We start from the raw sequence: 72089 nt of genomic DNA, 5'->3' as shown, positions 1-72089 counted from the left end.
CGTCATGTCACCAACACGGGTTAAAGGTCAGTGGCATCAGTTCTCTTAGATGGCAACTCAGCTATTATCTGAGCAAAGCAGAGGCATCCGGAGTGCAGGCTTTGCTCCAACCTTGGGACCTGGGAGAGGCCGGGAAAAGAACAAGCAGGGGCTGCAGGGGGCCCGTGGTTTCAGGAAGCTAAGCGGAACACCCTGCGCTGGGAAAGAAGAGGCATCAGCAGACTGGGGGCTCATTTCACTGAAGGTGGGTGTAGGGGCTTCCATCACCTGATCAGGGCCTGCCCGCCCTCTGGCAGCTGCCTCTCCCTCCTTTGTCTTCCTCTTCCCCACTGCCTCGCTCACTCTCCCAGTCCCTCTTTTTGCTTCTCTTCCATCTTCACTCTCCCCATTTCCCTCACCTTCATATCCCTGCATCACCTCTACCCGCTTCTCTTTCTCAGCAGTGTTTGGGTGGGAACAGACAAACTAGGAATTTACAGACAAAATTTAAATTTCAGCTCCACCACAGTCTCAGCTCTTGGTTTTTGAAAAGATCCCTGAGCTTCAGTTTTCTCTTCTGAAGATGAGGAAAATAATACCTAGCTCACCAGGCACGATGGTGTACACCTATATTCCCAGTGGCTTGGGAGGCTGAGGCAGGAGGATCTAGAGTTCAAAGCCAGCCTCAGCAACTTAGTAAGGCCCTAGGCAAATCAGTGAGACTCCATCTCAAAATAAAACGTAAGAAAGGGCTGGGGATGTGGCTCAGTAGTTAAGTGCCCTGAGTTCAATTCTTGGTGGCAATAATAATAATAATAATGCCTAGCTCAAGGCATTCAGCTTGTTGGAGGGTGCAGACTGATAACACAGCATTTGAAACACGGTGCCTGGCCCAGGAGAGCTGCTTGCTTGGTGACAGCATCTTTTCCTAAGGAGATTTGGGGAAGGCTTAGCACAGGCTCAGTGCCCAGAGAGAGCGCAATGGAGCCTCCCAAAAATCCCCGAGGGAGCAAGGGGTGTTATCTCCATTTTATGAAAGAGAAAACTGCAGCTCAAAGAAGTGAAGTACCTTGAACAGGTGATTTTTTTATAAGTTTATATTTTAAATAAATAAATTCTACTGTGATAGCACCAGCTAAGGAGGCTGGTTGAGATTTCTTTATCTTTATTATTAGTTGTAAATAAATCAGTGGGTTTCACTGTGACATGTTTATACATGCATTTGTCCTGCTTTGCCCACGCCCACCCTCCCTTATCCTGTCGTCTCCCAGAACTTCCCCTGGCCTTCTTATAGTCCATAATAGCCCCTCTTCTATTCTCTGGTCATTTTAGTTTAGTTTAGTTTAATCCTCACATGTGAGACAAAACATGTAATACTTGTCCTTATCTTTCTGTGTCTGCTTATTTTGCTTAGCACGATGCCCTCTACTTTTGTTCATTTTCCTGCAAATGACATGATTTCATTCTTATTTATGGCTGTGTAATGCTCCACTGTGTGTAGATACCACATTTTCTCTATCTATTTCGTTGGCAGGTACCAGGCTGATTCCTGTTTCAGCAGTTGTGAATAGTGCCATAATAAACGTAAGTATGCAAATGTTGCTTTTGAATGCTGATTTCATGTCCTGTGGCTGTATACCCAGGAGTGGGATAGCTGGATCATATGATAGTTCTATTCTTAGTTTAGTCCCTCTGATTTCTTCCCCAAAACACTTTTTCCAAATCCCCAAATTGGACAGTTTAAATTATGACTCTGAGTTATAAGGACCTCTTCTTCTAGCTGCTGCAAACTTCTCGAAGAAGCTGACACTCAGCGTGAGAAAACTCTGGAACTGTTTGGATTCCCCTCCCCTCCTTCCTTCCCAGCCCCTCTTCCCCTGGCTGTGGTAGCCACCTCCCTTCCTCTTTCTCAGTGACTCTCTCCAAACAATTTCAGCATCCTCTTTATGGTTTCTGCTCCTGCCCTTTATGCTTCTCTGATGTTTAGGACCAAAATGCCTTTTCTTGTTTTGAGAGACCTTCTCTTCCCTATATGTTTTAAACATAGAGAGAACAAACAGAGGTAACACTCAGCATCTAATTTTTTTATCTTGATGATATTTTGCAATGTTTATACTGGTGCACAACATTCGGGAGCATTAGTCACGATTTACGTAGCTGATTTTATGTAACTGAATTCCGTGGTGTACATAACCATTGACTTTCTTGGAGAGATGCACCGTTTGATAGGACATAAACACACAACTCCCACCCCACTCTTTTCTTTGTAGCCCAAACAAACCACAGTGTGTAATTGGGTGTTTATTTTGTGTCTAATGCTTGTCTCCTCTCCCAGGCTCTAAGGTCGGGTGAAGGCAGGAGTCCCATCTCATCCACTGAGTTCTCTAGCTCTCCTTGGGTATTCGCCATCTGACATTCTATAACTGCCTGCTGTCAACTAGGGCTGCACATTAAATTACCGAGGGAGTTTTGAAAAGCACTCCGCTGCCCATCCAGATGTTCTGAATCAGTGGGTGGGGGGCCACCTGAGTGTCTGTGTCACAAAAGCCCTGTAAGTGGTTCTCCATCCAACAGAACCACTGCCTCCCCTGTCCAGGCCTGAGGCCAGCCTTCTCCTCTCCTGGCTCCAGCTGCTGCTCTTGCATTTCTGGCTCTGCCCTTTCCCTTCAGGCCCCTGCGTTGGCCTGACCCTTTCCTGCTGCCCGCCCCCATACATCCCTCCTTTGCTTTAAACGTCTGTTTGTGGCCTGCCACCCCCAGGATGCGGCTTTTGATGAGCGCTGTCTAGACCCAATGCCTCCCGTGTGATTTGGACCCCAACCCTTCTCCCCAAAATTCTTTTCTGCTGTTTTCCACAAGCTCGTGCCCCTGCTGGCAGTGCCAAAGGGCAGTGGATCTTGACTCTGAGCTCCTTGAACTTCACCATAACCCAAATGCTAAGATGGCGGGGATCACCTCCATTCCCACTATTCAATCCTGAAAGGGAGGCGAGAGGGAGTCCACCCCGACCTTAAAGTGAGGCCTGGACAGAGGAGGCTGGAGGGTGGGGCTCGCGTTTGGGTCTCTGATGTACTCAGTCTACCCAGGGAGCTGGGGGGTGGAGTATGGAAAGAAGAGGGACTTCCATGGCTCTCTCCTGGCTCCTGGTATTTGAAGAACCACCCTGTGGGAGACCAGACCTGGCTGATGTGGTGGAGGGTAGCTGGGGGGGGGGTTCATCTCCACGGAAAGACAGGTGTCCTGTCAGAGCGGTCCGATCTCTTGTTTTTAGTCACTTTCCTGCACTGCCTTTCCATGATCTACCCAACACTTTTCCCAATTGTTTATTTTCTCCAAAAAATAACAAGCACAGATGGGGCTTTCTGTACCCCAAACACATATCTGGGACTGTGTAATGAGGTAAGAGGACCCGAAGCCACGGACTGCAGGCTTGGGGAGTTCCTCGGCTTTCTCAACTGGCGCCCGTCTCCAGGTTGTTGAGAGGGGCCAGTACTCACACAGCCCTCACCAGCTACTCATGGACCTGATCTCTCCTCAGCTCTGGGTATTCCTCTAACCCAATCCCAGATGGTGAGGAGGAGAGCAAGGAGGTCCTTGCTGTGGAGAGAACATTTTTGGAACTGGGTCTGGCAGGCGAGCAGAGGTCTAGAGCAGAGATTGTGAGCCAGACTCTACCTCTGACCCTCGGTGACGCTTTACCTGCAGATATGATTTAAAGTCTCCACAGGGGAACACCTGTAGTCTAGGGGACATGGCCTCCTCTTCACAGTCCCCGCAGTCCCTGCTGTCTGTGGCTGCTTCCCTCCTGTGTACCCTGTCTGCATCATCTGGGGGTTTGCGAGCTGAGTGTGGTGAGTGTGTGAGCAGCACATGGGGCGTATGGAGTGTGTGTTATGTATGTATGGTCCGTGATGTGTGGGATGTGTTTGTGGTTTGTACATGTGTGTGGCATGTGGTGTATGTAGTATGTAGTATGTACACGTCTGTACACACGAGGAGGTGGGTGTATATGGTGTGAGTGTGTGTGAGTGTGTGTGTGTGCGCGCGCTATGGTGTGAATGGTGTCTTGAGGGTGGGGGTGCTGATCATAAGCAAAGGGGGGCAGAAAAAGCTGCCAGGGAAGATTTGAAAACTGGGAGTTGAAAAATGAATCTAAGTAGGGCCTTCTTGGGTTTTTGGTTTTTTTGTTTGTTTGTTTTTTTTTTACTTTAAATGTGTTCTTTGTGGGAGTGTGCATGACAGTAGAGTGTATTTTGACATGTTATACATACATGGGGTCTAACTTCCCCTTCTGGTGGCTGTGCACCATGTGGAGTTCCACAGGCCGTGTGCTCACGTATGAACAGGGAAGTCATGTCCCACTCATTCCACTGTCTTTAGGCCCCACTTTTTGTGGATGTGGGAAAAGACCCACAGGCCTAAAGCTGGTTAGAAGCAAGTTTCCAATCAGAATCCACCTCTGACTTGAGAGCCTCTCTGTAAGTCGGTGCCTTCCCCTGGTCATTTTACCCCTGTGGCTCCAGCCCTGAGAGTACAACGACCTCCACCGTCCTCGGCCATAAGAGTGAGAATCACACCCAGCTCAGGTTCATGAGCGCTGTCTCCTCCAACAGTGATGCTCAGGGGCAACCCGGGACAACACGGCTTCTGCTGTCACAGGGGCTGCAGCCTCTGGCATCCCTTGGACCCCTTCCCCGTCCTTCTCATCCCCTCTGATTTCTGTTTTTGGCCCCAAACCCAGATCCACCATCCTGGGCCTTGGAGTCTGCAGCAGTCCACCTGCCTTTGAGTCTGCCTTCCTCCTTGCTGTGGCCACAGCCCCAGAAAGCATGTTAGGAGTCCACTTTGATCTCTGTTCCCTGCCAAGAAGAAAGGCTAGTCCCTTCAGGAGGAGACCTGGGAGGTGAGCTGCTTTCCTCAGAGTGGCTAACTCCTGTTAGCAGGTGAACCCCACACAGGGCCATTTCCCTGGAGGCCACCCACCCGGGTAGGGTCAGAGAGCAATTGGTCAGGCTCTTATTCAGGATTAAGGATCACTCCACCGACCCCCAGGGATGCTGCCAACCTCAGGTTGCCTCCCCAACTTTTCCAAGTGTTCCTGTTTGATCATTTATGTCTTTCTGAGCTCCATGATTTTGTGTCGTTGTTTTTACGCTTCTAAAACACCCTGCATTTATTGTTTAACTGCACAGTTTTCCCCACACAATGTCCATTGAACTGTGAATACAAATGATGAGGACTTTTCCAATGTTTTCCCTGTCATTGGCCATGTTCACTTAGGAGCAATCACTTTAAAGGTGATTGTGTGGGTTTAGAACATGCACCTTAGCAGAAATCAGGATCTCAATTCTTGGACTTCATGGGTACCTTGGGAAAGTTGAAACCAAAAGAAAAAAAAATTCTCTGTGTGCAGATGCTGAAGGTTACAAAGACCTTGATTATAACCTTTGTGAACTTCAGGTTCAGGGAGTGATTGTTTTGTGACCATTGATGTACACTCAGGGATGTCCCCTGGGCGATAGTCAGCTGAAACGGCAAGAAGTCTGGGGGCTACCCTGGATCTGTCAAAAACTAGAGACTCAACTGCTCATTGATTTTTTTTTTTACAATCTTTCTGGGAGAATGAAGCATGAGGTGCCATACTGGACGTGGACCCAGACATGGAGCTCGTGGTCTGGTGAGAAGAGGTGGAACATAGAGGTTCACAGGCTGCCTTCAACCCCAAACTTAGGTGTAGAGATTTCTTACAAAATTATGGCTTCTTTTAAAGAGCCCTAAAGATGTTACCCCACCGGGGCCACCACTTCGCCTCCAGTCCCCGGAGTATGGTGGTCCCATTAGCTGAGCAGATGTCTGCCCCTGTCCCCACCCTGCTGTCTCTGACTGGCCAGCCTCTCTCTTCTTCAGGACTTGCCTGACCCCTTGGGAAGAGTTCCTCAGAACTGCAAGATGCAGCTGATGAAATGATTTTCACCCAGAATGTGAAAGCCATGAATGATGTAAAACTCACAGACAGGTCAGAACCTAGGGTCAGAGCACTCAAAGTTAGACATGAAGAAAACCATTTCCTGCAGCCAGAATTGTGAAAGCCTATGACGTAGGACCAAAGGAAAATTACTGAAGCCTGCTTCCTAAAGAATCTTCAGGAAGAGGGCCCAGCTGTCTGATGCGATCACAGGGAGGCCTTGCCCTGAGGCAATCGTCTTTTCTTCTAGTTCCTTCCAGCCAGAATATCCTTTTTCCATGAGAAATGTTGAGCCATGCAGATGAGTGTGCCAATGGCTTCCGAACTATATTGCTAAATAACCCCTGCTCCCTGTCTCCCTGCACGTTCTTCTCCTTTGTTCCCAGTTAAGAAAATGACTTGATTTTTTTTTTTCCCTATAAAGTTCAGTCAATGTTTTGCTGCAATCGGGAAGAGGGGACTACAGGACACAGATGGGTCAGGGTGCAGGGCTGTGTGAACTTCAGGGTCCGGGAGTGATTGCTCTCACAGCAGGAGAAGCGGGCATCCGCAGATGGGGACAAAGCAGGTTGTGTTTTGTGCAGTGCCAGCAGACTCTGTGTTCATTGAAAAAAAAATGTGATTTAATTAATTTAGCAAAGCATTATGGGCTGTAATATTACCTGGCAGCCAGGTCATCCAAGATAGTACTGACGAAGGTTTTATGTCAGAACTGGTCAGCATCTGGACAGAGGAGGGAGTGCTGGGGAGATGGGGAGGCATTGGGTAGATAAGGGTGTCTGAGGGTTCCCTACTGCTGCAAGAAGCTTCATGACCAATGCAATAAGTTGAAGAATATCCTGGGAACAGTTTTTCAAGACAGGAAATGGAGAACCAATGTCAGTGTAGGGTCTTCAGCCTTATTTTGGGATAAGACTGGTGTTTGAATATACAGTCCTCCTTTAGTATCTCTGGGAGTCTGGTTCCAAGACCCTCTTGGATACCAAAGGTCAAGGATGCTCAAGAGAATATGCTATTGTATTTGCATAGCACCTGTACACATCTTCCCCATACTTGAAACCATCTCTTGATGACTATAATACTGAATCCAGTGTACAGTCTATGTGAGTCATTGTTAGGCTGTGTTGTTTAGAAAATAATGAAACAAATTTCTGTCCAATGCTGGGGCGGTGGCGCATGCCTGTAATCCCAGCAGGAAGCCTCAGCAATAGCAAGGTGCTAAGCAACTCAGTGAGACCCTGTCTCTAAATAAAATTCAAAATGGGGCTGGGGATGCAGCTCAGTGGCCAGCTGTCTGATGCGATCAATCCCCTGAGTTCAATCCCTGGTACCCTCTCCCACCTCCCCCAAATTCTGTACATGTTCAGTATAGATGCAATTTTTTTAAAAAATATATTTTTTGATCCACAGTTGGCTAGATCCATGGATGCAAGACTGATGGTTGGGAAAAGCTTGCTAAATAAGGACAAAAAGACAACAAAGAAAAGGAGGAAGCAGAGGACAAGAATGTGAGTGTGGGAGGGCAGGACTGGAATAGGCACATTTGTCCCAGGCCAGCTGCCTCCACACGCTTGCCTGCCTGAGATATTTGCAAGTGGCTCTGATGGATGCAAAAAGACACTTTGGTCTATACATGCTTTTCTGGTGATTCCTTTTTTTTTTTTTTTTCCATTTTAGCTTAAACAAATGTATTCAGAGTGATGTGGATGAACCAATAAGCAGAGTGAACACTAGCCAAGGTAACCGGAGGCAAAGCTGGGCCACAGAGTACAAAGAGAGACCAACAGAGGGAACCTGGAGAGGAGGGGGTTGGATTCCAACACATTCTTTATGCTTCTCAGGGTTTGAGGACTTTCTAGATATTCATCTGGGGCAGGTGGTCTCTTGGATGGCAGGGACAAGGGAGGGGACTCAGGAAGAAGGGGCCCTTGCACTTGGAACCATATGGCCAGCTAAAGCGGGAACAGCCTTGAATACTGTTGAGGGAGTTCTAAAGTCAGTTTATTCTGCTTTTGCTTAGAGCAGAGTCCAGGCATTTGATTTGAAGGGCCCAGAGAAAAAGGCAGCCTTTGGGTTTGTGGAGAAGCCCTCTCTGAGCCTAACACGGGACAATGGATCTTCAGCCTTGTGAAATGCACTGAAAACTATCCTTCTGACGTTTGGGGTCCCTGGAGGTCAAGAGCTGAAAAGGCCCCAGGACCCCAGGTGCAGAAGCCCCTCTTGCAAGGGACAAAGAAAAGAACTTGAAATAGCTCTGGACTGTGGGTAGGAAGACAATGTAGTCTGGCATTCAAGGTTAGGTTAAGTTTTTAACGTTTTTGCAAGAAGAAGGCTGGAGTATGGATGTGAGGAAGGTATAAAGCCCCTCTCAATGTGTGGAGCCAACGTTCTAGACTTTTCCCAGTCTCCAGCCCAGTAACCCTGTGTGCCCTGAGAATACAGCAGGCATCCTGGAATGCAAGAGTTAGTCTGCAGAACTGGAAAAGAAATCTGCCTTTTCCAGGAGGGCTTCAAGTTAATAGACTCAGGAAGTAGAGGGTTCAGGTTGGAGCCCTGGTACTATCAGCTGCATGACCCCAGGCATGGGACATGGCCCCTTTGTGCCCAATTTCATCAGTCATGTAAGGGGGCTGGGATGGATGATCTCTAAGCCACCTTCTGACCACAGTATTTTACATTCTGTGTTCTGTGACCCCTGTCTTCCTTGGAAAGCTCCTCAATCATTATTTTTATTGCTATTGCTCTTTTATTACTTTGTTCATATTAATAATAACTTTTTATTATTGTTTCTCAGGCAGGTCTGGTTGGGGCACACAGTTTTGATGAGGACAGCAGCTAGGTTTGTTATATGCAGATATTGTTGAAACAAAAGTCTTACAGGGACTGGAACAACTGTCACTAAATGTCTTTACTCCCTGTCCCCAGGCAAGCCCAGCCTAGGGCTCAGCCAGGTGACTTTCCCTCCTGCGTCTATAGGAATCTAGGGGGAGCCTAGACTACAGGAGGAAAGAGGCATGACTTTGTCATTTTGGGGAAAAGGGTCATACATATGTCCTTTTTTCTCAGGAGGGGATGACAGCATTTAAACTTTGGAGTGCAGCTGACTTAGAGGGATTTGAAGAGGCAGCATAGAGTAGTTAGCGGTCAAGAAGAACACAAGGTCCTAGAGCTAGAACGTAGAAGTTTATGTCTCAGATTCTCCACTTGATGAGCTGTGCATCCTTGGAAAAGTTATATCATTCTCTGTGCCTGAGTTTTCTCATCTATGAAATGGGTCCTAGCTTCACAGGGTTGTTTTAAATACTAAGTGAGTTAATGCATGAAAAAGCAAGGCCTGTCTTACAATGCAAGCTTTTGTGTTGATCTTCACCTCTTGTGCTTGACCGTGAGCCCATGGCCAGTAGTGGCAGAGCTGAATGAAGGCTTAGTTGTCTTGAGTCAGTACTGGCCTTGAGGGTCATGCCACCTCCCTGGGCTTCCCACAGTTTGCTCCAAATGCTCTTTGTAGCTGCACATCTCTCCCTCCCAGCACTAAGTGCTGTCGGCAGGACTGGCCTTCCCAGGGTTTCCTGGACACACCCAGCCTTCTGCCTCCTCATCTACCCTGGGTTTCCTTCCTGCCTTTCTCTACCCTGCTCAGGGAACATGTCCAGGCCAGCCTTCCTCTGTGGACACTTCCCAGACCCCTCTGATGCCCGGCCCCTTCTGAATCCCCTTGTTCCTTATTGTCTGTGCTCTGGAAACCACCAGTATTTGACCTTGTAGTGTGAGTCATCTTTGCATGGTAAATGTCACCTGGTGCCTGCTGTCAAGAGCTTTGTGGGGGTCAGTCTCACATTGGACACAAATATTGACCTTCACCTTCTGCTGGCAGCCTCCTTCTTGAAACCCAAAGGGCTCAGCAACCTGCCCTTTTCTCCCCTTCCCTGGCTGGGGGTAGGGGGAGGGACAATGCCCTGCTATCTTTTGCACGCTGAAAGCCACCAGAGCTCACTGCCTTGGTTGTGTTGAGACAGAGACCACAGCCCCAAATACTGTCCGTCACTCATTTCCTGAGGAGTATGCAGCCAAGCAGCCAGATTGAGTGCACAAATGCCATCTCAGCCTCAATGAAGAACAAACGAGGTGTCCCCGTGATTCCAGGACAGCACAGTTCTCACAAGGTTAGGGTTAGAATTAAAATAATTTCCACAATTATGTGTTGACTCTCTTCAAGGAAGTAGGTAAGGGAGCAAAGAACTACCTTTTCATTTTAACGGTAGTTTTTCAATTGCACAAGACATTTTCCAAACCCTTCTCCTTCTTATAATTACCTTTCTTTTGTGATCTCTCCCACCGTGGTTTGCAGCCTTTCATCTGTTACTCGTAAATATTGCATACATGTTTGAATTATGCAAGACATTATGGCAATAAGGGAAGGTGGACTGTGTGAATATATTTACTTCAGTATATGAAAAATGTGATCGTTTTTTAAAGGTGGCAAATTGGTGGGTAGAGCAGGTGCTGAAGGTGCCCTGGTGGCACACACACTTCTCTGCAGTGCCCCTGGCTGCTGGGTGCCCTTGGGGAGTCCCTTATTTAGGACCTCATTCCCTCATCAGTAAATGAGGTCGAAGACACTGCCCTGCTGATTTCCCTAAGCAACTATAAAAATAAAACGAAATGGGCTATAAAGCATAAAGCCCCGGACAGAATATAAATCACAACGAGGATTTTAAATTGATCCGCCTAGAATGTCATGACTTCATCCCGCAGGACCTTGCTGCAGAAGAAATCTGAGCCCCTGTTCTGACGCCCTGTTTCTTTTGCCCATGGACCTGCCCACCCACACCTGCTCTTCTGTTCTCTCCTGCTGTTGCTGACACAGGCTCAGGACCGGCCTCCACGGGGTGAGATTATTTATTTCTCTGCACGGTCCTTGCCAGGTGTTTGTATTTCCATTGGCTTTGAGGGTTCCCAGCCTGGCCATTTAGCCTTCTTGTTCCTGACCCCTCTCCCTGCTCAGAAAGCCTTCACCTATGAACTTGGCATACCCTCCCCAGCCTTTCCACGTGTAGGGCTGGCCGGCCCCATTTCCTCTGACAAGCCTCTTCTCCTCAATCGGTTCTTGTTATCTCAGCTGCTTGGGATATTTGTGTGACTTCCCTGCCCCAGTCCTGGCTCCACCTGCCCCCTTTTCCTCTCCCACGCTGATGGGAGCCCACACTTTATCCTGCTGGTGACAGATCCCAGCCAAGGCTCAGCAGGCTGAAGCTGCAGCACTCAGTGTCAGCAAGAGTCCTGTCTCTTCCTCTGTGGGCCCTGATCCTGGGACACCTCCAGGAAGAAAGGGCCACTCTGTGGCTTTCCCTCCAACTTCCTTCCAGCTAATCCTTTGTGTGCTGGGAGAGAAACCAGGCCTTGACCAGAAAGACATGAAATAGGACAGCAGGCCTTACCCTTCTCTGTGGATGACCAAGAGAACGGCCATCCAAAGGTGCTCTGGGGAGTACCTTGTCCAGCTCCCTATCCCCCAGTTAAGGAGGCAGAGACAAAAGGTGGCACCACCTGCCTGAGGGCAGAGATTTTGACAGGTGCAGCCACTGTTGGAGGCCCACCGCGGGGTTGGATTTTCCAGAAGTTCAAGGTGAAGTTGAAGTATGAGCGTAAGGCTGAGTTCTGGCTTTAAGGGGCAAGGATCTCATATAAAAATGTATGGAAGGCTTCTATCCAAATGGAGTGGGTAATCAGCCTCGGGGTCACTCAGTAACTTAGTTCAGAGTATGGACCCGAGAGAGGTTCTCCTAGGACATGTGGTCAAACCACACTTGCTCAACTCCCAGGAAGTAACTCTCTAAGATTCCTCATGGAAAAGGGGGCAATACTGTCTCCGTCCATTAATCAATCAGGATTGTTTGGAAGAGTAAATGGTAAGGACACCGAGTGCCTATCAGGGTGCCTGACAGGTAGTGAAGTCTCCCGAGTTAAACCATACTGACTAGCTAACATGGATGCCTCTCATATCTCCACTCTTCTCCTAAAAAGTAAATAAAATTTGCATAGAATGAAATGTAAATAAGTCGAATGACTAAATTCACCAGTGCCCAGAGCAGGAAAAATTGGAAGAGCAAAGTGAGGGAAGGGGAGGAGAGGAGATGGAAAAGCCTGAAACAAAGGAGTGGAGATAAACAGGAGACACAGAGGAAGAGGAGGAGGGAGAGGGCAAGGTCTCGGCTACCCGCACTTTAAAAGCAGAGATGATTTTCAGAGTCCGAGTCCCATCTCTGGGGTGACCCAAAGCTCACTTGGCTCCTGGCGTAACTGCAGTATGTACCAGTGGGAGACACCGAGGGGACAGTGTCACAGAGCAGATGGATTCTGCACCCAAGGTATCTGCTCCAACTTGGACAAGATCACATGGAAAAAAGAAAAGGGCGTGGGGGCGGTGGGGGGCTGAGTGGTGGCTGGAGCTGAATCATGGTCCTGACCTATTAGGGCGGCTGCGGGTGGCTCCTGTGGCTCCCGGGGGTTGAAAACCAGAGCCGCTGCTCTGCCTGCTCTTCCAGACTCAGTCTCTCAGAGGAGCTGCACCTCCTGGGTGGCTCCTTAGCCCTTTCTTACACCTGGGTCCTTAGGGCTGGGTGCTGGTGCATGCTGGGAAGGAAGTTTCTTGCCAAGGGTGAGAAGGAGCGGGGTGGCCTGAGGGTCTCAGCCCTGGTCCAATGGTCCAAGCTTCCTCCCCTGCCATGGAGGCTGTCAGTGGGCAGATGGAAGAACTCGGTAATGAATGACTCAAAACGAACATATGGGGTATAAAAAACATATTTTTTTCCTAATTTATGGGGCCAAAGACATTGGAAGTAGGGGTCATGAGAAATCTTTCTAAACATCAGTGCTCCAAACCTCCCCGCCTGACTGACATCACTTCTACAGAGCAAATCAACCATGTGAGAAGGGCTGATGGATTTCTTTCTTTCACTTATGAGCGTACTGGGAATCCATAAGGTTTAGAATTAGGAAAAGAAAATTGAGATGATGAATTTTGTTATTAATATTTTTATTTTTAAAAATCTGTGTATTTTGGATACTTAATGTTCCAATGTTTAAGAGAATTTACTTTATTAGAATTGCAGATCAGCCTTATAACTTCACTTTATACTGAGTAGTCAAGTGATGAATTCACTTATTAATTTATGTTGAAATCAGCTTATATTATCTTTAAATAAGTACGGAAACTTGAGTCACTATTTTTAATTGTTCATTTATTAGATTTATAGGAAGTACTTCAGTACTTGGAGAAAATTTCTCCAAGCAAAGGATTTTTTAGTGAAATCAAATACATTAAATTTATCAAAACTGCCAGTTCAGTATGATTTAATAAGTTCATAACGGGAATCAAATGTTCATCAACTATCCCTAAAAAGTGACAGCTAAACCTGCTATGTCCATAATCAGAATTTTATGATTTTTCAAGTTGAAAACAATAGACTAAAGGAGAACTCGATTTTTGCCTGAGGACCCTTTATTCATAAAATATTCATTTAAAATTAATTTTAATGTAACCTCTGATAATGTTTTTTGCTCAAAAAATTCTCCTGGAAAACACAAGTCACACTGGATTGAAAATTCTTTTGATTATAATGATTGTGAATGTATTTGCTTTCTATTCCTTTAATAAATTTATCACAAATTGAGGATCTTAATTTGAATGCCCCCGAATATCCACTATGAATATCCATTGTTTCTTATCTCACAATTTTCACGAGTCAGGAATCCAGGCAAAGCTTATCTGGGTCCTCAATTGAGGGTGTGTGTGTGTGTGTGTGTGTGTGTGTGTGTGTGTGTGTGTTTCTTAACAAGGCTACCATAACATTATGGTCAGATCTGAGATCTCACTCGAGGCTCTTCTTTCAAGTTCAAGTTCACAGGAGTCTTGCTTCTTCCAGGTCAGCAGGAGAAGAAAGCATCTCTGCCTTTAGACCCTCTTAAAAAAAGTTCATGATTAGGTCTGGCTCCCCAAGATAATACCCCTGTGAATTCACTCAGAGGTAGCTCCTAAAGGGCTTGATAACATCTGTGAAGATTCTTTCATCTTTCATATACTCTACCTGACCGCAGGTAGGGCAACCCAACATATTCTCCGGTTCCATCCACATTCAAAAGAAAGTTCTGTACAGAGTGTGTACAGGGTGGGGTGGGAAGGTGAGGGCAGGCTTGGGATCCTTCCTGACACCTCGAGTAGCAGCGTCTTTGTCTTCTCTTAGACATGGACCCTGAGTCCCTCACTTCCGCCACTCTGGCTCCTGTCTCGGCCTCACCACCTCGCCTCCCTCCCTTCACCCCACAGTGTGATCACTTGCAGGTTTTTCCCAATCTAGCCCTGCCTCATCTCCAACAACCCTCCCTCATCAACTTCTCCTGGAGTCCCGATTCCCCATCCATTTGTCACTTGTCATACTCCATTATCCCAAATGTCACAACACCCCAAAGGGGCCAGACCACATCCCACTTCAGGACCGTTTCTCATGACTCTCCCTTCTTGGTGTTTCTGTCCCACAGTGTCCATCTGGTGGACCATCGGAGACGTGGCAAAGCCTTCAGGGTGCTCCTGCTGAGGCCTTCCTCTCTTGTGGGTGGACTTGACCATTCCCGTTCGGGCCGGTCCCTCACAGCCTGTGTGGCCAGGCGGTCCTCTAGTTCTTCACTGCACCCAGTCTTTTCGTGTTTTTCATCTTTGTCCTAGACATCGGGGCCCTTGGAGAAAGGAACAATTTTTTATTTGTGCTGGTAGCCACAGTAACTGGCAGTGCTGACTTACAATGGACGATTCATGCTTTTTAATAAAGAAAGGAAATAAGTGAACGGGAGCTTTGATTCTTAGAACTTGAGTTTTGGTGATGTTATCTACAATCTAGAGCTACTCTAAGGACTGCAGTTGTTCCTACGATAGCTCAGGGGAAATCAGGCTGGTAGGAAGACCGACTTTGGCAGTGTACTGAATCTTCTAGAATCAGGTGGCAGAGTTTGGCATGACAACAAGGCAGCCTGGAGGGTGTGACAACAGCTTTCTTACATAACAGAATGCAGCTGTGGTGGTCATGAGAATGTGCCTCATGGATCTGCTTCAGATGGCTCTTATAACTGAGGCCCTAGATGCTGCACTCCAAGGTCCTTCTCTGTTTGCTGCAAGGCCACCCCTCTCATAGCCTGCTCCCCACTAATGACCAAGTGTGTTAGAGAGGTGCAGGCAGACTCGTCTCTAGGAGTCATGATCCTTCTCCCACAGCTCAGATCAGCTCAAAGCTCCAAGATGGCTTTACCAGGCCCTGCTTAGGCCACGAGGAGATCTAGGCAGCTTCCACCTAATATGCCCTCCCTCTCACCTGCACTCGGGGCAACATCTGATTTTTGATCTGAAGATTCTCCCAGGCTTCTCCAGCTCCCCCTGGTTTACATTCACAGGGGAATTTGATCCTTGCTTCCAAGAATAAGAAGCAGTATACTGCACGAACATTGTTGTTTGTCTCAGTGTTTAGCAATGACCCGTTATTGTATTTTGGCTTACCTATGTGGAGGAGAAATAAAGAAAGGGATTTTTGTTATTATTAGAAACAGAACCCTGAAAAGAGGGAGAACTTGAGAATAGCATGAGAGTGACGATGTGAGTCATTGAGGAGGACTTTAGATGGAAGGAACCCAGAGAATAGTGTGGGCACTGGCTTTTTGTTTTCTTAAATGGCTCTTTATTTTTATTTGTTCTAATTAGTTATACATTATAGTAGAATGCATTTTGACACATCATACATAAAAGGAGTATAACTTCTCATTCTTCTGGTTGCACATGATGTAGAGTTACACAGATCATGTAATTATATATGCACATAGGATTTATTATTCCAATTCATCCTACTATACTTCCTACACTTGTACTCCCTCCCCTCCCTTCACTCCCCTTTGTCTAATCCAAAGTACCTCTATTCTTCCCTAGCCCGCCCCCACCACCACCATTGTAAATTAGCATTTGCATATCAGAGAAAACATTCAGTCTTCAGTTTTGGGGGATAGGCTTATTTCACATAGCATGATATTCTCTAGTTCCATCCATTTACCAGAAAATGCCATCATTTCATTCTTATTTAAGGATGAATAATATTCTATTGTTTGTGTGTGTGTGTGTGTGTATATATATATATATATATATATATATATATATATATATATATATCTCACATTTTCTTTATCCATTCATATGGGCACCTAGATTAATTCCATAGTTTAGCTATTGTGAATTGAACTGCTATAAACATTTATATGGCTGTATCATGGTAGAATGATGACTTTAAGTCCTTTAGGTATAAACCTGGGAGTGGAATAGCTGAGTCAAATGGTAGTTCCATTCCAAATTTTCTGAGAAGTCTCCATACTTCTTTCCAGAGTTGTTGCATCAATTTGCAGTCCTGCCGGCAATGTATGAGTGTACCTTCTTCCCCACATCCTTGCCAACATTCATTGTTGTTTGTATTCTTGATAATTGCCATTCTGACTGAAGTGAGATGAAATCTTAGAGTAGTTTTTTGATTTGTATTTCTCTAATTGCTAGGGATGTTGATCACTTTTTTCATATATTTGTTGATTAATTGTATTTCTTCTGTGAAATGTAGGTGGCTCATTTATAATGTGATCTAAGCAACACACACACACACACACACACACACACACACACACACAGAGACCTCATGGTCCAAGTAGGAGACTATAGTAGATAAGGGCACAATTTAAGAAAAAATAACAAGGATGGCACATTATACTCCAGGGTTACCCCCTTGAGTCATGAAGGAGTGAGGAAGGATGTGATCACTGGAAAACAGAGAGAGGCGGTCATTCAGCAGCAGTGATCTTTAATGCAGAAACGCAGCAGCCTACATCATCAACTACTCCAGTGTCACTTTCCTTTCTCCCTCTTATCTGTTGATGCATTGGCTAAGTCCAACAGGAAGTCAGCCAGTGTTGAGACGATGGGTGCACTCCATAGATCTGAGGATGTATAAAGCAGGGCAAAAAAGAGCGGCCAGTATATAATGGAGGGAAAATGGCAGACGAGAGGGTATGCCCAGAAGGTTCAAAAAAAGCCAAGAACAAGAGTTTATTCTAGTTTGCTGTTATCTAAGTCATTATTCTTATAAAAGCACAACCTCAATTGTTTGGTAGCCTCTCTCCCAGAGCCTTAACGTGAAATGTTCACAGGGAGGTATGGCTTTAGGTTGACCCTCCATGGTTTGGGTTGACGCCCACTCTCTAGGTTGACCCCCTATCCTCTGAGTTGACCCCACTCACTGGCTGACCAAATTTTAGCTGACTTCCACTCTAAGTGACCTCACTCTTTGGTTTGACCCACCCTCTGACCAGTGTCAGCTGGCTGGCACCACACTCACTTCCAAACTGAGAGCAGGGCAAGCCCTCCTTATCCTTGGATGAGCAAGGGCACAGCTGGGTGTGTCTGGAGGAGAGGCCTTGATCAATATCTCTGAGACCAGTCACATGGCCTCTCTCCTCCTGCTCAAGGGTTCACTGAGAGGGAGATCATTCCAGTAGGGGACAACTGCCCAGCCTGACAGACACCTCTACCTCCTCACCCCCATGACGTGCCAGCAAGGCTAAAAACAAACTCGCGTTCAAGGTGAGCTGGGACACAACTTGCTGAGACTTGAGCCTCCATCAGGGTTGGTGACATCGGCCTTCACATGTCAGGCGCGACAGCTCCACTCAGGCCCGCGCAGTGGGGCTGGAGGGACAAGGTTTTCACGAATCAGTGCACATGTGAAGCAGTCCTCTCTTACGGACAGCTCTCTGAGTAAACCCAGTGGAGTCAGCCCTGGGAGGCGGGTGTCCTAGGAAAATACTCACCACTGGCTGGGAGAGTGGCGGGTCCGCGGCGGCTGTCTGCACAGATCGCCTCCCCTGGCCAGCCTCCCTAAACTCTGCTGTGGACAACCTTCTTTTTAGAAAACCCGTGTCATTTCCCCTTTTACTCAGGGTGGTGTTCTCAAACTCTGTCAGACATTAGAATCATTCCAGGAGCTATTAAAAATCCCAGTGACTAACTTGTGTTCCAGACTAATTAAATTAGACTCTCTGGGGGTGGGGCCCAGCCCGTCAGTGTCTTATAAAATTCCCCCAGGTGATTCCCATGTGTCCCCAAGGCATGGAACACTGATTCAGGACCTCCAACTCTGAAATTTCCCGAGATATTTTCCTTCTTCCCCAGTTAAATTTAGCCTCGCAGCTAAGTCCTCGTTCTCTGGGATTCTAAGTAATTTACCCCCTGATCAGTTTTCCAATCCCACTTATATCAGGGTTTCTACTTCTTCCACTCTTTCTGAATTTTAGAACTAAAGGGACATCGGAGTCTAAATGATGGTCCTTTGGGGACTCTCAAAGCACAGCAGAGAAAGGCCAGGTAAAGAGGTACAGGGTAAAGATGTAATGGTTTCATCCATTTTCCTCTTGGATTGATTTGCAGAGCCTGACCCTCCCCCCCGCCCCCCACATACACACCCCGAGTGTTCAATCCCTCATGGTGGGAAAAGCAACAATCTGTTCATTCACTCTCTGGAAAGGCAAGTGGTAGCCAGTTTATGAAGAGCTTTGAAATCCACATAAAGGCCTTTTTGAGAGTTGAGATGGTTGGCAATGGTGAGCCACTGAAGATTTCCGAGTAGCAGATTGTCTTGCCTAGAACTGAACTTTAAGGTGATTGGTTTGACAGTGGTTGTCAGGACGGAGGAAAGAGCAGAGCGTGCTGGCAGGAGATCAAGTTAAGACAGAAAGTCAAGGAAGGAGCAGAGGTGAGCATTTCTGAAGGAGGCGAAAAGCAAAGGGAAGGACAGAGGCGAGGATGGCGGGGGAGGGCCTTTGACCTCTCCTCCATCTCATCAGAAGTATTAGGTTTCCAAAGCTTGGCATCATTTTTTTTGGGGGAGGGGGTGGTACCAGGAATTGAACTTAGGGGCACTCAACCACTGGGCCACATACCCAGGCCTATTTTGTGTTTTATTTAGAGACAGGGTCTCACTGAGTTGCTTAGCACCTCGCTTTTGCTAAGCCTGGCTTTGAACTTGTGATCCTCCTGCCTCAGCCTCCAGAGCTGCTGGGATTACAGGTGTGCACCACTGTGCCTGGCCAAGGCTTGGCATCTGAAAAGACAGGATTGGCTCAAACACCATAGGCCTTAACAGAAGTGTGGAGCTCAAGATGAAGAAAGGAGAGAAGGTGATGAGCTTGGGCACAAACATGGGTCACAGACTCTCTTTCTCTGGTGTATTACTGAAACCTGCTTTGCATTCCAGTGGAGGTTGGTTTATATGAAGCCATAGGTGTTGGCTCCGAAAATGACAAATTAAAGCAGGAACCATTGAGTTACCTAATCTCTAGACCTTTCCAGGGACCCCCAGCTTAACCTTGAAGTCCCAATTATATGGATCTGGATAACTGCAGAGGGCCTTGGGTAGAAGATGACCAAACCATTCAGGCTGCTCCCTTCGTGGATCGTCCCTCAGTTTGGCTTGGCAGCAGCCTGACACCTTCCATTCTGATGGGAGGGGGAGGAAATGAAGAAGGGGAAAAACGAGAAAGGAGAGGAAAAAATATTTTTTTAACCTTTCAAATTCATGATTTTTCAGCTGTAGATACAACTGAAACCAAAGTACCTTCTAAACTGGCTCATTGCCATTTTTATCTGTAGATAGAACTTATTTTATCAGGAGATAAAAACAAAGGCGCATTGTTAGAAGTGATTTCATGGCCCAAATCTGGCTTTAGGCTGTGAGATTTGGGGTATGCAGTCCTTGATACCCATGGATGGTGGTTTGGGCCACCTACAGAGAGGCAGTACATTACCATGCTTCGTGCTTCCTGAGTTGAAATCTGACATGATATTTTTTCTAGCTATGCATCTTGAACGTCTCTATATCTAAGTTTCCTTACCTATAAAATGGAAGTAAAAATGATGACTGTATCTTTCAAAACCTCCATCTCCTGTGTCCATTCAGCCTTCTGGTACTCGTTCAGATCTTATATTAAAGCTTTTTGCTCTCTTTTCACAAATATCTCATACTCAACCAGAGAAATAGGAACCAACTTCAAGTTGCATATTCTACACTTTGGAACTTTCAGTTTTAAAGGACTATAGCTTTTATGGTGGAATTTGGTTCCAGGATAAAAAGGAAATTCTTTTTTTTGGGGGGGGGGATTGAACTCAGGGGCACTCGACTACTGAGCCATATCCCCAGCCCTTTTTTGCATTTTATTTAGAGACAGGGTCTCACTGAGTTGCTTAGCTTTTGCTGAGGCTGGCTTTGAACTCTTGATTCTCCTCCCAAGCCGCTGGGATTACAGGTGCCTGGGAAAGAAAGGAAATTCTGATGTAGCCATCTGGTCACCTAGATCTGGTCAGAAATGTGAACGTGAGTCCTGTCCAGATCACTGACTTCTCGTTGTGGAATCAGTCAGGAACTCACTGCAAAGGGCCACCTACAGAGAGGCAGTACATTACCATGCTTCATGCTTCCTGGGTTGAAATCTAACACAATATTTTTCCTAGCTGTGCATCTAGAAAATAAGAACACTAAATTAGATTCTCTCTAAATTGTATTCCAGGTCTTCTGTGTACGGCATGACCATAAAACTCCAGTCCAATTACTACAAAATACATGTATTTAATCTCAATTAAAAATAAGAGCCATTTAGTAGAGTTGACCAAAGATGGAATGAGAATTGGTGAGTTCCCTCTCTCTGGAATCCTGCATCTAGAATCCTGAAGAAAAAAAGAAAAATGGTGCTGTGTGTTAATGTATCTGCCAACTTGGAGATTAAGGGATTCTATGATTTCATGAGCTTGAGACCACTCAAAAACCAATGAGGGGGCTGGGGCTGGGGCTCAGTGGCAGAGCACTGGCCTTGCACATGTGAGGCACTGGGTTTGATAAATAAAGACATGCTATCCATCTACAACTACACACACACACACAAACACACACACACACAAAGTAAAAATCTACAATGATAAACTTGAGCACCTTATCCTTCTTAGCTCTTGACCTAAATGGAGAACATTTTGAAAGGCTGGTTTGGTTAGGAGACCCCTCAGTAGGGAAGCCTGCTTTCATTGACACTCACTAACTTCCCGTGGGCTCAGAGGAGCCGGGGTTTGGCCTGAGTCAGAGCAGAGATCAGAGTGCTAAGAGGAGGCAGTCTTCCCCACGGAACCCAGGAGAGGAAGCTGAGGGAAGACATGGGCCCATGGGGGTGGGCAAAGAATGGCTCTTTAAAGTTTTTTGCTGGTTCATGGAGCTCTGGGAGGGACACTTTTTACTCATTATCCTGTCTAGACATAGGAACTCCCCATCAGGGCTGGTCTCTTCCTCTTCTCATTTTCCTTGACCTGTCACTCTTGCTGAGAAAATGGGAGACAAGACTGAATGCTAACACCAACTAGTATTTCAGGACAGCATGGGGGCGACTCCAGGAATCCCTTATCCTGGGCTGACATGGATCGACACTGTATTTTTTGAAGATTTCTGATGGAAGAGCAGTCAAGCTGAATGAAAGTGGGAATTTCCAGAAGATGTGTGGTTCTGCTTTGAGGACTCTGACACATGCTCCATGTAACCACTAAAATGAGTAATCTCTCCGTGTCATAATTAGGATGGTTTGAAAGTACCCTGAAGCAGCACTGTGGGTGGCCCAGGGCGGGTATCACCTGCAGAGGGAATTTACTGGTAAAGTGTGCTTGGCCATTAGGTTCCCAGAATCCTTCTGTCTGTGGACCCTCACTACGTGAAACCATCCATTTCTGCTGCAGAGACCAAGATTCCTCTTGTCGACTTATCTAAGTCCACTGTCCACTTATCTCATGCAACCCAGAATCACCATGGCCTTGGACAATGGAGTCAGGGAAAAGGGTTAGGAACCAGAACTCTTGTAACTTTGTGGTTATACTGGTTAGACCATGTCATCATCTTGGAGAGAAGACCTTGAGATGTAGAGGACCCCTGGCTTCTCATCTCAGCATTAGTGATGGGGGGGGGGGGTCCTTTCTTTTTTTTTTTTCTAACAGAGCCACATCTTATGTGAATGGTTCCTGACCCACCTCCATTCTCACTGGTTTCAATCAGGAAAAAGACTCAACTTGGCAAGCAGCAGTAAGGCTGTGAAGTAGGACTTTCTGAATAGGCCTGTTGCCAAGAACTAAACCCGTAGAGTAATAAGTATTCATTCTGCATTCACATATATGGCAGGCACTTTGGGGCTGAGAAACAAGTTCACTGAACCCTTAACATTAGTTTTGATAATGAAAGAAAGATTGACTCTCCTTGCACTTACTAGGCCATCAATAGGCATAGTACACAGTCAGGGATCCCAATTGGCGATTTAGCCAAGGACAGGTCTGCATGAATGGAGAAGGACTCTTAAGTCCCTCATCCTGGATTTGTATGGCAAGTGTCTTAGTCTCTTTTGTGCTTCTATTACACAATACTGGGCACCTTATAAAGGACATAAATTTATTTCACTCATCGTTCTGGGAAGCTGGGAAGTTCAGGATCAAGAGGCAGCATGTGGTGAGAGTCCTCTTGCATCATACACGACAGAAGACATCTCAGGGAAAGAGAGAGAAGGCAAAACCTGCTTTTGAAACAAACCTACTCTAGTGATAATGAAGCTGCTTCTCAATAACAGCATCAGGCTATCCATGACAGCTGAACCTTCATCATCTAATCGCTTCTAGAGGATCCCACCTCTCACAACTGTTTTATTGGGGATCAACTTTCCAGAACATGAACTTTGGTGGACATATTCAAAACATAGTAGCAGGTCAAAATACTGTGGGCGAGTCTGGATTCACAGCTTTCGAAGAGAATTCAAATACTGTATGGTTAAGGCTCGTGGGAGAAACAGCCTCTTTCAAACCCAAGGAATCTACCTTCCTAGGAGAGTAAGTTTAGCTAGCAGCGGAGCTCTGGGGGAGAGGGGGAGGAGTGAGGAGAACTTCTCATTTATTCACTCATTACATGCTTATAAAGCACAATTCGTATACTAGATGCTGGCTGAACGCTGAGGATAAATCAGTAAATAAACACAGTTTCTTGCCCTCAATGAGCTACTAGTCCAGGAAGGCTTCCAGATGTTGAAAATAGATGTTTCGAGTTGGTTGAATGCAGTGATAGGGAAACTGCAAGGTGCAATGACTTAAATTTTCAATGTAATGCATTTTTACTAACCAGAAATAGATTTGAACAGAGATTAAATATTGTCATGAACATATTGTGATTATAACTTTGCAAACTAACCTTTAATAACATATATGAATTGCACATATTGGTGAGTATTTTTCCAAAAAAGACTTAACCTGGAAGCCCATTTTCATATTTCAATAACACCTTCTAGTTATGAGTTTAACATTTCACATCTACATTAGAAACTGAAAATATTCCTCCCAACTATTATTTTCCTCTTACTCCTTTGATCACAAGTCTGGTTTCTTGAGTTGCTACAAGTTCAGCATGATTTGGCATTTATGTGACCTCTCTGGGAATAAGTTTTACGAATAGCAGAATGTTCTCTGTGATTTGGGCCTGCTCAGAATATTGTCAATCTGGTACCTTATTTGGGGGTTCCAATCAGAGTGAAACTGACAGCTGTTGTCTAGGAGGGGACATCTCTGTGGAGAATAGATGACATCAGTCTCTTGTCTCTGAGAGATCATGCCAACCTGCTGGGCACCAGCACCTGCATTAGCTACTAGAGGGAGTGGCTATTTTCCACATTAGTTTTGCAGATAATTACAGGTGCAGACTTTATCATGTTTGGGGTTTGGCCAGTATTCTATATGAGGTGCTCAGAGTGATTTCTCCCAGTCAGTACTGGGATCCTCCCAAGACACACAAAACAAACAAAGCAACTGTCATTTATGATGATCTTGGTGGCAGATTCATAGCATTCCCTCTCCTCCACATCCCAACAAAAATGCAAACCAAGATCCACTTTACGGAGGTACTGAGGATCCCTGGATCCTAATGGGAAATGAAGTGCTGAGAACCTCAGGGATCAGCTGGCTGTGCTTTCTCAATGGTCAGGCAACCCCTGGGTGCGTCACACTGATCAGGTCTTCTATAGAGGGCCATGGAATGTCCAATCTGGTGGCAGGAGAAGCTTGGGGTTCATGTGTTTCCATCTCTTCATCTGAAGGCGAGGAAACTGATTAGGAGTCATGCTTGAGATCACATGGCTCAGCAGCAGCTGGCCGTCAAGTTCTCTGGGATCAATGTTCACTGTGATGTGCTCTCCACCGCTGTTCCTCAAGCTCTCAGTGTAGGTAGCCTGATGTTTTTTCCCAGGGGCTGCTGCATCCAATAAAATCATCAGTTTCAAAATATGGGCCATGGGCTGCACCCAGCATGCATGGCTAATTTTCATTGTTTAAGTTAATAATTGAAATGGTATTTTATTTTATTTTATTTGGTACAAGAGATTGAACCCAGGAATGCTTATCCACTGAGCCACATCCGAAGTCCTTTTTATGTTTTATTTAGAGACAGGCCTCACGAAGTTCATTAGGACCTTGCTAAGTTGCTGAGGCTGGCTTTGAACTTGCAATCCTCCTGCCTCAGCCTCTCCAGCCACTGGTATTACAGGCATGTGTCAGTGAAGCCAGAATTTAAAAATAGGTAGTCCAAAGTTTGGAAACTGTGCCCAGGGGAGACTGAAATGTTAATGTCCCCAAAGCCTGGCCTATACTGCCCTTCCTAAAGAATGAATGAATGAAACAACTCCTGAGCAGATGGGAACTGCTAATTAATTTTCCCTGGGCCCCTTCCTGGCTCCTCCAGGCCACCTGTTTCCCACCTCTTGGCCATTCCACTGAGCATCTCCTGGCCTAGTCTGGTAAGCAGGAAGGAGAGGGATAAGGGGAAGAGAGCAGGAGAACAAAGGAAGCCTGGGACATATAAAAAGGTAGCATACCCTCACTTCTTAGGATACCAGGATACCAGCTGTGGCCCCTGCTCCCCCAGGGAGAAGTCCATTTATTTAAAAAGTTACCCCTTTTTAAATAAACCCGGCTTTATATGCTTGCCTCCACGAGCTTCTCTAATGTTATACTTCAACATGTGGGGAAGCAGCGCTCCTCACCGATAACCGGCATTATCATCCGCACAATCAGCAAGATGGTATTTTAAAATCAGGAAAAATTTTCATGAAAATCAATAAACGTGTCTTTTCTTTAAAATATAGAAAACCCTGAAATATCAAGGCAAAAATCATCAGGAGCCAGGTTTCACACCCACACGTAAGTGCTCAAGTTCCTACACTGCCACATCGTGCCCGTTCACTCCTGAGACTGGCACTAGTAAGTGTGATCCGATTGCTCTGGAGTCCCGTTTCCTGCCCTGCAAATGTATGCGTGGGCGCCTCTCCTCCACCTTCTAGCCACGCCCTCAACCCATCTGTCTTCATAAGTGACACCCACACGTCCTGGACCTAGCCACGCCTGTTCACCACGGCCCGGCACATGGCCTGGCACCTCTCGTGCTGGCCCTCTTCTTTTGGCCTTTGCAGAGCTCTCCTTCTATTCAGCAAGGACAGAATTCCCCTTTCTGTCTACTGTTTCTATGAGACTTTGTTTTTTTCTTTTTCAGAGTCCCAAGTAAGACTGACAGAAGGTGAACTAGGATTCATGGATAATTCACAGAGAGACAGACATTACCTGAAATTTATATGCAAAATTTTAAGTGCCTATGGATTGGTTATATATCCATGGCTTTTTTTTTTTTTTTCTGTTCTCTGACTGCCCTTATAAGCCTATCTTCTTGCAGGTTTCTCCCCCAGTACCTTAAAGTCTCTGGTCACAGGGGCAGTGTTGCTGATGGACTGTAAAATATGGAGGAATGCGGTTCTTGCTTAATTCCCTAAGAAGTTTCCTTATAGTTGCCTACAATCTGGAATATGGACCCCCCCCCCCCCAATTTAAAGTGTCATACTCTTTGAACTAGGGTAAATAATTTCACTAGGATTTTCAGTGTTTTTCAAACCCAACCTATGTGGCTAACTTGGGACACTTTCTAAATAGTCTATTATGAACCCAACAAATGAGAGGAAGAAACGAGTTTCAGAACTGTGTCCCCTGCTGCAGAGTATCAGGGAGGAAAAAAATCAACCTTTGTTTCAACATACTATTGACTGAATTTGGAGAAATAGTGAACAAAAACAAACACATAAACAGACAAAAAAATTATTCTCCCTTCCAGTTCTGACAGACAGCCACTCTTAATGAGTTGAGAAATATTCAGCTACAAGTAACAATAGCAAATAGTACTAAAAGCATGATGGACTTTCTTGTTCACCTTTGAGATAGATAGTCTCCTGGTTAACTTGTTGGTTTAATTATGTCTTTTGATTTAAGTTCTCCAACATGCCACTTTATATTTGCAATATATATGTGGAATAATTGAACATCATATTCTCAAAGGTCAGAAATAAAAGAAAGATACAGAGGAGGAAATTCCCCTTCTTCTGCTTCTGTTTCCTTTTATCCACAAAGAAAAAAAAAATCTCAGTGCTCCTCAACTGAGCCTCCCTGACTGGCCAGAATGGGTTCCATGGATGCCTCAGTTGCCAGGGAAGTGAGAACAGGGTGATCCCTGGGTTTCAGCCTCACCTGTGGCAAGGGAGGGTGAGATGCAAATGGCTAAGGACAAAGAGCATTGTCTGCCACAGCTGTTGGGCTCTGTTGGGTTAGCCCACAGAATCAGGGTTAGCAGCTGGTTCTGCAGTGGCCCGGACTCTTAATCCCTATCCTTGTTGGACTTTGTTCCAAGATAAGTGACTTAAAATATCTGCTATGTTCTTGCTTTATCTAGTAGATTGTGAGTTTCTTGAGAAAGGGTAATGCTTTATACAAACTCTGAGATGCTGAGTCATGGGAGATGTTTTAAAAAGGTGGGAAGAAATTTGATAATGTATTGATAAATATTTATTAGTTGAATAAATTGAAAAATTAATTAATGGAGGACTCCATTTGCAGAGACACAATATTACAAATAATAAAACCTGGTTCTTAGAAGAACTAAAGATGGAAAAAATAAACACATGTCAAAAGACTGGGGGATCCACTTAGTTTCAGAAGCATAATTATTTATTTATGATTATTTTAAGGAAAAATTATTCCCTTCCTCTCCCTATGTATTTATCTTGGCACCAGGGGAAAAGAAATCGTTCTGTTATAGATTCATATAAAAGTATCGTACGTAATTGTAGCGATTTATGGTTTTCCAAAGGAATGTACAATATTTTATTTGATCTACAAAAATTAGAAGTCTCCTATAAACATTATGGAATAAAAGTCAATAATTTAGGATTGTTTACTGATTGATTCCTTCCCCTGTCTTCTCTGACTAGGATTCTGTAAATGCTAGTTCAATTTCCACCTCCTGGGCTCCTACAAGAGGGAAGGGGCTTCTTGCTGGATGAAGAGATAAGTTCATTTATATCTTATAGTTGTTGGAGGGGAGGAAGGAGGATGGAAATGACAGACAGCTGTGTGAGTGGGACAGAAAGAGGAAGTCTTTGTTTTCCCTCTTGGAGCCAGAGCAGCTAGGATAAGAAAGCAGATTGGAAATGACAGAGGATTTGAATCAGCATTTCTGAGAAACCACGTCTTTCCGTCCCTGTTAGTGTCTTCAGAGAGACATGGATAATAAATGGAATTTCACCCTTATTAGTTTTAGTTTGGGAACATTGCTTCTTAAATCTGAAATTGCTTTCAGATTGAATAACTACGGTCTCTGAGTTTATTAGGGTTACACATAGATGCTAAAACAAAGTCTCAGAGAGGCTGAGATGTAGCTTATCAGTTATCTACTTGGTAGATCCTAACCACCACCTAAATCCAGATTCCAAGCTTTGTTCTTGCACTTTACCCTATGAAATGAAAGCATGTACTTTTTGACCCACTCACTCCTCGGCATATACCCAAAGGGTTTAAAATCAGCTTTCTACAGTGATGCAGCCACATCAATGCTCGTAGCAGCGTAATCCACAATAGCTAAGCTATGGAGCCAACCTAGGTACTCTTCAACAAATAAATGGATAAAGAAATTGTGTTATGTATACACAACAGAGTATTATTTAGCCATAAAGGAGAATGACTTTATGACCTTTACCAGTAAATGGATGGATCTGGAGACTATCATGCTAAATGAAATAAGTCAATCCTCAAAAAACCAAAGGTCAAATGTTTTCTCTGATATATGGAAGCTAAGCCACAATAAGGCGGGGGGTGAAGAATAGAAGTTCAGTAGATTAGACAAAGGGGTATGAAGGGAAGGGATAGGAATAGGAAAGACATATATATATTTTCATATATATATGAAAATACCTAATGAATCCCACCATTATTCATCCACAATAATGGGGTCCTAATTAAAGTAAAATCTAATCTATGCTAGTATAATTTTATCAAAATGGATTCTACTATCACATATAACCTAACAGAACCAAAAAATAAGTATATACTTTTTTGTGTTCTTACTTGTTTTCTGTGTTTTTGTGTCAATTGTGTGTGGTGGGGGAGGAGGAGTATACTTTTGTACTCTGCTTAATTCATGAAAAATTGTCAAGTTTTCATTTTGCATTTATCAAGCAAGTACTTTGCAGGATCAGGACTTTTTCTTTACTTTAAATCTCTTTATTTCCTTTTTCTTTTCCTTATTTCTGGCACCTGTGAGTCCCTCTGGGCTGTGTGTCTCAGAAGTGATAATTGAATTTCTCAAGGTGCAAATCACTGGGAAGCTAAGTTTGTGCCGCTTGGTGGCATCGAGAGAGTGGCACGCTAGCTTGGTGTCCCTCTCTTTCTAGGCACCCCCACCCCTTCCCAGGCCCAGTCGTAACTGTAGGCTTCACATCAAAGTGGAAGAAAATGAGGATCCAGAAGGCAATTCACTAGTCAAAGCTCTGGGATCAGACTCATGCTGGTCCTTCCCTGTCCTCCCTGAGGTCCTGGGGAGGTTCGCCTGTTTGCTCTCACTGATCCAGGGGACAGTTGCAGAAATGTCCCTACCTGTGTCTGTGCTTCAGGCAAGTCAAAGCTATCCCTGTTTCTAAGACTATAGAACTGGGTCCAGGGACTCAGGCCCTGACTATAGTGGAACAGTTTGTTTGCTTTTGTTTGTGTTTGAGAAAAAGCAAAGGCCTAGAGTTGTAGCCAGAAAACAGGTAATTCTTGGGGCCTGGGGCCTGGCTGTGTGGGTGTCCAGGAACTAGTCGGGATCTGGGGGCTACGGACAACGGGTCAGGGTAGCTGGTGTTTTTGCCTCCTTTCCCTCTCTGCAGTGTCCACGGTGATCTTTATTTGTTTCCTAATTTGCGTGTAGAAGGTGGGAAGGTTACAAAAGAAATAAAAAGTTTCCAAAGAATCTGAGAACTCGGAGATGGGCAAATAGAGAAAGGAGAAGAGCACTGACCTGGGAGAAGAGGCCAGCGGGGGCGGCCAGGAGGACCTGCCGGAGCCCTGTCCATGTTCCGGCTGAGATGGGGTGGGGGGCTTCAGTGAGGCAAGGGTGGGGAGGGACGGGGGAGATGCGAAGGAGGGCGAGTGGAAGGGAGGAAATGCAGGGATTCCGCCTCCTCCTCAGAATGGAAAATTTAGACAGGGCTGCTGGCTGTGATCCATTGTCGTAGCGTGGGTATTCGCAGAGGGGCACACATGCCCTGCACCCTCCCAGCGGAAGTCATCTGGGCTGTAATCTGCTTGATGATCTGACAACAAGAGCAGCCACCCCAACAGCTACACAGAGGCAGAAGGACCCCGGAGCTCCCAGGGTCTAACATCTCCTCTGTGTGCAGGCAGAAAGTGGAAGGGGGTGAGAAATGACCCCAAAGGAAAAAAAAAATAGCCTTTAGATCCATAAACTCTTCAGCCTAACTGAGACCATGGTCCATTCCTGGGGGTAAAATATGTTACAGATATAGAACAGAAAGATGTTATGGGGACTCACTGGTGATTTTTGAGCAGGAGAGACACATGAGCACCTTATTTTAGTAAACTCCCTCTGGTTACAGTGGACCCAGTGCAAGAGAGAATGATAGGGATTTATCTACGATCCACAGCACTGGGACACTGGACTGTCCTAGACTTCAAGGGTTGGGGCTTAGATTTTTGAGATCTAACCTCATTCTAACTTGGATCACGCAGACATTGGACCAAAGACTCTTCTAAGTTTCTTGTACAAACATATGAGGAATGAAGTTGGGGTCTTCTCAGAAATCCAGTAAGAAGTGAGGATTAAGGAAATAAGGGTTTCAGGAAAAGTATATCTGGGGTTCTGTTGAAGAGCTCTAGATTCTGGAGGAAACTGGAAAGAGAAGAAATGGTCTTTCAGCATCGCTGGCTCCACCTTCCTGGAGAAGTCCTCCCCTCCTGGAGGCCAAAGCAGCCTGGGGCACGAGGACTCCTCCCATCTGCACCTGCTCTCAGGTTCTACAGGCTGTTTTCTCAAGAGCACTTCATTCCATCCCTGCAGCTTCTTGTGAGTTTGGTCAGCTAGAAAAACTCTCAAAGCCCCAGTGACCTTGTTTATTTGGGAGCAGGAATAACACGTGACCTGCTCATGGTCAGATGGCTAATGGACCTAGAGTTAGAAGCCACTCTAGGGCCTCCAGGTGAAGCCCACCCTCTGAGTATTGCTGACTGTGATGGGTTGAATTGGGTCCTTCCCATGAACTATATCCAAGTCCTAATCCCCCGTACCCGTGAGTGTGACACTATCTGGAAATAGGGTCCTTGCAAATAAAATCAAGGCAAGATGAAGTTATTAGGGTGGGCCCTAATTCAATATGACTGGTGTCCTTTTAAAAAGACAGAAACCCTCTTTAAGGGATTAATAATTAAACTATATTAGAAACTCACACAATTCAATGGCAAAACCATCCAACAAAAAATTACCCTACTAAAAACAGACAAAGGACTTGAATCAATGTTCTCCCAAAGACAATATACAGATAATCAATAGGTCTATGAATAGGTGCTCAGTATCACCAATGATGAGGGAAATGCAAATTAAAACCACCACGAGAGATCACTTCGCACCTGTTAGGATGTCTGTTGTCAAAAAGACAAAAGATAACAAGTGTTGGTGAGAATGTGCAGAAAGGAAACCCTGTACAAGACGGTGGGAATGTACGTTGGTACAGCCACTGTGGGAGGCAGCATGGAGGTTCCTCAAAAAATCAAAAACAGAATGATTCTATGGTCCAGCAATTTCTCTCCTGGGTATAAATCCAAAAGAAATGAAGTCAGTGTCTTGAAGAGACATCTGCACTCCCATGTTTATTGCAGCTCTGTGCACAATAGTCAAGGTATAGATTCAGCTTTTAAAAAGAAGGAAATCTTGCCACTGGTGACAACGTGGACAAACTGGAGGACATCATGGCAAGTCAAACAAGCCAGACCCAGGAAAGAAAGTGCAGCATGATTTGCCTCGTAGGTGGAATCTGAAAAAGTCAGACATGTAGAAGCAGAGAGTGGATAAAAGGGTACCCGGCCTCAGTTATGCAGGATGAATACATTCTAGAGAATTAGTGGACAGCGTGGGGACTGCAGTTAATAAACAATGTCACATTCTTGAAATCTGCTAAGTGAGTAGACCTTATGTGTTCCCACCACCAGTAATAAAAAAAAGTAACCATGTGAAGAGATGTGTTAATTAGTTTGACTGTAGTAATTCAGTTCACCATGTATATTTAAAATATCACATTGGCATACCCCAAATGCATGCAATTTGATTTCAAAAAGGAAAGGAAAAATCAGAGACACACGGGGAGAAGGCCATGACAGGCAGAGTCTGCAGTGACACGGTGCAGGCCAGAGAGCCCCGAGATTGACAGCCTCCACCAGATGCTGGGAAGGAAGCAAAGCCTCCCAGAGGGAACGTGGCTCTGCTGGCACCTGGATTTTAGGTTTCAACTCTTCAAAGGTGTGAGACAATACAGTTCTGTTGTCTTAAGCCACTCAGTCTGTGGTAGTTTGTTATAGCAGCCACAGGACCCTAAACATTATTGTTGGGCCCTTCAGCCACCAGATCCTCATGGTGGCAGGACTTACAAAGAAAGGACTATAAATCTGGGAAAAAGGTTAGCACAACAAAGCTGTCTGCTTAGCCAGGCAAAATAAGGAGGAGAAAAATTGATTTCATTCCACATATCACCTTCCAGTTTGGGTGTCAAGTCTTTCAACACTGACATGCCAAGAGGTCCTGGTGACGAGGGAGACTAGGTCCCTGTAAATATTGCGAGTGTGTCCATGCACTTCTGCATTCAAGGGATGGGGCAGAAATATAGCGTATGCAATCCTTGATTTCTGGAGACTTTATCTAGTCAGGGAGGATACTAATTTGTTGATTAATTGACTGGTTTCTTGACATATACTATACAAAAAATTTAGGCAGAAGTCAGAACTGTCAGTCGTGAGATGATTTGCTCATATGCTAGTGAAAGGGCCATGTTTTGCAAGGAGACATTGTGAGCAAAGTGAGATTACAAATTAAGGCAATTATGTGGAGATCTTGACATTCTGCTATTAAAAAAGAGAGCTTGGGCTGCTCTGAAAGCATCCAGTCTAGAAAACTCTAGATTTGATTCTTTCCTTCAAGATCCACCAAGAGAAGAGAGATTTTTGGAGATCTCACTGGAGACCCAGAGATGATGGGTGGGTGAGGGGGTCTTGCTGAGCAGGTGTTAGGTCTGGTAAGGATGCCATAATTCAGCATTGGGCTGTTTAACCACTGAGGCAGCTCCCCAGCCCTTTTTATTTTTTATTTTTACGGTTGCTGAGGCTGGTCTCCAACTTGCAATTCTCCTGCCTCAGCATCCCAAGACACTGGGATTATAAGCATGCACCACCACACCTGGCAGCATTTGATTATTCTTGAATTTCATCCAATAAACCATTAGACAGAGTCCCAGATAGCTTTTCCACTTGATTATGCAATGGTTTAATTGGTTGGGTTTAGTGGAGAACAGATATGTGCTCATTCCTCTAGTAGAAGTCCTAAAATCTAAGGTCTCTCTAACTTGCTGGGAGGAAGAGTAGACAAGGAAGGAGTACAGAAAAGACGAGAAGACAGCTGTTGAAGAGAGGAGCAGAAGGGGAGAAGGGAGTAAAGGCTGGTCACGTCTGAGTTCTGTCCAAAGAGTACATCCATTTAGGAACCCGTGTGTGTGACCTCTCAGGGTGAAGATCCTCAGTGTTAGCACAAAACTTTCATCTACAGTTGACCTCCCGGTGCTCCAAGTTACACAAGACCCTGGGGAGAAAGGAGGCTTTGCTCCCTCAGGAAGAAAGACATTATCTCATTCTGTGTCAAGACCCCGAGGCTCTTTGACGTCAGAGGTGCTTGCTCCACCTTCTACTGACTTCTCGCAGATTCCTGCTCCCAGACCCACCCCATTAGTAGTCCCATGCTTCACAGGGACGTTTTTACTGCTCTCCTCCCACAACGCACCCCTCTCCCAGGCTCTAGGAAACCAACATTCTAGGAATGATAAGGAGAAAGGAAGGCAGTTTTGTCCCCCCGTAGTAACTCATGATGGTTAAAAGAGAGTAGATATGACAAAGAGGAGGGGGCGGAGCAGGGACTTTAGCCAGGGGAGGCCAACCAGCAGGGCCCAGGGAACCCCATGCCACGGGGAAGGTCAAAGGCCCTCATCTTGGGATTGTCATTTATTGCCAGATCCATTGTAGATTCATTGTTACTGAACCTGTGTCTTATACAAGGTAGGTCTGTTTACCACCCTGTGGGAAGGTTGGAAGAAACAAGATGCTATTGGAAAAGAGTTCTGGAAACTCAGAATAAAACTATTTGAAATTTTAGAGGAAAGCATAGTTTATATGGGACAAAAGTAGTCTCATTACTTTCTGTTTAACAAAACTTGACTCCTGCAAAACTTTTCTTCCTGTCACTGACACCAGCATCCCTCCATTTATCCAGCCTCTGAAAACATTTTCTGTTTTCTCCCTAAACCCTGCTTTGCTCACCAAACCCCTTGGATTCACCTCTGAAATGCATCTCCTACTCGTGCTCTTACTTAGCAGTGGTAAGCCTCAGTTTCTCCACTTGAAAATAAGAATGATAGACCTACTTTGTAGAGTTGTGATGATGAAATGTGAAAAAGTGAATAAAACTCCCAGCATGTGGTTAGCACGCAGTAATTACTCGGTCAAATGTGCGCTCTATCTTCACCCCCATTGCCAGCCCCATCTCCAAGCTCTCACCCCCTCAGACGGGGATTCCTGCAATAGTCCCTAATGATTTCTGGCTTCAGTCACTCCTTTCCCTGGCAAAGTAAGCCTGTGACCCCCTGACATATTAATATTCCTCAAAAACAATTTTTGCCATATTATCCTTTTGATGGAGAGTTTCTGATGAACCCAAAATGCCCTTGTACTGAGTTGAGATTCTGCAGACATGTAGCCCAAGTTCTCCTTTCCTGATTCTCTAAACCAGCATGGAACTTCAACTTCAGCAACTTTGATGTAGCTAAGGCAGCTTACATGCCCCTCTTCTCCCAGTCTTTGTTACTACTGCAATGTGCACCACCTCCCCCTTTCTTCCAGGTAAAATCCATTTTACCCTTCCCTGCTGCAGCCCCAGAACCTCAACTCTTTTTGCCATCCCAGGACACACAATGGAGGTGTTATAGCACAGATGGACCAGGGCACTGCCCTGACCAGGACAACGAGATACTATCAATGTAGTAGGTGGGATTGAAAGGGACGGAGTGTGCTCCATATTTTGTTAGTGGAGACCAATTAGTTCACCCTGATTCAACTTCATCTCTGCCTCTACTCTGATATCTGCATTAGTGAAATTCCAGACCTCTCGTTTTGGTCCATTTAGTACAGGAAAAATCCACCAGATTTCAAAAGAGAAATGTGCAGTGGAAAATTTTTGTCTTTTTCTTCCTGTGAAGATTTCTTGGTTTGATCATGAGGAAAAACAAACACAGGAGAGACCTATAAACCCGTGAGAAATTTCCTCCACTCTTAGTGAGGGAACATCTCATAGGTTCCACAACTTAGAGTCACCTACCTGTATGGGAAGGAAATGTTGAAGCCTAGGAAGATACACCCCAATCTTCCCTCTTTGCCATATATGATTTGGGTTATAGATTTGTAAATAATTTAGTAATAAGGAAGCTGGATTCTATTATTAACCTCATTAACAAGACATACTTGTTAAATGGCCACCTACAATATAATTTACACAACTGATAGCTTGAATTTCTCTCTTCCTTCCTCATCTTGGTTTATCCACCTGAAAAACAATGAAAGAAATAATTGCTAGGAAGGTATCTTCATGGTACATACATAAAGTGAATAGGGATTCACTGTCCGTGGGGCTAAGTGAGATTGAACGTGGACAGATGCGGCTTGATGGGTTTCTAGCAAAACAATAGGCGGGCACCATACACTATCCCTGAGGACACTTAGACTGAACACAGAAATCATTTCCTGTCCCCATCACTGCCGCTGTAGTGTTCACACCGATAATAGCTTGGCAACTACTAGAGATAACACAGATTGTGGCAGCAGACAGGAGAATGGATGCAATGACCCCTCTAGGTGCCTTTCAGCGTTAGTATTCAGTAACTGTAATGAACCCTGCTGACTGATGTGGCTGCAGCAGATCATGTTTACAGGCGGCTTCCTCTCTCCTCCCCCTCCCCATCCACACCCAATTTTTATTCCCAAGGGATAGAGGCTTTGATAGAAGGTAATAGCCGAGATGATGCAATGCATTTGTTTTGGCCTCTACTTGGGTCTGTGTCTGTCATTAGAGAGTGGGCTGTCTGGCGTCCCCACTGGCTGCCTCCCAGCATCAGGACCTACTCCACCAAGACCATGACTCATTTCTGAGGTGGAGGTCGTCTTGCCGTCGTGGGCTATGGTTGGATGCCCAGGCCCGTAGGGCCCCCATGCTTCTCCAGGGTGCCCCCCAAGCCTGCATGGGTGTGGACTCTGCCTCCACCCTTCTCCATGTCAGCTTGTGTCATATCCAGATCACTTTGTGTCTCTCTGTCTTCCTATTTCTGTGCAAGTATGTGTATATTTTTAGCCATGAGGAAAATAACTCAATCACATGGTCGTGTTTCAATGAAATGCAAAATGTATTCTTTCTTTTTTTTTTTTTTTTTTTTTTGGCAAATACTGTGCTTGGGGGTAAATGGTGCAATTTGTGGTCAAATAAAGAAATGATTACTTTAAAAATTTTATGGGAAACTGTCTATTTTACAGAAAGTAGAAAATACAGAAAAGCAAATTTAAAACGAAACAAACTACAATTCTCTTCCAGAAATATATAGCATTAATATTTTGAGTAGATGCTTTCAAATGTATCCTGCCCATACACACATTATAAAATAATATAAGAAAGGGCCAGGGGAAAGTGCTGGGGAGTGATGTTGGCCAAATTAAATTGTTATGTTGTGTGCAGGTACAAATATGTAACAACAGATCCAATCAGTATGTACAGCTATACTGCCCCAATAAAGAATGTGGGAAAAAATGAGAACAAACACTTTTTGTTAACATGATTCTCTTCCTCCTCCTTTTTTTTTTTTCTTTCTTTTTTTTTTTTTTTTTTTTGGAGGTGGTGGTACTGGGGATTGATCCCAGGGCCTTATGCATGCAAGGCAAGCAAAACATTCTACCTACTGAGCTATATTCCCAGCGCCCTTCTGCTTTCCTTCTTAACAATATGAAATGAGTAAAAACTAAACTTCTACAGTTCTAACTTAGATATACTTGTCCCTTATCCCAGAACTTCACTATGTGACCTAGTACCCAATAGCCAGGCATAAGTGGCTATCTAAATTTCAATTAATTGAAAATCAATTAAAATTCAAAGTTAGAATGCATCTGTGGTTTGTGGGCCTTGGCCAAGATTCGGTTCCCACTGATATAGGAGGTGTGGAAGGCCAGACACCTGAACCACTGTTACCGAACCTGTAGCATCTTTTTCCTACTCATTATTGTTTGCAAATAACCAAAGAGTTCGAGAACAGGCAGAAATTTGATCCAGTGGTCGATGAATGGGGAAGGGGAGCTTACACTCTAAAGGGACCATGTTCCCAAGCAGGTCTAGGGCCTGGATTTTTGATAGGCCAGGAACATGAAGACAGGCAACATACATGCTGTGACTGCAGCTTTTCATGGAAAGGGGAAGAGGTTTCCAGGAGTCAGGGGACCATTTCTTTTCTTTCCTAGTTTGGGCATGGCACCTGTGGGTGTGTGTTCTCATTATAGTGAGATTATAATAATTTTAAGCTCACCTGGAGTGTCTACATGGCATTCAAACCAGACAGAGTTGGTCTGTGTGGTTGGGAGTATGTGATGATCAGTGGTCAGCAGTTAGAAGCATGTGGCTACGGGCATCTAGTTGTAACTGTTGTAAGCAAGTGACATCTGGAAGCACACAGAGCTGACAGGACTTCAGGCTATCAGTCATTCCAAGGTTCAGTCTGGTAACACCAGGAATCAAGATGCCAGGATTTAATTTTTGACTCTGCCCTGACCTGATCTTCCTCATTCTGTTGCCATAGTTTTCCTTCTGAACAATACAGAATCTATGGAATTGTACGCCGTCCTATGCCCAGACTTTCATAACAGCCCTGAACCAAGTTCCTTTGCTACCTCTGGCAGCCTCAAGAAGTTTGTGAATGCATCTCACATTGCACATAAGCAATCATCCAGGTGATGGATCGGTTTTGCCTACCTAATGCCAACAAACCTGGGGCTTGAAAAACTTCTTACCTCTCTCCTTTGCATTCCTTTACTGAATCTACCAGTGGTTTGGTGGCATTAATTGAACCAACTTCCCTGTCTTCAACAGGCTGAGGCCACCTGTACCTAGTACACACACCAGACTTGGTTGTGAGCTGTAGGTGGCGTGGTCACAGTGGCCATATGGATGGGGAACAAACTAGAGACCAGAACCAGGATGCTCTCCCTGTGTGCCTCGGGGATGTGCCCCCTCCAGCCCTTCATCCTCATCTTCACACAGAATGGGGTGGCCAGGATCTACTGCTTTGGGATCTTGTTCCTTCCATCTTTCCCCAGAGGCTTCCAGGGGAGTGAGGTGCTAAGACCCCACGTCCTTCTCTATCACAGTAGCTTTGTTTTTATTTACTCTTTGTTGGGGTTTCCACAGATTTTCATTAAAGAAGAGTTTCATCTTTAAGGGGAAAAAATGTTTGAAAACAACTAGTTCAGATCATCTTTGAAACTTCTTCCAGCCCTTGTAATTTGTGATCTGATATTTTTAAAGTGCTATGATTATTATCGCAAGGGAGAATTTTTAAGATAGCATCTGCATTGAGATCTTTTACAATGCGCTTATATGGTAGAGTCAGGTCTTACTTGGGGCTAGGTTTTAAAGGCAATTTATAAAGCAAAAACTGAGTATAATCAGAAGTCAGCCTTGAAATTCCCTTTAGCTGCTCTTTCTTCAGTTATGCTATTATCAAGATGTAATTCACACATTACACTGCTTAACCATTTAAAATGCAAAATGCAGTGTCTTTTGGTATATCCCCAGAGTGGTGGAATAATCATTAAAATTGATTTCACAATGTTTTCACCTCCCCTAATGAAACCCTGTACCCATTATCAGGCTGTTCCCAATTTCACTCACCTGTAGCCCTGCTCTGGGCCACCACTAATCTACTTCCTTCTCTTTAGATTAACCTACTCTGATCATTTCCTAGACACGCACCTATACAATGTGTGGTCCTTTGTGTATGGCTTCTTTTTCTTAGCATAATACTTCGAGGTTCATTCATGTTGCAAAATGAACCAAAAGTTCAGAACTGGTTCATATTATGTTGATGGATATACCCCATTTTGAACATGCATTCATTTGTTAATGGATTCCCCGAATCACTCTTAAATTACCCAAACCTGGCCTCACAGATGCTTAAGAGTCCCAAATTAAGTTCTTTCATTTTTCGTTGCCTTTTGTAGAGCCATTCTGTCACCCCTTTCTTCAAGGACATTAAGGCTGTAGTCTAGTTTGAAGACAGAAGAGGAAATCATAATTTGTCCTAATTTTTGTTGTCTAGCACTTAGAGTCACACGTACATACGCTGAAAGAGGAAACAGGGTAAGTGTGTGTGTGTGTGTGTGTGTGTGTGTGTGTGTGTGTGTTCATGAGATTGGACTCTGCTCTTACCAGTGCTTTTCAAATTCTAATGTGCATGAGAATTACCTGGAGACCTCATTAAAGCATTCCTGGAGATTCTTCAGGGACTTTGATTGTGTGGTCAGGTAGGGCCTGAAGCTTTGCATTTCTGTTGAAGGATGCTGATTCTGCCAGGCTGTGGCCCATACCTTGTATTGACTGCTCTGTATTACTTTCATAATCTGGAAAATAATACAACTTGGTGTTTACATTGTACTGAACACCTCTTGTACCCTAATAACAAATATTCAGGAGGGCTGGGGATGTGGCTCAAGTGGTAGCGCGCTTGCCTGGTATACATGCAGCCTGGGTTCGATCCTCAGCACCACATACGAATAAAAATGTTGTGTCTGCTGAGAACTAAAAATAAATATTAAAAAAATTCTCCTCATGCTTTTCCTCCCTGCTCTGTTCTTAGTTGTTCTCCTTATATCAAAGAAGACATTTGGCATTTGTTTTTTAAGGATTGGCTAGCTTCACTTAGCATAATCTGCTCTAATGCCATCCATTTCCCTACAAATTCCATGATTTTGTCATTTTTTAGTGCAGAGTAATACTCCATTGTGTATAAATGCCACATTTTTTTTTTTATCCATTCATCTATTGAAGGGCATCTAGGAGCATGAGAAGAAGATTAACATTAAACAGGGACGAGAGGTGGGAGGGAAAGGGAGAGAGAAGGGAAATTGGATGGAAATGGAAGGAGACCCTCATTGTTATACAAAATTACATATAAGAGGAAGTGAGGGGAAAGGGGAAAAAAACAAGGGGGAGAAATAAATCACAGTAGATGGGGTAGAGAGAGAAGATGGGAGGGGAGGGGAGATAGTAGAGGATAGGAAAGGCAGCAGAACACATCAGACACTAGTATGGCAATATGTAAAACAGTGGATGTGTAACCGATGTGATTCTGCAATCTGTATATGGGGTAAAAATGGGAGTTCATAACCCACTTGAATCAAATGTATGAAATATGTCAAGAGCTATGTAATGTTTTGAACAACCAATGATAAAAATTTTAAAAAAATTCTCTCTCTCTCTTTAAAAAAACACAAATACACAGGAGAAACTTCCCTTTTATGATGTTTTTATCATAACTTACAATTTTTATCCAATTAGAACAAACAGAATCACTTTCATGGGGTGCTGCTCAATGCCAGGCCCTGTGCAAAGGGCTTTATCCTGCACAGAGTAGGGGGATAGAGCCTCAGGAAAGAGCTCTCAGCAGCATGACTGGGATTCCAAACCAGGTCACTGGACTTCTACATTATAAAAGACAAGGTCAGTCCAAACAGTTAATAATAGCCATTTTGTTCAGATCTGGAAACTTTAACTAAGGATTTGCTATGTGCTATGAGTTGAAAATTCTACCCGTAAGGAACTAATAGAGAAGATAACTTCAGTAAAATTGTCATAGTTAATTACACATTTTTATTATATTATCTTCTTTTGTGGGCATTTTGTCTGATCCTAGCAATGACATTACAAATGCATTGAGGTCATGAATAAGATCCTTGGCTTTCTCCCATTTTTTCCCTATCCATCATCATATCCAAGCTAGTGTGGGTCTCTAGGCATATTTTAAAAAACAGAATTTATTTCTTAGAGTAAGTTTAGGTTCACACAAAACTGAATGAGAAGCACTTGGACTTAGCTCCTTCTCTGACAGAGGCAAGGCATCCGGCACCATCCACAGCCCTTCTCAATCAGGAGGCTGACGCAGACACGCCGTTCTCACCCAAACTTCACACTTTACATCAGGGCTCGTTCTTGGTGTTATATATTTTCAGGGGTGCGGAAAACGTATAATGATACGGATACAACATTATCGTATCACAGCAAATCGTTTCATGCTTTAAAATTATTCTGTGCTGCTTCGGTTCATCTTCAGGTAACCTGAGGCAACCATTGATTTTTTTCTTATTGTTTTCATAATGTTGTCTTTTTTTTTTAACGTTCAAACTTTTTACTATTAGGCTAAACAGAAATATTTCAATAAATATAATCAGAATAAACATGACATAGGAAAACAAAGGAGGATTAAAAATTGCTATTATAGTTGTGATCTTACCATGTTCTATAGTTGTTACTAAACAAAAGTAATGAATTAAATAGACTTCATCATGTTAAATTGCCTGTAGGTACACTTTGAATAAATGTGTCAAATTTTAATGTGAAGGATGAGCTTGTTTCATGCTCATTAAATCATCTAATTCTTTTTTAAAATTATTATTTTAATTTATATATGATAGTGGAATGCATTGCAATTCTTATTATACATATAGAGCACAATTTTTCGTATCTCTGGTTGTATATAAAGTACATTCACATCAATTTGTATCTTCATATGCATATTTTGGATAATAATGTCCATCATGTTCCACCATCATTTCTAACCCCATTCCCCCTCCCTTCCCTTTCCATCCCTCTGCCCTATCTAGAGTTCATCTATTCCTCCCATGCTCCCCGTCCCTACCCCTCTATGAATCACCTTCTTTATATCAGAGAAAACATTTGGCATTTGCTTTTAGGGATTGGCTAACTTCACTTAGCATTATCTTCTCTAACTCCATCCATTTAACTGCAAATGCCATGATTTTATTCTCTTTTATTGCTGAGTAATATTCCATTGTGTATATATACCATATTTTTTATGCATTCATCTATTGAAGGGCATCTAGGTTGGTTCCACAATTTAGCTATTATGAATTGTGCTGCTATAAACATTGATGTGGCTGTGTCCCTGTAGCATGCTGTTTTTAAGTCCTTTGAGTATAGACCGAGGAAAAGAATAGTTGGTTCAAACGGTGGTTCCATTCTCAATTTTCCAAGAAATCTCCATACTGCTTTCCTTATTGGCTGCACCAATTTGCAGTCTCACCAGCAGTGTATGAGTGTACCTCTTCCCCCACATCCTCACCAACACTTATTGTTGTTTCTTCTATTATCTTCATAATAGCTGCCACATACTGTTGTCTTTTTAAGAATATCCTACAGATGAAATCATGCAATGTGTAGTCCTTTTAGATTAGATTCTTTCCCTTTGAAATGCTCATGTATGATTTCTCAATGTCTTTTCGTGACTTGAGAGTATATTTCCTTTTAGTGCTAAGTGCTAAGTCTGGATTCACCCAGTTTATCATTTCATTTCCTGAAAGACATCTTGGTTGTTTCCATGATGTGAACTATCAATACAACCCTGTTACATACATCTGTGTGCAGGTGTTTGGGTGGTCAGCAGTTGTCAACTTACCGAGGAAATATCAACTGCGATTGCTGGATCATATGATAAGAATCTACCTAATAATGTGAAAAACTGGCAAAACTGTCTTTCACAGTGGCTGTACCATCTCACATTCTCACCCTCAATGAATGAACCTTTGTGTCTTTAAATATCCTGACCTGCATTTTGTATTGCTGATGTTTTGGATTTTAGCCATCATAATTGGTACATTGTATCATTTCTTTGTTGTTTTTATTTTATAATTACCTAATAGCATATGATATTGAGCACCTTTTCATATTTTTGCTGTTTATCTTCTTTTTCTGTTTTTTATTTATTCTAATTAGTTATACATGACAGTAGAATGCATTTTGACCCAGCATACATAAATGGAGTGTAACTTCTCATTCTTCTGGTGGTACATGATGTAGACTCACACAGGTCAGGTAGTCATATATGCATATAGGGTAATAATGTCCAATTTATTCTACTGTCTTTCCTATCCCCGGATCCCCTTCCCTCCCTTCATTATTCCCCTCTGCCTAGTCCAAAGTACCTCTATTCTTTCCTAGCCCCACCCTCCTTATTGCAAATTTGCATTCACATATCAGAGAAAACATTCAGCCTTTGGTTTTTTGGGATTGGCTTATTTCACTTAGCATAATATTCTCTAGTTCTATCCATTTACCATCAAATGCCATCATTTCATTCTTCTTTAAGGCTGAATAGTATTCAATTGGATATATACCACATTTTATTTATTCATCACTGAAGGACATCTAGGTTAGTTCCATAGTTTGAGTTGAGTTGCTATAAACATTGATGTGGCTGTGTCACTGTAGTATGCTGATTTTAAGTCCTTTGGGTATAAACCGAGGAGTGGGATAGCTGGATCAAATGATGGTTCCATTCCAAGTGTTCTAAGGAATCTCCATACTTCTTTCCAGAGTGGTTTACCAATTTGTAGTCTTACCAGCAATATATGAGTGCATGTTTCCCCCCATATTCTTGCCAACATTTATCATTGCTTATATTCTCGCCATTCTGACTGGAGTGAGATGAAATCTTAGAGTACTTTTGATTTACATTCCTTTAATTGGTAGAGATGTTGAGCATTTTTTCATATATTTGCTGATTAATTGTATTTTTTCTTCTGTGTAGTGTCACTTCAGTTTCTTAGTCCATTTATTGGTTGGGTTATTTGGTTTTTTGGTGTTACATTTTTTGAGTTCCTTATATATCCTAGAGATTAATACTCTATCTAAGGTGTGTGTGATAAAGATTTTCTCCCATTCTGTAGGTTCTTCTTCATATTATTATTTCCTTTGCTGAGAAGAGAATTTTTAGTTGGAATCCATCCCATTCACTGATTCTTTTTTTTTAATATTTATTTTTTAGTTTTTGATGGACACAACATCTTTGTTTGTATGTGGTGCTGAGGATCGAACCCGGGGCCGCATGCATGCCAGGCGAGCGCGCTATCTCTTGAGCCACATCCCCAGCCCCAAGCCACATCCCCAGCCCCCCATTCACTGATTCTTGATTTTACTTCTTGTGCTTTAGGAGTTTTATTAAGGAAGTCAGATCCTAAGCTGACATGATGAACATTTGGGCCTACTTTTTCTTCTATGTGGCACAGGGTCTCTGTTCTAATGCCTAAGACTTTGATCTACTTTGAGTTGAGTTTCATGCATGGTGAGAGATAGGGGTTTAATTTCATTTTGTTACATATGGATTTCCAGTTTTTTCAGGACCATTTGTTGAATAAACTATCTTTTCTCCAGTGAATGTTTTTGGCACCTTTGTCTAGAATGAGATAACTGTATGTGGGTTTGTTTCTGTGTTTTCTATTCTGTACTATTGTTCTACATGTCTGTTTTGGTGCCAGTACCATGCTATTTTTGTTACTATAGCTCTGTAGTATAGTTTAAGATTGGGGGCTGGGGATGTGGCTCAAGTGGTAGCACGCTCGCCTGGCATGCGTGCAGCCCGGGTTCGATTCTCAGCACCACGTACAAAGATGTTGTGTCCGCCGATAACTAAAAAATAAATATTAAAAAATTCTCTCTCTTCTCTCTCTCTCTCTCTCTCTCTCTCTCCTCTCTCACTCTCTCTTTAAAAAAATAGTTTTGATATTGTGATGCCTCCTACTTTAGTCTTCTTGCAAAGAATTGCTTTGGCTATTCTGGATCTTTTATTTTTCCAAATAAATTTCATGATTGCATTTTCTAGTTCTATAAAGAATGTCATTGGTATTTTAATAAGAATTTCATTAAATCTATATAACACTTCTGGTAGTCATTTGAAATCAATAATCATAATCCATCATATCAATAGACTTAAAAAAAAAGAATCAGGGGATCACCTCAATAGATGTAGAAAAAGTATTTGACAAAATACAGCACCCCTTAATGTTGAAAAACTAGGAATAATAGAAACATATCTCAACATTGTAAAAGCTATATATATATATATGCTAAACCCAAGACCAACATCTTTCTAACTGGAGAAAAAAAATGAAAGTATTACCTCTAAAAACTGGAACAGAACAAGGATGCCCTCTTTCACTACTTCTATTCAACATCATCCTTGAAACTCTACCCAGAGCCATTAGGCAGGAGAAAGAAATTAAAAGGGTACAAATAGGTAAAAAAGAACTCAAACTATCACTATTTGCCAATGACATGAATCTATTTTAGAAGCTCCAAAAAATTCCACCAGAAAACTTCTAAAACTAACAAATTTAACACAGTAGCAGGATATTAAAATCAACAGTCGTAAATCAAACATGTTCCTATATATCAGTGATGAATCTACGAAAGAGAAATTAGAAAAACTACCCCAATTCACAAAAGCCTCAAAGAAAAAAGAAAGAAAGAAAGAAAATACTTGGGAATCAATCTAACAAAAGAGAGGAAAGACCTCAACAATGAAAACTGCAGAACACTAAAGAAAGAAACTGAAGGAGACCTTAGAATATGGAAAGACCTCCCGTGCTCCTGGATGGGCAGAATTAATATTGTCAAAATGGCCATACTGGGTATCTTCTTGGATGAGTTGTTTGGTCACATATTTTGCCCATTTTTATTTGGATACTTTGAGCTCTTATTGTCAAATCTAAGAATATTTTGTGTATTTTGGATAACACTCATATCTGATACCTCTTTTCAAAATATTTTCTCCCTGTCTACGGCTTACCTTTTCCTTTCTCCTGACAGTATCTTTTTCAGAGCACAAGTTTTTAATTGTAATGGAGTTCAGTTCATAATTATTTCTTTTATGGACCATGCATTTGGTGTTGACCTAATTTATCACTCTGGTCTTCTTTTGGATTTTGTTTTCTTATATCCAGTAACAAAAATCATGTCCCTGGCATGGAAAAAAAAATCTAATGAATTAACTTGCAGACCTACCAATAAACCTTTGAAAACATCTAAACTCTCAGTGTCTTAAATCATTTTAATTTTACAAACTGATGACAACCAACTCTGCTGCAAAGAAAATCTGGACTCTTGATTTTTCTCTAGGTTTTTAATGAAAGTTCAGGAAAGTGAAATTGTGTGTTCTTCACATAAATGATGGCACATAGACTCCATTATTAGCTCTGTTTAAAATAATGACAGCCATATCCTTGTCTTAGTCCATTTGGGCTGCTATAACAAATGGACTTACAGACAACAGGAACTATTGATAATATATGAATAGCAGGATCTGGTTCTCACTGCTGTTGAAGCTGCAGTTCTGAGGTTAGTGGGATACAGCGGAGGGTACTCTGGGGGCACAGGTGGCTTCCTGGCTGCCATATCCTCATGTGTAGCTGGGGACGGAGGTAGAGCACACCAGGACCCCAGATTTAAGGGAACTTGTCCCACTCCAAAGGGCTCCCCTCTCAGGATCTGATCACCTTTCAAAGTCCTCACTTCTAAATGCCATCGCCCTGAAAGTCAGGGTTTCAACGTATGGCTTTGGAGGGGAACACATCCATTCAGTCTATGATACCCCTGCTTTCAGGTTTTTTAAAAATATTTATTTTGTAGTTTTAGGTGGACACAACATCTTTATTTTATTTTTATGTGGTTTTGAGGATCGAACCCAGCGCCCTGCGCATGCCAGGTGAGCACGCTACTGCTTGAGCCACATCCCCAGGCCCCCTTCTTTCAGTTTTGATGCTTACAAAAAAAACTTATTAAAGTTGAACAGACCTTAGAGGTTGACATTAGTTGACATTATCCACCCTCCAGCTCCTGGGCAGGATGGAATTACACATTACAGAACTATGAAAGGAAAAACATACCTGTTTAAAAATCATTGAAAAGATTCTTAGTGAAGACACTTCAGCCTCTTTCAGCTACTTGCTTTAGTTTACAATAAGCATGACAACCAGCAATTCTTTTTGTTGTTGCTGTTTCTACCTTTATTTTATTAAAATTTTTTAAAAATTTAGCAGACACATAAAAATTATACACATAAATTGGGTACCATATGATTTTCTAGTGCACACAAGCACTGTATAATGTTTATATTATATCAAACATATCTGTCTCCTGAAATTTTTATCATTTATTTATGGAAAAACCTTCAAAATCCTTTCTTTTATTTTTTTGATATATGGGGTACATAATTGTTATCTATAGTCCCTACTGTGCAAAGCACACCAGAACTTCTTGCTCCTGTCAAACTGTAACCTAGTATCTATCCATCAGTGTTTCCCTCTCCTTCCCTCCCCTGTACTCTCCCCAACTCCTGATCCCCACCTTTCTACTCTCAACTTCTGTGAGATCAGCCTCTCCAGATGCCACTTATGCGTGACATCATGTAGTATTATCTTTCTGTGCCTGGCTTATTTCATTTAATATAATGATCTCCAGTTCCATCCATGTTGTCACAATGATGGGTTTTTATTCTTTTTATGGCTGTATATTTATGTACCACATTTTCCTTATCTATTTACCAGCTGATGAGCACTTAGGTTATTTCTGTATCTTGGTTATCGTGAGTAGTGCTGCAGTAAATAATGGTGGTACAGATGTCTCTTCAACCTACAGATTTCATTTCCTTTGAACATATACCCAGTACTGAAATCGCTGTATCGTATGGAAGTTCTATTTTTAATTATTCAAGAAACCTCCACACTGTTTTCCATAATGGCTGTGCTAATTCACATTCTTCACATCCTTGACAACACCTGTCATCTTTTATCTTTTTGATAATAGTCATTCTTACTGGGGGTGAGATGGTATTTCACTGTGATTTTTATTTGCACTTCCTTGACGATTAGTGATGCTGAAAATGTTTCATATACCTATTGACCATTTGTGTGTGTGTGTGTGTGTGTGTGTGTGTGTGTGTATGTGTTTCGAGAGACATCTATCTGACTATTGCCCATTTTTAGATTGTGTTCTTTGTTGTTTTTGCTTTTGAGTATTTTTAGTTCCTCCTTTATTCTTGATATTAGTCTCTTTCCAGATGTGTGATTTGTAGTTATCTTCTCCCATTCTGTAGGTTGTATCTCTATTCTGCACTATTCTGTCTCTCTATTCTTTGCTGGCAGAAACTTTTTCATTCAATGCAATATGATTTGTCTATTTTTACTTTTGTTTCTTATGCTTTTGTCTCTCCCCCACCCCCACCCCCAAAAAAAAGAAAGAAAAAAATATTGCCTGATTCAATGTCCCAAAGTGTTTCCCCGTGCTTTCTTCTAGTAGTTTCCTGTCTTACATTTAAGTCTTTAATCCACTTTTGTCACAGGTAAGGGACAGGGTCTAGTTTCATTCTTTTACTGTGGCCACCTAGTTTTCCCAGCACCATTTATTGAAAACACTCTTCTTTCTCCCTAGTGTTCTTGGCACCTTTGTCAAAAATCAGTTGGCTGAGAATGTGTGGGTTTGCATCTAGGTTTTCTATTCTGGTCCCTTGGTTTTTGTTTCTGTTTTTGTACCAATACCATGCTATCTGTAGATTCTTTTATTTGATGTATTGCCCACAAATCACAGGGTTTTATCTGGAATTTCATTTTTTCCAACTGAGATTTTAAAATGGACCATTTGCTTATTTCTCCTTACCTCTCTCAAACTTTCCAGAGTATCATTTGAGATGGGAATTGCATGTGCGTGCACATATGAATATGTGTAGTTCAAAGAGAAATTAAAACAAAATCAAAATAAAATATCTACCTATCCTTCTTTTAAGGTAATCTTGTCATGCAGAACTGGGGTCAGAATCCTGCTCTTTATCTGCAATGATCACTTACTTTCTATCAACCGAGCACGAAACGATTGGGGTAAAGAATGCCAGCGGTTCTTTTCCCGTGGACTGAATCCAAAACTTGGCATGTCATGTTCTAAAGCTTCCTGTCCTCACACAGCTCCTCACTAAATCATCTGTCTTCACATCCTCATCTTTGTGACTGGCAGGCTACATGTGAAACAGCAGTCATAAAATATGAAGTGTTAATACAAGTATTAGCAATTAGTTTCTCATTTTACTCATAAAAAAAACATCTAGGGCAGAAACTACTTTTCTCCACTTGCCTAAGGTTAAATACACAGAAAATGAGGGACGTGTGTCGTGTGTGTGTGTGTGTGTGTGTGTGTGTGTGTGTGTGAGAGAGAGAGAGAGAGAGAGAGAGAGAGAGAGAGAGAGAGCACATCCAGTTGTGCATGTGGAAAGGGATTGGGCTTGGGGCCTTTGATTTTTTTCTCTCCTCCATCCACTCCTCACCTGAGGCCCATCTATCCATTTTAGTCATGTAAATGACTTTTGGGTGATAATGTGAAAGTCCCCTGACATGCTACTGACATGCTACATAGACCATTATTATAAAAAGATCTAATGAGTTTGCAAATTTGTAACTGTCTCTGGTTCTTCCAGAAAAGACCAAAAGTAATTCAAAGGAATATCCAAGAATCATGAAGTTAAAAGAAGACAGAGAAAAGGGAGTTATTTAGTGGGAAGAGAGTATAGATGAGATATGATATGCCAGAAGCCAGGGCACTTGGAACAAGACTGATGTTTCCTGCTAGACTAGGCCTGGTCCAGAGCTCCAGAGCTCTCTGGAGGACTTCAGTCTTGCATAGGAAGAACAATAGGCTGGAATCATGAAAGTGAGTTTGGACCTGACCTTCCCCATGGATTCAGCATGGAGGGCTAAGCCAGAGAGATACAGGCCTGTGTGGGCCAAGCTTAAGAGAGACCCCATGTCTGGATCAAGCTATGTGACCATGTGAGGTTTGCATGAAGGTGCAGAGTTATTCCTATTCCAACTTTTCTTCTCTTAACTACTGGACTCTGGGTCTCTTAATTATTTCCCCCCTCAAGTTTACTTTTAGTAATGCCATTCCTGTTTGTCAAAGAGATTAGCTTAAACCCAAGAGCTAAGGATTTAAAAGAAAAATCCCTTTGCCTTTAGATTCTTGGTTTAGATTATTTAAAAACTTCTTTTTTCTTAAAACATAATATTTGCACATACATTTTGATTCACATTGGCACTGGGTAGATTAATGTGAAGACATAATAGAGGGGCATAGCCAAACCTGGTCACCAGCAGCACTTATCCCCAGGCACAAGTAGCATTCTTCAGGCCTCCTCCACTCAGCACTGAGGAGATGTCACTGAACCCCTCAGCCTCACTCACATCCAGGTATTTCTGCACAACTTATTTGGAAAGGGAATGGTGACTCTCTTCATTTTTATTGAACAAACACTCCCATAACATTGGTTAGATGCCTGGAGTTTTCAAGCACTTTAATAGAATTAACTCATTCAATTCTCTCAGCCAACCAATAATGAAGAAGGTATTATTATTATTATCCCCACTTTACAGATGAGAAAACTGAAACCTGCAGAGGTGACATAAGTGGCCCTAGCATGCAGCTCATCAGAGATGAAATCAGATCTCTGCCCTGGGTGGTCTGGTTCCAGAGTTCTTCACTGCAGCTCAGTCTTGTTGGTATGCATTTCTTTTTTTTGTCCTTTAATTTTTCAGGTCCTAAATTATCTGCTCATTTGGGGGATCACAGGTCAATGTCCTCTTATTTATTCTGGCATAGCCTTGGGGCTACTACACATTTGATTCAATTTGCCTTATGGTGAAAAGGCCCCCATGATCCTGAAGCCCTGGTCTTTGCAGAGTCACAGGGATGTGGGGGCCTAGACCCTGGACAGCTGTTGTACACTCTGGAAATGGATCTGACCAAACCTGGGACCCTCTGCTTGGCCAGAGCCACACAAGGAGAGAAGAGAGCAAGCCGCATAGTGGTGGTGGAGGGTGCTCAGTCAAGCCACATAGTTTAGATTCTTAGGGTCTGCTTTCATCTGTGCCACCCTCGATGAATCACTTACTTCCAGGCAGTCCCTACCTCCTTATGGGCTGGAGTGTGGTCTCAACTATGAGGAATTTCAGCAGGAATGGATGTCACCAACTCCTTATACAGTCACAAAACCACCTCTGCTGGGTGCAGAGTCATGGGCACCCGCTCCACATTCCTTCCTGCCTGCGAAGCTCCCAAGGCTTCCTGGACACCCCAAATGAAGAGGGGAGGAGGAGAGAGAGGGAGCCCAAGGGGGAGGAAAGGACAGGGGAGGAAAGAAGGAAGGCTTTCCCCTGACACCTCAAGTCAGCCAAGCTCTGAATGCGCCATCTGACAGCCCACCAGTATGCACACTCTACAGTGCACTTCCAACCTTAGCATTCTGCTGCTTAAGACCCTCCATGTTTTCTGATTGCCCCAAGTTCCCATACAAACCCCTGGGCCTGGGGACAAAACTCTTCATGATCTGCTTCCCTCATTTCCTTTCGGTTTTGCTTCTCAGCGCTTTCCATATTGATATTTTCCCTCCCTCCTTCTGTTTCTCCCCTTCCCTCTTCTCCCCCCTCCCCTCCTTTCCTCTCCTGCAGTTTTCTGACCCTTCCTCCTCTTCTTCAGTCACATTAGCCTGCTTGCCACTCTCTAAAATAAATCTTCTCCATCTTGCCACCTGATCTCTGGTCACAATCTTCCCTTTGCCTGGAATCCCATCCTCTAGTCCCTCAATCTGACAACTAGTTTCCTCTTTAACCTTTAGGATTCAACCTCGCTTTCCTCCAAGGAGCCTATTCCCAGACGGTCCTATTCCCTGATGTTTCCTTCTCCTGTGACTCAGTGTGGGAACTCTCTGGTTCAATGTTCTTACCTCTCCCAGGACTATAAGCTTCATGGAGAAAGAGATGGTACCCGAAAGATGCTAGCAATAGTAGCAGAATGGATGGCATCAGCCATGTACAGCGGGGGAACTGGTGCCCATCCTTGGCGAAGAACTTAGTCTTACCTCATGTATTATATTAAGAGTCAGAACCAGGAAAAAAAAAGTCATTTGTGCAGGGCAGGAAGCTGTTCAGGTTACAGCTGGACTAGAACCCAGACCATCTGGCTGCAAGCTTTTCAAGGACAAGGAGCATATGCTCTTGATCCTATTGACTCCAGGGTCCCTGTCATGTCTGGAAGGTAGCAGGTGCCTAATGAATGGATGAATGAGGATACAGGCACCCTATTCTTTCCATTGCCAGGTCAAGATAGAACAGCAACTGTATGGTGCTGCATTGGGCATGATCACTCCAGACAACTAAACACAACAATTAGAGCCTACAATTCAGATTAGGATGTGGGTTTGCTCCCATCACAGTTTACCAGGTGAGCTGACAATTGTCACATTGTCATGGTATTTGCATTGACTTTGTGAGTATCGATGTAAATTGCATTTACTTCCTGAATTGACAAGTGGAGATAGCTGCCTTGCATACAGAAGTGGCCCAGATATACTGTTACTATTGTTCCAACAAAAAGAGGCTGCTGCTATTTTTAAAGTTCCCCTGGAAAGTAGATGATATGATCCCCCTTACTTATCCATTCTGATGTCACTCAAACCTCCAGGGAGGATAGTTTCCCTTCACATTCTGCTAACATAGCTTCTACCTCGTGTTGGAATGTCTCTCCTGACAGGTCAGATCACAGAGGAGAGAAGAAGCTTCTGGCACAAGCCATTACGCAACGTCTACCCGCTCTTCCTGGCTTAGCCGCCAGTACAGGCAAGAAGAGTGGATGTCTGTGTGCCATTAACAGACTGTGATGCCTGCTACTGCCGATACGGTGATGAGATCAATCAGAACCGAGTCCTGTTTCCCCAGATGTTGAAGATTGAACACCCAAGAAATGCCGAGGCAAGTGTAGAAAGCAAGTTTTATTTAAAGGGGAGAACAGAGATAGACTTCTCTGAAGAGAAGGGCCCCAGAGCTGAGTGTCCAAAGAAGTGGGGTGTCCTGTCTCTTTTATAGGTTTCAGATTTCCTCTCTTCTCATGACCTCCTTCTCCCCTTATCTTGTCTGTGTGACTAGTGATCAAAGGTGGGCCAAAAGGTGGGAAAGAAAATTCCAGGGGTGCCTCTCTGTGTCTGCCCAAAGGGGCAGGAAAGGAGCTACCCAGGACCTGCTCCATTAGCAACTCCTCCAACTCCCTGCTTGGAGGAAGGATTCCCAGGAGGCTGGTAGCCCTGGCAACAGGTCGGAGGAGAAGAGGGAAGGGCTTTTGGAGATGTTAGCATTTTATTTTCTCTCCTCTTGAATCAGCCTCCATCTTTCTGATCAGATCCAATTATTTATTACCTACCCAGACAATCCTTTTGCCCACCCCCCAGCCTTACTGCCACCACAGCAACCTTCTATGGGGTGACAGGGGAGTTGCCTGCTGGAGCAATCTCCATACCAAACCTCAAGATCCATGCGAAAAGAGTCTGATTGAGTTTTACATTTTAGCTTCCCACTTGAGTAACTTGTTCTGAGGTCACAGCCATTTCCTTCTCTGAACTTTTCTTTCCCATCTGTGAAATAGACTGGATGATAATATAACTACCTTAGATATCTATTTATATAATTCATGTGATATGATTAAATAGTGCCTACCACATGCTACCAATGAATGTTTTACACTCTCACACACACACATGCGCACACCTCCCTGGGCTGTGAGAAGGTGCTCAGATGGATAGAACAGCATCTGTGCTGTGGCTTTTATTTGGAAACTCACATTTTAAAACATTTTCTCTGTTAAGATCCCCCTAATTCCTCTATGATCCACAGCCATTGGAACCCACTCAAATTGAACAAAGTTGGGGAGATTATTCTACTCAAACTCTGAGTTGACAAAAGTATTCATCATGTATTCACTGTGCACATGAAATAAAAATGAATGAAATTAGGCACAAAATACACAGTAATGTGACTTCCAGTTGCTGGAGAACTGGGAGTTATTCTCTGGCTCCTCCTTACCAAGGAGCTTATGAGAGTCCTGAGTGGGGTGTCACTCCCAGGGCCAGGCGGGATTTCTCTTCACATTCACAGCCCTCCTGTCCTCTGATGTGACCCAGGACATGGTTTTCTTTCCTGCAGACCCTTAACTACTACTTAATGATAACTGGAGAATCAAGATTTTTTTTTAGTTGCTTTTGAAAGATTTCCTTCACCTGATATGCTTGTGCCATTAGACTGTTAGCTGATGCCTGGGTCCCCAGGGACCCCAGCTCCAAATCTGTGTGCTGTGTCTGTTCTCTTGGCACAACAAGAAGGGTAAGGCAGGTGGGTTCTCCTCTTCCCCAGGTATTTTCATCTTCCATCTGTATAGATGAAACTCATTCATTCTCTCTCTCTCCCTCCCTCTCTCTCTCTCTCTCTCTGTAGATATATCTAATAGGTATGTAGATATTGATATATATCTGTCTGTACACACACATTATACATATAATGGGACCGTCTGCTAAAATACAAGCTATGTCGATAAACATGAAATTTGCTTTTGGAAGCCTCAGGGGAACTGAGAGGTATTGTTCAATTTGAGAATTCATTTAAATCGATATTTTGTATCCAGAAAAAGAGAAATCCAGGCAAGCAACACCCTTTACTCTGCATAGCCTCTTAAGAAAATTTTGATTCTTTTTCCTCCTTTTATAATCATCATTCTAGATGATCGACTCGTTACTGATACATGACAATAAAAGTCAACACAAGGCCTCGCGGCAAGGATCCAACTCTGCAGCCGGACTGGATGTGTTTGGGGCTAGGAAACTGCCAGTATCTCACCAGTGACGCTCCGTCAGAGCAAACCTTATCAGCTTTGTGAATCAGGTGGGAGTGAAGGAGGTGATGAGGAATGTACAGTGGGTCTTTCTCACCTCTGGGTCATAGTCCCATCTGAAGTTGAGATAGAATGATGTTGTGGGAGTCATTTCGGGCTTGGGTCACTTGCTGAAGGAGGAGGAGAGCTTACTCATCTCTGTTTACCTGCTGGTACTGCCAACATGGAATCCCTTATCCTTCTTTCTAGGGATGGGGTTCACTGGGGAGCAAGTTTGACAGGATAAGGAAGAGATGGAGAAGGAGGCTGGTCCCTGGTGAAGGGAAACTGAACACAAATTTGGGGTCCATTAGGTTGAGGGCCTCAACCCACAAGTCTGCCCTGGTTTCAGTGTGTTGCCAGAGATGCTTAGTAAAACACAATAAATCCTAACAACTTCGACTTTCTCCACACTCAGATCTTTATTTATACACCAAACCAGCCTAAGGAGGAAATTTTCACCATGTTACAGATGGGGACACAGATTTGAGAGAGGTTGAAGACTGTCTCTAGGTCTACACAGTACGGCAGCAGGGCCCGGAGTTCCTCCAGGATCAGTTTATTTTTTTAATGTTTGTATCCCCAGAAAATAAGAGAAAGGCTAAGGGAAGGACATCAAATAAACGAGCTGGATGGAACCCAGACTTCTCCTCTACTAGGTTGACAAAAATATAGAAAACCAGTTGAATTTGTATTTGAATCATTTTTTTAGTATAAGTATGTCCAAAATGTTTCATAAGATAATAATTCCTCTCTGTCTCTCTCATCTCTCTCTCTTTCTTAATTTGTTCAGTTCCCCACCCATATTTATTTTAAGTGGATACATTTCAATGTTTTTCTCTTCACAGTTTGGTTGTCAACAACTAAAATTCAGTAAAAGCTCCAAATGATACTGTATTCTGGCTTTCTACTCATTGAATACTTTAATGAAAATTTCCAGGACAAATAATATTTAGAGAATCTGCTTATAGAGAAGTTAAATGCCCTTAACTTAAAGGTCCCTGGGTTGATCTACACACTAATTCTTCACGAGATCATGCATTTCTAAAATTTTCCTCACATGGAAGGGCAGAGTAAACTCATCCTGCCATTGTGATCTATTGTTTTGCATTAAATATAACTTAATAACAATAATTTGTAATTGAATTTTTTTGTTTATTAAATGCTTGTTTAAATATTTCTTAAAATTTTCCACTACTGATACTATGTCTAAAAGCCTTTTTATCTTACCAAAATTTCATATCTGAAGAATCATTGCAAAGACAGTAAGAAGGTATTCCTCTATTTCCCTCAGTTTACCCCGTTTTTATCATGGTTATTTATCTCAACTAAGGAGTCAACATTGCTATTAACTAAATTCTACACTTTATTCAGGTTTTTCCAGTAGCTCTACAAATGTCCTTTAATCTAAGATACTATGTTACATTTAGTGGTTGGTTGAGCTGACTTAGTGTTTTCTGATACATGATAATTTCTCAGTCTTTTTTTTTTTTTTTTTCTTTTTTTGGTGACATTGGAAGTTTTGGAAAGTGGTGTTTGGATATTTAGTAGAATGTTCCACAGTTTGAGTTTATCTGTTGTCTTTCCCAATGGTTGGATTGGGGTGAAGGATTTGGGGGAAGAATATCACTGAAGCAAGGTCCCTTCTCAATGTATGATAGTGGGGGCGTAGGCTATCAATGTTGGCATGTCCCCTTTGATCCTTTGATGAATTCAGCATTTGCCCGGGTTCTCTATGGTAAGGTTCGCCTTCCCATACTCTATTCTTTGGAGTCACTGAGTGCAGCCCTCACTTGAGTGCGGGAGTAGAGGGTGTTGATTTCTTCCTGGAGAACAGAATATGTAAGCACATTACTTGGAATACTGTAAAGTGTGTTTGTCTCCTCTTTCCCACTTATTTATTTATCGTGTCATTTGTTTATATCAGTATGGGCTCTGGGATGTTTACTTTACACTCTAGGTTCTAACCCAGGACTGCATTATTTATTTGGGTGTTCCGTTTGTTTCACTGTCCGACAGTGGGAGCTCCTGCTGTTAGGCCCTGTGTCCCTTTGGAATTGTCCCATCAGTGTGGTTTACTAGCAGTTCCTTACTTTCTGGCACTACAAGACATTCTAGTCTACAGCTATTATTTTAAATGCTGGGAGGTTGAAATTTATTTGACAAAATTATAAATCATCTGTGGGTCCAACCATTTTCAAATATATTTCTAATCTACAGACTTTTTACTTTAGTAACACCCTTGTTTTCACCCTATCACGCTCTACATATAATCTATAGTCATAAAATCACTGCAAAATCAATTTTATTTTCAATAAACTTTTTAAACTGAATTTACAGCAATATTTATAATCATGTTAAATGCTCCCCTTGAAACAGAAGAGAAAGAACAATGATTGAACTAACATTGAAGAAACTTTCTGTTTGAATCACCTATGACATTCATACAAAATCATCCTCATTTAACTATTCACTAAGTTCCCCCTTTAAGAAGACAGCTAATGCAAAACAGTTTTCCTTTTTCATACATGTGCAAGGAAAACTGAAATAAAAAATGAATAAAATTAATTTAGAACAGTCATGTAACCTAAATGAAAAGTCATGTTATACCCCATGATATATAAATACCCTGCAGCTGTGAGTGCTAAATTATCATCTTTGGACACCTGCTTCCTAAAAATAACTGCTAGCTTTTGAGAGATGCCAGTGATTCTTCAGCAGATTTGTGTTTTCTGCTTTTCATATAGTAGTGATATCACTCCTGCACCCGCGATGGATGACTCATGCTGATAGACAATTTGTGCAAGAATAACGTGTGTATGAGCAACTTTCTTGAGAAACGGAAATCAAAGACCTGAGTTTTCACTAACTGGCATTTATTCTTTACTTTATTGTTGCAAAATTAAAAGCATTATAAAAATAAAAAATAGTTGTAAGTGTATATAATAATTGGAATAAACTACCTACATATGAGCCTTCAGGCTACTCGCCATGTACTTTCTAGTAGGACTGCTCCAATTTTGTTTCTTTCTAATGTCTCTTGTAGACATAGCCTAAATATTCCCACATTTCCTATTGACCTCCACCAACCGATCACCTGGCAGCTTCCTATAGCACATGGCACAGACCATACTGGCAGGTATCCAAGAAACTGGTACAAGCACCAACTTTTATGGTACTACCAGAGATTTAAGGAGGCCACCTGCCCCAAGCTGCTCACATGCAGACAATTTATTTTATCAGAGATCTCCTCACATGCACCCATTTAAAGGCAAATGGTGGTTATGTGACCTATGGAAAGTAGAGATGAGCTACAGCTGGTCACTTTCCAATGTAATCATGTATTAAAATGTGCTTCACACACTCTCCATGACCATGAAGGAAGCTGGAAGTAAATAGTGGGATTTGACCCAGCCCTTGGACCCTTGAAGTTCAGGGTCTAAATCAGAATCTTTCTCACTACAACAGAAATCTGAATTTTAGACTTGCTAAGTCCAATTGCTATATGGTGCATAATTTTGGGAGAAGTCCATCGTTGATGCAGCTGTCAATGATGTTACTTTGTTGAAAATGGAAAATTCATGACAATGCTAAGCAAGATAAGACACTAGTATAAACTGGAACGGTCCAGCACACTGGGACATTTGGCTATCTTCTTCAAAAAGCCTCCTGTCCCTCCGTGAGTCAGCTTTTGTGGATTCTAAGGTCTGGGTGAGACTCAAAGCAGCTCTCTCCTTCAAGTGCTGTAAAGCCCTGTGTGAGGATCCCACACTTAGTAGAGTTTCTCAATAATCCATCAACTGCCTGTCTACTTACCTCCCATCATGTTGGACTCCTGAAAAGTCCCATCTATCAATGCCCAGAATTCCGGGCCACACCAGGTGAGCCAAGCTGAGCTGCACTGAGATTTTGAAGGTTTCTTACTTCTCTTTGGTCTTTCTCCCTCAGCACAAGTTCTTCAGCAGGTCTCAAACTTCTGTGTCTTTGTCCCTTTCTCCTGGGCCTCGCTTAGCATTTCAGGATACGGGAAGCCTCCTAACAAAAACATCTCCAGCATTAGCAAAGAGAAAGAAGAGGAGGAAAATGAGATGAGTTTGACAAAGTTTTTCTCTCCTCACCAAAGGACAGTGCTCCCTTTCTAGGGGAAGATAAGAGGCAAGACATCATCCTACAATAGCCTAATTATTCATGGGCGATGAATACATATCAGAGCCAGGCCCCAGCTAGTGAGAGGGCACTGTGTAGAGGGGGAGAGATATAATCAACAGTCCTCATCTATTCATTCATTTAACAAGATATCAGGTACTATTCAGTGGTAGCTACCAGGCTATTTGTTGGAACAAAAAGAATATATACAACCTATGACTCATGGAGTTCAGGGTCTAAATCAGAATCTTTCTCACTACAACAGAAATTTGAACCTTAGACTTGCTAAGTCCAATCATGTTAAGGTGCATAATTTTGGGAGAAGTCCTTGGCACTGAATCTGAAGAGGAGCCAAACAAACCCACCAGCTGCACCCTTACCGCACTCAGACTTTTGGTCCAAACCCAAATACAACCCTGGGAATGGCTGCCCGCTCTGAGGAGCAATAATGCTGAACAAGGGTGTCTTGGTTTGCAGCTGGCGCTTGGTGGTTAAGAGAAATCATGGATTTTGGTTCTTGTGGTATTCGCCCTCTGGAACACATATGATAAGTTATGACAATCAACTGACTTTATGGCAGACATAAATAGTAGTAAAAGACATATATTTTTGTTCATATAATTTCTTCTCATTTTCTTTGCTAGGTTTCTCTTGGTCTGAGCCTTATGATGGCTTGCTGCTGGGCCCAGATCGTGTTTCATTAAGGGTTTGCTCTGGGAATTAGGGATTGTTTCTTCATCCCACTAGGAAAATTAAAGCCTTCTCACTGAAAATGTGGGTCTAGAAAATTGTATTCCACAAGTGTGATCGACCATGTCCTATGTAAAAAGTGTTGCTCTCAATACGTCTCATTAGGCACCATCTGGCTATGGGTCCTCTTTGTTGGGTTCCTTCCTGAATCTCTTGGTACAAATGGGACTCTGAGAAGAACATGAGATCCCTAAACCAAGAAGCCAGCCTTGGGCACACAAAGAGTGCCACTTTATCAGCAAATGTGGGATCCCTGAATATCAGAAATGGACACAGGGGTCACCTGAGTTCTGAACCCTCAGTTTACTGATGCAGAGATTTAGCTTAATGGCAGAGATCAAATTCCAAAATGCAGGCTTTTGGTTTCTTTACCCCAACATTCCATCTATTCAGCCACAGACCACAGGTGAGACCTACTTTGTTCTAATTTGGACCCAGATCAGGATTGACCTTGAAAAGATTAAAGGGAAAAAAAAAAAAAACAAAACAGTAATTCTGCTTGAGCAAAAGAGACCATAAGATTTGGAGGGGGAATAAGTGATTGACAATTTTGATGGACAATTTAATAAACAACTTTGCTACAAAAGAGCTTTCGTGGTGACGAATGTGTTCGTGCTAGAGATCAGTTCCTGAAGGCCGGGTATGGACTGCCTATTTGTGAAGTCACCACCAGCCACCTAGTCACCCTCTGTGGAGGGGGTTTGGGATGGGCTTAGTTCTTCAGAACTTCCTTCAGGGGCCAGGGTGGTTTCAGGCAGAAACAGAGTGAGTCAAACACCCAAACGATCCCCTACAAAGGCTATCTTCTCTGAATCTCTGGGAATAATTTGGGGTTTCTATTCAGGAATGTTTATTGCTGTCACTCTTCCCTTCATAAAAATAAGTCCCTGATTTAATTTCTCCCTGTACTGATTACATGATTTCAGGGAAGTGGATGAATTTATAGACTAATAAAGTCAGAGGCTGCCAGCAAGTCAGAACTCCAAATTCCCTCTCCTTCCTAGAGGAGAACAGAGACTCGTTTATCTTAATTTAGCTACAAAACAAAGGTTAGGGGCTGAGTTTACGACTGTAAAGTCCCTTTTGCACCTGGGCACTCAGTGGAGTTCTCCGTGACATGTGTCCTGCCTGTACCACCAGAGGCAGATTGCTCACTTCTGAACATCCTTCCTAATTCACCTTATAAGGATTCTCCTCACCCTGATCAGGAGTTTCCAAATTTGACAAGAAGGAGTTTCCTCACTGACCGTATTTCTTCTAAAACATAGGCTCGATAAAAGAGAGCCCTGGGCTTGAACCTAGAAGAGGAAGTCAGGCAGTGGCCATGGTTCTGAGGGACAGCTGGGGGTATGAGAGGCCTCAGGTACCCTGGACAGTGGAGCAGGCTGCGAGAGGCACGGGGATAGTGCCGAATAGCGTCTGCGGTTGTTATGGTTTGGCTCTGGAATGTTCCCCAAAGAGTCCCTGTGCTAGGTGACACAGTAATGTTCAGAGGTAAAAAATATTGCATCACGAGAGCTCTGACCTCATCAGTGGATTAATCCATTTGATGGCTTAGTAATTTTAATGGATTGGCTGGGAGGTTGTGGAAATGGGCAAGTGGGATGTGGGCGGAGGATGCAGGCCACTCGTGGCAGAGCTTCAGGGATCATGTTTCTCTCTCTGCTTTTCATCTGCCATCTGCTGAGCAGCTTCCTCTGCCCTGCCCTTCCTCCAGGATGTTCCTGCCTTGGAGGCAGCCAGCCCTGGACTGACTCTTCTGAAACCATGGGCCAAAATACCTCTTTCTTCCTCTCAGTTGTTCTGGTAAGGTATTTTGATCACAGAGACGAAAAGTTGACCGATATCATGGTGTCTAACCTCCCTTCTTACATGACATAGTCAGGTCTTTCCATGATGGCCACTTAAATAAACTACGGTCCTGGAGATCAAACGCAGACCCCGAAGGTTTTCACTGACTGCAGGTCTGGTTTCATCGCCGTCTCTTATGGATTTTAAACTCAATCTGTGGGCTCAAGTGTAAAGAAATTTTGCATAGCTGTTTCCAGGCTGGGTCTTCAGGGTCCCACACAGGATGCTGAAGCCCCGCCTTCCTGCTCTTGGGACCCTGACCTCACTCTTGCCCCCACTCTCTTGGCCCAGAGACGCCCACTCTTAGCAAGCTGATTCCTTTCTCTCTCTCTCTCTTCACTTTTCCCCCTATGACCTGCTTTCCTCTATCCTCTAACACTGGCCTCTTCACTGGGTCAACCATCTGAAGACAACAGCATGGAAATTCTGCCAAGTAATTCTCCTAGAACAGCTATACACCATACCTCCCACCACCCAACGTGTGGAGGATAAATCAGAAATCATGTGGGGAACGAAGAAACTAAACCCAAGCTGCCCAGAGCCATTACCCAGCATAATCAGAGGAGAACTCAACATGATCTCTACCATTCTCCTGCCTCCCTCCCTCCCTTCTTTCCTCTTTGTGTTATCCTGAATTCTCCAGGGCCATGGAGAACAGGACACCATGACTGCTCGACACCCATCTCTCTGGTTTCAGTAGCACAGCCTCTTCAGGGTTTGATCACACAGCTGTGGGTTCTGTGCTCTGGACTTCATCAGATGGAATTCGCCCAGAAGCCCCCAGGTTAGTTCAGTGGCTGAAATCTTATCTCCCCAGGACTTGTTTCTTTGTTTGTTGGATTATGGATGCCTCCAGATGGCCTGTTCTTCCCAAGCCACAAACCACAGTTTACCTCCACCGCTAACATTCTTTGCCTGACTTTGGAAAAGTATTAGAATTGAGACCTTTAACTCAGGTCTTTCCACTGAGGGAAGTTCTGTTGGGTGAGACAGTGAGTTCCCAGCTTTTGGAACACCCTGTGCCTAGGATCTAATGGAAGCTCTTCCTAAATTGGGCACCAAACTGGATTGAGAATCTCCTCTCTGCCAGTCTTTGAACTTGGAATAGTCATTCGGAGACTGCCTGGGGTCCAATCCTGGTCCTCCCACTTACTAGCTGAATGACATTAAGCAAGGGAGACAATCCATAAAGCAGGGATACCAGCCATGCCTATCTTCGAGGGTTAGATGGGATATAGCCTGGTGCTGGCATATAATAAGCTCTCGGTGAAGGTTATTTATGTCTGCCCTTGTCTTTTACTTCCTAATTTGTTGAGCAGAGACTGACTCATCGATACTTTAGGTTTATGGAGTGATTTCAGGGTTCATAAAACAGAATGACCGGAGTGTCTTCCTGGGGATGGATGTTCCAATAAAGCTTTCTCCCCAGCCCTGGGCCTGGTCCTCCCTGGATCTTGCTCCCTCAAACTTCTGGGGTGCTTCTCCTAGGGAGAGGTGAGCTACCATTAAGCCTTTTCTGAGGGAAGATTTCCATAGGAAGCAGGGAAAGAGGGGGTTGTACTGGTTTTCCTAGGGTTGCCATGACCAGTTATCACACACTGGGTGTCTTTAAAACAGTAGAAATGTATTCTCTCACATTCTGAAGCCTAGAAATTCTAAATTAAAGTGTCATGGGCAGGTTCTCCGGATGTTCTAGGGATGGCTTCTTCCTTGCTTCTTTCTAACTTCTGATGGTCATTGGAAAAACTTGGCAGCCCAGGAACAGCAATGAAAATTTGGATCTTGAAGGATTGTTGAGATTAGGATAATGTTGCATGTTATCCCACCCAGTGATGGTTGTGCACTTGGCCAATAGAAAGGGGATGAAAAAAATTAAATTGTAGGGTTTGTTTTCTATAGAACTGATGGCAGAATAGGGATGGCTGCACAGCTGACCTCCTGCTTTGGGGACGGCTGCCTTGTTACCAGGCGTAGTAGATTCTCCCAACTTCCTTTTCAGTCAGATTCATTCTTTTGTTAACTGCAGGACATTCCCAAGTACTTGCGATTGTGTATCTCCATGTTCTCTCTTCCTTTCCTCTCCCATTTATGTATTCGTCTAATGCTAACCCTCTGTGGCAGGTACGGGGTGGAAGCTGTGTAGAAGGCTCTTTATAATATACAGGGGTGTGGTGTTCACTGGGCAGTGTTAGCTCAGTGTACGAATGTGACCTAACTAGCATTGTCCAACCGGCAATGTAAGAAAGGCTCTAATTCACCTGAGGCTTTCCATTCCATTATGATGGACAGCTCACCACCAAGAGAATGTAGAAAGGCTGGTCAACCAATGGATGTCAGCTCTAGGGTTGAGAGTGGTGGGGAAAAAATTCTGAATTCATTCTGGAAAAGTCACTGTTTTTTTTCCTAGCCCAAGACTCAATTTTCTAACTCTTTCACTTGTGGGGTGTTAAGCAGGAACCCCCATCCACCAGAATCTTCTGCTTGTCTTCTTCTGATTTTTGTTTTTCTTAACCTGACTTTCCTCTTCATAATGTTTATTTCTTCAAAAGTGATCTGGCTTCACCCACATCTATGAGTGATTCCCAGTCCTCCTAACTGTCCAGCTACAGGTTTCATGGCTCTTCCTAATGATCAAAAGCTCTGTATCTCTACTTTTTTATTTTCAGTAATGGAACCCAGGGCCTCATGCAGGTTAGGCAAGGGCTCTCTCCCATTGAGTCATCCCCTACCCATGTATCTATACTCTTTTTTACGATTGTCAATTTTTTTAAAAAAAATTATGTATTCTTTTTAGTTATACATGACAGTAGAATGTATTTTGACATATAAAATGTACTTGGAGCATAACCTCCCATTTTTGTGGTTGTTACATGTGGAGTCACACTGGTTGTTCTGTGATAGTAGGAGCAAATGTGACTCCATTTTGTTTTATGATTTCATCCTGTAAAACAACCATGCCAAGAAGAAGAGTCAGGACTGGGGCAAGATGTTCTTTTCCTTTTTCTATAGAAACCTTTAAGAACACGGAACTACCTAATGGGGCATTGTTTCTGTAACTAGGGTAACGGGGCTCTGTTTCTGTAACTGGGGTGACTGGGCTAACTGTGTTTGGTTAGGCTTCCCTCCGCTTGACTGCACTGCCCTGCTTCTGTAACCTGGCTTGCTTGCATTGGCTGGACCCCCGAACATCCCTTTTGTGGTTTTCAGGCTTATAAGGAGCGCCCTTGCAATTGTTCGGGGCTGATCAGGGGAACAGCTTTATGTTCTGGTCAGCCACCACCAGTGTGTTTCAATAAAGGCTTGATTCAATTATATGTGAGTGGTCTGGAAGTCAGTTTATGAAACCCTGGGACAAAACTTTAACAGTCCAAACACAGGAAAGTTATATCTGACTCATTCTACTGTCTTTCCCATTCCCATCTCCCCTCCCTTCCCTTCATTCCCTTTTGTCTAATCCAATGAACTTCTACTCTCCCCACCCCCTTATTGTGAGTTAGCATCTGCATATCAGAGAGAACATTCAGTCTTTGTATTTTGAGGATTGGCTTATTTCACTTAGCATGATAGCCTCCAGGTCCATTCATTTACCAGCAAATGCCATACTTTTATTTTTCTTTATGGCTGAGTAATGTTGCATTATGTATATGTACCACATTTTCTTTATCCATTCCTCTGTTGAAGGGCATGTAGGTTGGTTCCATAGCTTAGTTATTGAGATTTGAACCACTATCAACATTAATGTGGCCATGTCACTGTAGTATGCTGATTTTAAGTCCTTTGGGTATGTGCTGAGGATTGGGATAACTGGATCAAATAATGATTCTATTCTGAGTTTTCTGAGGAATCTCCATATTGCTTTCCATAGTGGTTGCACCATTTTGCAGTCTCTCCAGCAATGTATGAGTATATCTTTTCCCCCACATCTTCACCACCATTTATTGTTACTTGCATTCTTGATAATTGCCATTCTGATTGGAGTGAGATGAAGTCTTAGTTTTTAACTTATATTTCTCTAATTGCTAAAGATATGGAACTTCTTTTCATATATTTGTTGACCAAACGTGTTTCTTCTTCTGTGAAGTGTCTGTCTGGTAAAATCACAAAATAAGGGAGCTTAAAGGAATCCGTATATGAAAAGTCTTAAAATTAGAAAGCTACAGTTTGGGATGTTATAAGCAGATTTTGAGAGTGGAAAAAGGAATTGATTGTGGATCCATGATGCCTTCCCTCATTTGTCTGAGCAGGAGCACCTTTTGTAACCCTTAATTTGTCAGACACTATGTAATTGCAGAGTGCCTACCTCGTAAGCCAGTGAAACATCACAATGCTGATACTCCCGACTGATATAAAAAATAAATCTCATCAGTAATATAATTTGGATATATTGCCAAATGTGGCTTTCTTCAAATATTTATTTGCCCAATAGCTATAGAAAGTTGCTTTCCATTGTTGGGAAAAGATAGTTCTTTTTGTCCCAGCAGTTTTTCATAGAAGGTTAAGCTATTGCAGGAGAGATGGGGATGTCTTCTCATTCCATCTCATGTTGGAGGAAAGACCACCACAGAGAGGTGGCGAAGAAGGCCCCCAACTTGGCCCAGGGATGGAGTTCTTCAAACTAGAATAAGCCAGACTTTGACAAGTATTCCGTGGATCATTGTCACTGTGCTCAGACCCAAGTCTCAGAGTGGGAAAGAAGAATGGTTGTAGGGTGCCATGGAGTTTCATTTGAAGAAATCAATATTCCTACAGGATGGCTTATCATTTTTGTATTACTTGTACTGCTAATTTCTAGGAAAAACACTTCCTTTAACCCATTTAGGGAAACTAGAGTTCTTCAACGGAAGTTCAGGATCCAGGAACTAGGACCAAGGTAACCACAGTGAGCACAGGCTAAGCCATGATCATTTGGCAAGTTATTCATGAGCTGAAGACCATTTCTGTCATGCCCCCCACCCCATCCTGCAAATAAACAAGCAAACAAATAAAAAATAAATAAATATATAATAAAATGAATTCTATACTGAAACAGAAGTTGGCTCTTCTGGTGAAAAATATGCTTAACACAAAAGTTTTCAAGCTTGTGTCAAAAGCAAACCAAAGTTTATTTCTACCTAGTATTCCATATACCAAGCAGGAATCCAATCAGCTTAAAACCATGACAGAATAACTCTTATGGGTACTCTTCTTGTGTTCAAAAGTAACTCCAATGGCATGAAGGATATTTTTGAAGGGAAAAAGAGACTTGTTCTACTCAGTGCCTTTCTTCTGTAAATATTTGGTTATCCCTGCCCAAGCAAGTAACATACTTACATTTTATTTGAGATAAGCATACCCGTCTCAATGTAGGCACATGCCATGTTCTGCTGGAGAGATTTATGTGTTGTCTATCCCATGAAATTAGGGGAAGTCGTTCTATCCTTCCTCTGCAGGTCTGGGTCATTCACTGATGTCATTTTAGGGCATCTCTTAGGAACCCCACTTAAAAGTCGTCTCATTTTCTCATTCCTGGAGGTAACTTTACTTTTACTATTGGCACTTACCATGGCTGCTCCTAACCAAGTTTTCAGTACCACTAGGAAGCCCAGTTTAACTAGTCCCTTCTTATTGCCCCCTCCTCCCACCTCCACTCTCTGGACAGTATTCATCCATCATGACCCCAGAAGTCAGGAAGTATCCGTGAGCAGATATCAATGTCATCTGCATTTCTTACCGAAGTAATAAACAAAGGGTCCAGACATCACAGGTTATCTCAGACATCCCTCCCCCCTTCTGGTCACCAGCCCATCTAACTTTACCTCTCCAGCTCTCCTGCTTCAACTCTAAACTGCAGCTAGACCCTCCCTATGCCCCAAGTCAGGGCTCTTCTGTTTTTCAATGCCCTTTTTTACTTTCCTCACCAAAAGCCCTCACAACATTTTAGATCCAACTCAATTCTCCTTTGCTCCTGAAAAGTTTCCAAACTGGTCTTGAAAGAACATTCTTTTCTTTTTGTTCCATACACATGCAGTTGCTCAGTATTTAAGAATCTGCAGCCTCTTCTTACCACCTGTTTTATGCTTATAATTAGCATAAAACCTACTCTTGAGCTCTCTGGAGGGAAGGGATAAAGCCTGTATCCACATCTAAATATACAGCAACTAGTGACACCCCAAGCCCTTGAAAATGAGCAATTAATCCACTTTAAATAGCTTGTTATTTTCTTGCTCAGAAGTTGGCTCAACAGGCTCATGGAGGTTGAAGTCAGTTTAGACCAACTAAGTTGAAACACAGGTGGGAGGCCATGAATTTTTCCTGTCTCAAGGATGGCTTTCTGAAATTGATAGAAGGAGTGGGTCCTTCCTAAGGACACACACCCACGCCTCCTTGCTCCTGCTATCCAGATGACCATATCAGACACTTGACAACCACGTGAGAGTACAGTCATGGTGAGTGGTCCTTGCTAGATCAGAATGTGGGGAAAATGGAGCAGCGGGAAACAACTGATAGGCGTGGGGATTGGATACCTTCTTCATAGGAGAGCGAGTTCTCACCACTGCTATAGCATCTGCAATAATGTTAGCAATATCTACGAAAATTTAAAATATGGGTAGTCTTTTATCCTTTATTTTATGTGTCCATCTCTGTTGTGAGATAAATTCATACGGGTACAGAGGAAGCACCTGTCAATGTATTTATTGCACCCCCTTTTACAAGAGTCAAAATTAGAAATTAACTGAAATGCATCAATAAAGTCAATGTGAAATAAAGTAATATCCATGTGATAGAGTACAATGTAGCTTTTTTTTTTTTAATGAGGCCAAGTTTTATAAAAACATAGAGGAACCTCAAAGACAAATTAAATAGAAACCAAACAACTTTCAGAGAAATACATATGCTATGGCATAATTAATTTAAAAATACAAATCCAGCTCCCTTACATGTTCCCTGTATACATTTCCATAAATGTAATATACAAAAATGTCTCTAGAAGACATATACCAGTAGCTATGTCTAGAAAGAGTTATAGAAGGAGATGGGCTATGGAGAACTTTAGCTTTACCAGTTGACTTTTCATTTCTCGGAGGGAAATTCTCATATTATCAGTGTGGATTAGAATTTATTTATAAGAAATAACTTGAGCTGATACATGAGACTGGAGAGTGGGGACAGATGAAGTGATTTATGCCTGTGGCTTTCTGAGTCATACTCACCTTTCTTGATGGAGTCCGTGACCCAAGTGCAGGGAGGTAAGGGTTAGGGGTAATAAAACCTAGTGGATCCAAGGTAATCTGTGACCGTTTCTCTGGGGAAAGACTCATGTTTTCCTGATTCAGGCTCAGCATCTGGAACAGAAGTGGGATCGTAGTGAGAGAAGAGAGGTGTTGGTCAGAATAGAAGACATCCCTATCAACCCCAGCCAGCTCCATATCACGTTGCAGGCAGTGGCCAAGGTCAAGACTCGAGGTCAGTGGCTCTGGAATGCAATGCACACAGAATCCCCTGGAGTTTTTGTTGAAGCTTCAAGATCCTGGGCTCCACCTGCAGAGCCGGTTCTGGCAACAAGGACTAAAGGGTTCCTGGCCTGGGAATTGTGTCTGTTGCTCTAAGAGCTCCTGAGACAAAGTGAGGGTGGCCCCCTGTCCTCTGTGGTCTCTGCCCTTTACATTCACTCAGGAGGAGCCTTGCTGTGCGTCCCCTTCTACCTACTGATCCCTTCCCCACTCCCAGCTTCCCCATCTCTAAATATTCAAACAGCCATGAGAAAAACACAGAGTGCTGGGGAGGAACTGAAGAGGTAGGAAGCTCAGGGAGAAAATGGCGTGGAGAAGGTGGCAGGGGTGGAGGATGGGGGGCATGGGCCTTTGGGAAAAAATCAGGTGATCTGGATCATTGGTTTGAAATGAGGAATTTGGATAAAAGGTGACTACAGTCCAAGCTGTTGGATGAAAGTTCTTGAGTTAAATAGAAGAAACCTAACCCATTCCAAGGTTTTAGGTAGAAACTTGTGTTGCAAATTCAATAGTCCAGTCCCTGTCCACAAGAGGAACTGGTCTGGTCCTGAGGCAGATGAACAAAGAAGCAATGACAGGAGGAGTGACTGACATTTAGTGAGCACTTACTCTATGCCAGACAGTGTTCTGAGCACTTACTCACTTCATTATCACAATAATTCCTGAGGCAGATATGATTTTTTTTTCAATCCCTATTTTTACAGATCAATAAAGCAAAAAAACAGAGAAGTGAGTTATTCTCCCCAAATCTCATAGCTGAGGCAGGATTGCAACCCAGGCAGACTGAGCCAGAGCTCATGACCTAATTACTGTTAGTATGCTGAATTAATAGGTCAAATCCAGGACCTATTAACAGAGGTCAATACAAAGGAACAGATAAAACAGGTGCAAATGGGTAATAACGCAGTGAGAGAGGGGGCGACAGAATAGATGGCATCTCAACTGTGTTTTGAAGAATGAAGAGGAGCTTTATAGGAAGAAAAGGAAGATGCTGGGTGTGTATTGGTAAATTAGAGCAACCCCCAGAGACAGTGTTGAAGAAGCCATGGAAGACCCATAGAAGGGGCAGGAGTGACACAGGCCTCTAAGAAGGAGCAGGAGCTGAGGGCTGGGAAGAGGTCAGGGTGGAACCACAGGGGCAGAGGTGGCGGGTGGGATGTCTCTGCTCTGAATAAGTGGCTGGGATTTGGGCTTAGACAATGGGATCCTGACATAGATTTCAAGTAGAGAAGTGAACAATCAAATTTTCCTTTAAAATGTATTATTTGCTTGATAAATTAGAGAAATGAGTAGTTGAGAAAAATACCCTGTGTTCTGAGTATGTGTCTTTGCGGGCTAGGGCAAGCAGATCTCTAGTGAATTTGGGGACCAAAATAACATGTTGACCTCATTTTCTCGTTTTTTCCTGAATTAAACAGTTTTATGTCTTAAATGTTTCCTTCACATAGTCATTGTAGAAACAGCTTGTGTGGTGACCTGCAGTCACGATATGATCCCTCCCCCAGGGCATGCTGCTGTGCATGGAGACCCTGAACTTCAGTGTTATAAAATAAGTACCTTGTGCATTTGTCGAATCAGGGTTTTATAAATAGCAAAGAGATTTCACATGCATGATCTCATCTGCAAAAATTTCAAAATAATAATCCTATGCTGCTTGACAATGAAGAAACTTTCTGAGAATTTCACTCTGAGGTGTTTTCTTCATTGTGCTAACATCCTAGAGAGTGCTTACATCAACCTAAATGGTATAGATGCACCACCTGACGTGACCTCTGAGGCTAACAAGAGACAAGATCAACCTGACCTGTATGAAGCTGCTGCCAGTGAACCATGGCAACCATTTCACAGTAAAATTGGTTTTTATGAAATCACTGAAATATGCAAACTGGTAATAGAGTTTCTTATTGTCATTATTATTGCATTATTGTACATAACATGCGCTTTGCTTTTATATGACTGGCAGTGCTGTAGGTTTGTTCACACAAGGGTCACTTCAGACACATGGGGAATGCATTATGTTAAGACATTGTGATGGCAACAGGAATGTCTTAGATCCATTGTAGTCTGATGGGACCACCACTGTGCCCACGATCTAGTCCACTGTTAACTGAAACATTGTTTTGGACACAGGACTATATATGAAATCAATCATCAGAGAGGGCTCATGGAAGGCTTGGTAGTCTCATGTTTAGTGATACTTAATACTCTGTGGAAGCAGGTGACAAAGGGTGCTATGCAATATCATAACTGTCTTTGTGTCTTGAACTCTTACACTCAATTCATTCCAATAGAGATGGATCTAGAAAATGGGAGTCTTGTCCAAATGGGGCAAGGAGACAACCCACATTGGAGGTTCAGGAAGGGCCCTGCAGGATCCCTCCCCCATGGCTGCTGTGCATGGGGGGACACTGAGCTTCAGAGCTGTAAAATGAGTACCTTTTGCATTTGTCTAATCAGAGTTTTATAAATGGCAAAGAGATTTCACATGCATGATCTCATCTGTTGGTTGGAAGCTGCTGTTTGCGCTCCTGTCATCGGGACCAAAATACCTCATGACTTCACTCTGCAGCAGGCAGAAGGGTGTGAGGAGCTCAGCTGCACAGGTGGCTGGGATGGTGGGGAGCAGACTCTAAAAGTGCCTCTATTCTGAAGGAGGAGGGGCATCTATCTCTGGAGAGTGAGCAGGAAGATGAGCGAAGCCCTGAGACGGTCGGATGGAAAGTCAAACTTGCTCTGCTCCTTTGGTGTGTCTCCTTAAGCCATATCCAACTGCGATGGGAGGGGAGGGGAAGGCCCTGTGGATCTTGAGGCTCGTTTGGGGAAAATGCTGATTCTGCTTCCATGAGCAGTTCTGATGCTTAACAGTTCACAGTGTTTTATTTTCTGCAGCCAGACCTGTTTTCCCTGCGGTTATCATTCTACTTTGATTTCCTCTTCAAGATAATATTCTTTAGGAAACAGAAGCTGAATTATTATGTTCTCCCAAACCCTTTTTCTGGGTAGACATTCATATCTACTTCATTGAAGCATTTGTGATACGACTAGGAGCTAGAGATGAAGGCCAAGGTCAAAAAGGAAGACTAGAATTGGAGTCCTTTGAGGGCTGGGATTCTATGTGCTCACCTTGGAATTTCTTGCACAGTCTGGTACCAGCACATCTGTGTTGAATGACTCTGTGTTACATAGAAATGAATGTGAATGAGAGAGACAGAGAAAGTCAACCAGGGGTAAGAAAATAGAGTTATATACATAAGCTCATAATGCTTTTCTTTCCACAAG

Source organism: Callospermophilus lateralis, chromosome 9 (assembly GCF_048772815.1).
Source record: "Callospermophilus lateralis isolate mCalLat2 chromosome 9, mCalLat2.hap1, whole genome shotgun sequence".
NCBI classification, from domain to species: domain Eukaryota; kingdom Metazoa; phylum Chordata; class Mammalia; order Rodentia; family Sciuridae; genus Callospermophilus; species Callospermophilus lateralis.
Note: the sequence above shows the minus strand (reverse complement) of the source record.